Source organism: Solanum tuberosum, unplaced genomic scaffold, assembly GCF_000226075.1.
Source record: "Solanum tuberosum cultivar DM 1-3 516 R44 unplaced genomic scaffold, SolTub_3.0 scf00239, whole genome shotgun sequence".
Lineage (NCBI taxonomy): Eukaryota > Viridiplantae > Streptophyta > Magnoliopsida > Solanales > Solanaceae > Solanum > Solanum tuberosum.
Window position 1 is genome coordinate 831935 of NW_006239163.1, and position 72089 is coordinate 904023.

A 72089-nucleotide genomic window follows, 5' to 3' on the forward strand; every position below is an offset into this window, starting at 1 on the left:
TGTTATTGAAGACTTTATGATAATCTGTATGGTAAATTGTTGAGTCCTGTACTGTTCTCTACCATCTTGGTACTTCATTAATGATATCTGGAGAAATCTGCAGTTATTATGCAAATTAACTGTCAATAAGGGAAAGGTTAATTTATCTTACTTCTCTCCACACCTAGCGGTGTGAGGGCGCACGTGCACCCAGTAGTCTAAGAAAAGATGATATATTTAATTGTGTACTATGAACTCATTTGGTTGAAGCTGTGTTTCAAGCATTTTTTATTTATTTATTTTTTTGGTTTTCCTTTAAAGCAGTGGTGCCCTCTCTATCTTCAATTCCAGAGTTTGCCTTTTTCACGCCCATCTTGTAACGGGGAAGCTAACGTGGTAGGCCGGCCCTTTATATCTGGGTATCTAGGATTTTCAGTAATTTTATGATGTTTACATTTGTGAAAACAACCTAATCATACAAATTGTATTCGTTGATACACTTGATAAAATTATATCCGTTGATACACTTGATAGAGGGTGAATACACAAGGAACATATACACTTGATACAATTGTATTCATTGATAAAGTTGTTGATACAAATCAATTACATTCATTAATACAACATGTCTCCTCTCTCCCGAATCTTGCTCGTCTCTCGCCTTTCTCTCTCCCAATCTCACTCGTCTTTCTCCTTTCTCTCTCACACACTTTCTCTCCTCACTCTCCCAATCTCGCTCGCGTCTCTCCGTCTTCTAACATGTAGCTATGGGTGATAATTAAGCAAATTGTACCTCTCTAATTAAGCCCAAACTATAGTCATTTTTGAAAGTTGCTCATAAATCAATCACCCAATTAATTAAGCTTCTTGATTTTAACCTTGTTGACTGATAATCATACGTAAAAAATGTTGCTATTTTGACGATGGGTTTATCTATTTGATAAGTAGTGAAGTAATATTTATATATATATATGTGTGAAAATTTTATAATTGACATATATAGGACTAATAATTTCAAGTTATGACATTATAATAATTCTTTCAAGTTGTAACAATAAAAAAATTGCAGTTCTAACATTTTATTAAAAAAAATGTTTAAAAATATAAGGTAAAAACAGATATATTAGTAGTAATTAATATGTGCCATAAAATTAGGAGATTCAAAAAAAAGGAATAATTGTTTTCCTTTTTTTAACTCAAATTCGTTCAAAAACAAATTTTCTTCTTTTGTTCTTCTTTTGTTCAAACGTTTTTCTCTCCTCTCAATTTTTTCTGTAATTTGTCTTCACTCACAACTAGTTCCAATTCGTTTTTATTCAATAATCTTCATTTTGTTGTAATGAACGTCTTCTGATCAATATCAATAAAGTATGGTGGTAGATGGGATCCCTCAGGTTAGTGTTCTTTGCCATTTTTTATTAATATTGTTATACTACTGAAACGTAAAAAAAAATTAAGAACAATGATACTGGAAAGGAAATTTCCAAATTTTGTTTGTGTATAATAGAATTTAATTGTGACGTTTTTTTGTATGAACATTCTTTTTTTGAGATTACATAATATTTGTTTGAAATTGGAATAGATTTTGGTATGATTTTTTAAAATTTTTTTTTATGGTTTTTGGTAAAAAAAAATACATAAAATTACATACCATTTTTTTGTACGATTTTGAAATTATATTTGAATGAATTTTGTATACTGTTTACTTAATAAACGACAAATAATTGTTAAAATTAGTATTATGTTTGTATTATATTGGCATGATTCTGCTATGAAAAAAATTACAACTTATGGGATGAAATAGTAATAATGTTAGCCTGATATATGTATGAAATGTGTATACTCCATTCTATAATGTTTTATGGCTTGAATGTTTTTTTTTTTTGGCATTATTATGGAATGTAATTTGGTGACACTAATGTAATGAATTTGATATACTGTTTATTTAAGAAATTACAATTACTATTTATAAGTTGGATTTATTTTGATATTCTATCGGCATGATATTGGTATGAATAATTGATGACGGTTGACATTTGCCCTTTCTTTTGATTGTAGAAGGAAGATTTTCTGATTGAAGAGGTGATAGTGAGATGTAGAAACGGTTTCTATGGAAGATGATTGAAGAAGTGATAGAGGAGTTGGTAATTTTTGAATGTCGGGGTGGTGGGGTACTGACTAGAACAATTGTGGTGACATGAGGGGTCTGAATTTGACGTGTAACAGTAAAAAAAGAACAAGAATCAAGGTAAAATTCCTAAAAATGTGTAAGAGATAATTACGATAGATTCTTTATTTATATCATTTAATAATAAATATAAAATTATAAAAGACTAATTATTTAATAAAGTAAAATTAAATTGATTTATAAATAAAAATTAATTTGTTATAATCTGTAATTAAACGGTAATAAGCAAGAATGTTTTAAAAATAGATTTAAAACCCGTAATATTATCCCTTAAATATAGATGTGGGTGATTTTTCATATATATATAAAATATGCATCTATTTCTTGTAACTTTTGAAAATATAAATTTACTCCAATATACTTTTGATAAATCTGGTAAATTAGAATTACTATATTTTGAATAGAAATATATATACTCCCTTCACCACTTATTAAGAAACAATAAATAGAGAGATAATATTACTGTATTAGTATCACACTTTATTAATTATAAATCAGCTAAATATTATAAAATAAATAGTAGTAATATTTAATAACAAGGATAAGACATACACAAAACAAGAATTTATTTTTTAATCTTTCAAACTGAACAAGTAAAAATAAGGAAAAAAGGTCTGAAATATATCCGAACTTTGACCGAAATTGTTGTAACAATACCGAACTTTGGAAAGGACCTTTTACCCCTGCACTATTTAATAGTATATTTTAAGGTATATATGTGCCCACGTGAACATCATAAATATTGCATCATTATAAATAGTAACGTGTCCACGTGGGCACATATATACATTTAAAATACACTATTAAATAGTGTAGGGGGTAAAAGATTCTTCATAAAATTTGATATCGTAATAGCAATTTCGACCAAAATTAAAATATTTTTGAGACAATTTTCCCTAAAAATAAACTGAGGAAGTAACAAATGGGCTTATGTTTTGGAGAGAAGAAGAATCTTGTTGGTTTCTCAACTGGGTGTGGGGTTTGTCAAAGTGCGTTCACTAATTAAATTAAAGTCACTTTTAAAAAGGAAAAAAGACATTGTGATTCGTGTCAAATCTGGGGGTGAATTCAGAATCCTCTTTTTTTTTTTCAAAGTCATAATATTTAGTACTGCAATATAATGCCTGCCTCTCGATACCGAATCTGACATTACATTAATTTAATTATTGCTTATGGATATTGGTGATGCTTGTAATTTTCTCATGAATTTAAAATTAACACAAACATAATACAATAATATTGTTGCATGTGTTTGACATGCAGCTTATAGGGAATTATTATGCATTTCCTTGAGAAACTTTCGCATATAGCCACTCAAAAATAGCTTAGCTACGCTTCATAGCTATAGTTAGGGGTGTTCACGGATGGGTGAATCGGTTATTGGTCAAAACCAAAACCAAACCAACTTAATCGGTTTTAAAATGATCAAAACCAAACCAAACCAAATATAATATATATTTATTGGTTTGGTCATTATCGGTTTCGGTTTAATTTGGTTCGGTTATTCGGTTATTAACCATACACAAAAATAAAAGAAACAATTCATTCAAAATGTGAAAAAAGTGACAACAATCCATTCAAAACGAAAATAGTTAGAATGACTTAATTACTGAACTTTCAATCACTAAATTTAGTATCAATTAAAGCTTTAAAATTCACTATATTGGCCTAGAAGGAAGAGACAATAACATTTTCAGTTCCACAAAAAATTACCATAGACACTTATATACATGAAATTAATAAGATAAATGTTTTCATCTTGGGCATTTTTGCTTTCAATAAGTAAATTGTATAGAAATTTTAATGAAATATATATAAGATCTTTAAAGTTGTTTATAAAAATAATATATTAAGTATTTATATTAATAAAATATATGTATGTAATTCATCGGTTCGATTTGGTTTTTTCGAATAAAACCATAACCAAACCAAATACTATAGGTTTTCAAAAATCTAAAACCAAACCCAAATAAAATCGATTTGATTTTATCGGTTTGGTTTGATTTTTCGGTTTGGATCGGTTTTTATCCAAACCGTGAACACCCCTAGCTATAGTTTACTAATTACGATTCGTAGCTACATGTTATAGGGAGGAGAGTGGCGAGTGAGACTGGGAGAGAGAGAGGAGAGAGGTGAGTGAGAGAGGGCAAAGAGTGGGAGAGAGGTGAATTGTATATGTATATTGGTTAGATAATTGTATATTATACATATGTATTTTGTATATTCTGGCGAGCGAGACTAGGAGAAGGAGGAGAGAGGCGAGCGAGAGAGGGAAATAATTTGTATATTTCGCATCTCGTTTGTATAATTCGCAGATACGTTTGTATAATTGGTGTGTTTTTGTATAATTGAGTAATAAAAAGTCTGGAATTATACAAATATGATAAAACTCGAAATAACGAATTGATACAAACATAAACATATGAACTTTAAACAATTAGACAAAATATATTATATAAATTATATTATACAAAATCCGAAAACTATATGTTTATACAAACTTGAAAAAGTTATACACAAAAAGATTAGAAGTATCAAGTATATGATGACAAAACTGAAAAATCAAAGGAAATCATCGCCATATTCAAATACAACCATCGTATACAAATACAAATCAAATGAAGAATTGTTAGTTGTGAATTATACAAATGTGCCGAATTATACAAACATGACTAATTATACAAACTCGAAGTCAATCCACGTAATTAATGGTTAATGTTAGTCGCGAGTGGTAATTATAGCAAACTATAGCTATGATGAGTAATTAAATAGCATAAGTTTACTTAACCGCGTAATTTTCCCTTCTTTATTTAATCATTCACATAATTCTTGATATTATTTCCCAAAACATGGATTTACTATACTTCCTCTGTTTTATTTTAAGTGCTTTAGTTTGTCTGGCATAGTTACGTTAACCTCATTATGGTCACTCGAATACTATTCATTGAAATACTGTATATATAGGTCACAAACAACTTTTTAGAGATATAATTTGAAGTTTTGAACACCGTTAAGCAAAATTCTTAGCTTCACTACTGGGGATCTTTACACATGGTTTATGTACTACTCACTCCTTTGTAAACCAGAAATATGTGTCTTCATTGGTCATGAGATTGCTTTTCATGACCAAACATTATGATGAATTTTTTTGAAGATTAATTATATATGGAGACAATTTATGTGATATTCTCCCCCAAAGGGACATATGCAATTATAGATGAAGTTTGAAGTATATAACATGAAGAGACATTGAATTGATGGACAATATGTAACTATATAGCTACTTCTATAAGTGGACCATCCAATATTTTATGTCTCATCATATATATGTTATGCAAAAGTTTGATTCCCACCCACCCACTTCATATGCTTTTGACTACTCTTACAAAAGCAGCGCGCAACAAGGTGGACTAACCACAAATTTATCTTTTATGGAAAATACTTGATCACTGTTAATATTAATTATAGGAAATTTTTAAAAATTTGAGATGTGTCAAAAATATAGTTCTTATCAATATTTTACTCGATATAATGTGTCCCTCAAAATTTAACAAGTTTTTTTAATATAAAAAACATAGAAACTAACAAATATCATTGTTTCTAACATTATGAACTTTTTTAGCATTATGGCTAATTGAAGCTAGACAATAATATAAGTACTTTCTTTTAGAGTTAAAGTGACAAAAATCTATCTAAATTATTTCATTCTTTTTAATTTCATATATAAATTATTGGGAGCGAGAGAAACACACATAAATTGTCACTCATTAATTTGAGAAACACACATCAATACTGACTAGATCAAATGTGTGTACACACACATACACATTTGGACCAAATTTTGTCTATGTGGGTTTTTTTTTTTTTAATAAGAGTAAAAACACAGTCGAATTATCCTTCTTCTTTTTTTAATTTCAACCTAAATTATAGGGACTGTCATGAGAAACACTCATAAACTATCACTCATTAATTTGAGAAGCACATCTCATGTTGACTGTACTAAATGTGTCTCTGTATACACACACTTAGGCGAGTCTAGCCTTGAATTTTCGTTCACGTGATTTATTATTTTTTGCTACACACAATTTTTTTACTTTACATTTTCAATTGATTATCATAGAGTAAAGTTATGTGTTTCAATATATATTTTCAGTTGGAATTACTGCTTATGTTAGTTATATGTTGCCATTTTTTGTCACGGTGGAACTGTTTTTCACCTAGCAATTTATGTGGTCATTTTTCTAAACAAAAAAATAGAGAGGGTAATACATACACAATCACATACTCCTTCTGTCCAACAATAGTTGTCCACTATTGACTTGACACACCCCTTAAGAAACAATAAATAATAGGTGCAATATTACTATATTATCCTTTGAATTAATTAAATTTAATGTTTTGAAGAATGTGTTTGATGATAAATAATATTTAATAACAAGGACAAAATAGACACAAAAGATAATTTATCTTATGATTTTCTAAATTGGACAAGTATTGTTGGACGGAGAGAGTATTTAAGTTATCTTTTCAAACTTATAAATGATACTTTAAATATATTTCTTATATTCAAATAATTTAAGTGTGAAGCTCAAAAAGAACGAATAATTAAAATATATTTTTGATACTTACCTTTTTTTAAAGATATTAAAAATTATATTATTCTTAATTAAAAATTTCGACTAGCTGTCAAAATGTCGTGACTTTTGGTAAGGAGCATCCACCTTTAAGGGACCTCCGGGATGTGAAAAAGAAATGGACGACTATGAAATGATGAAATATTTCAGTGATCCCATTTTATGAAAGAAACGTGCCACAAATGTTTAATTGTGTATAAAAATATTAAAATTACAACAAATAATAAATTTTAATTTATAATTTTCAAAAATAGTTTTTTTCTATGTGAAAAAATGCTAAAGTTAATTAATAAAATTTAAATCTTTAATTCTCCTCCACCGTTTGACCAAATTAATATGACCAATACTCTATCTATGAATGTAGCTTTCTTTAATTTAAATAGGGGCCCTGAGGGATTCATGATATGGTAAGAGAGCGGCGTTACAACAATATTGTAGTGCTCCACTTTCATTTTTTTTAGTCTGTTTTGCAAGAAGTATGTCTTTTTTTGTTTTGAAAATATTTTTATATTTATATTTCACGTCATATTTAAGAATATATAATTATTTTTTTATATATATATTTACATATTTAATTTTATTAAATCAAAATCAGATAAACATATTAAAATGAATGAATAGTAACTTTCTTTAGCAGTAGGGGTAAGGGTGGAGCCAGGGTTAAGAGTTTAGGAATTTAAAATTATAGAACAGAAAAGAAAAATATTGCAAAGCAGTGTGAAAAGTATTTTCATCACCCTTTCTTGTCAATCAATTTTGTTAATAATTAAGGGGTTCACAAGTTAATATATATATATATATATATATATAATTATCTATTATAAATATCTAAAAAAAATTAGTGAATTCGTTCGAACCCATAAACCCACACCTAGTTCCGCCTCTGATTAGGGGTATCTTTTGCTTTTTCTTGGAACGGTCTAAAGTGAGAGAGGGTCCATGCAAATTTTTATTTTTTTTGTTAAAGATAAAAAAGATTATGTGCCCCTATTTCCCACTATAGAAAAAGGAAAAAGGAGAACCATTACATGCATACAATTACCAAAGAGATGACCCATTTTTCTTTTCTTTTTTCTTATGGACATTGGGATTTACTAAACTTCAAAAATTAGATTTAAAGGTGATGATTGTCCAAGATATATTAAAGAGTTCATCATCCCTTAAGGAGTCGATGCGAGACTCTTCACACACATACCCTCACACTCAGGATTGGGTGTTTGGAGTGCGAGCAATGCACCCTAACATCGAAAATAAGAATTAAAACAAATTCACCTCAAATATCATGTTATCAAATTCAGGTTTAGCTTACTCAACTTCATAAACCAGCTTAATAGATGAGGATTGCTCGAGTCAAATTAAAATGACCACTCAAATCTTGAAGAACTAATGTGGAATAGTCACAGTAATCCTATGTCCACGATGAGTTTTAAAATAAAAAATTAGGATCCCTATTTTCTCTTCAAAGCTGCTAATCTAGTAGGATAGTATATATCTCTTTTGCGGTAAAATAATTAGACGATAAGACCTGCTTTATATTCTAAGTAGGGGTGTCAAATGGGCGGCGGGTTGGGTTGAAATTGGAAATATTAAAATGGGTTGAAATAGAAATCAGGTTGGGTCTGGATCCGCCCAAGTTTACTTTGGGCTCAAATGGATTGGGTTCAAATGGACTAAAAAATGGGTTGGGTCTTGACCCGCCCAATTTGGCTCGATTAATCTCAATAATTTTAACATAGTGATATTTAACTTTTATAATCACAATTCGAATTTCACCTCAAGATATTTTTTTTAAAAAGCAACAAATAGATAGATAAATCCTAAAATATGTTAAATAAATAATAATTCATACCTTTAATATAGGAACATATCTTAGTAAAGAGTTTTAAAACGAGTTGAAATTGGAGATTGAATTGGCTCAATTGAGGATTCTCTTAAAACGGGTTAGGCTTGAATGGGTTCAGATTGAACTCAATTCAAATTATTTTGAGCCCAACCCTTAAAATTCTGGGTGGATTACCTATATTTGGGTTATTTTTTACGCCCCTAATTCTAAGCAATCATGCTAGTTTGATACCAAAGGAGTTTCACTCAACATGTGATTCGACATAGATTCAAATTATGAGTCTGTTTGACATTGGTGCTAAAAACGATTTATTTCAAAAACATTTTTTTAAAAAATAACTTTGCAGAAAAGTGTTTTTTTATAAGCAAATTGTCTTTGATTAATCTTTTTAAAAAGTGCTTTCGAGAGTCAAATTACGATTAAGGAGAAGTATTAATGTACTTTTAATATTCAGATTATTTTATAGAGAGAAACTAGTTTAAACATCTATTACAAAAAAATAAATTAAACTTTTATTTTTATTAGATTAAAATGTTCATATTTAAATTTTCAATCAATATTATACATTTTTTCGAAGGGTTGAAATCTTTAATTGTCATTCTTTTTTTTTCTAATCTTACAAAATATTGTTGTTACCTTTTTTTTCTAATTCTGCAAAATGATACGTAAAATAATTATACATAAACGTAAAATAAAATATAAAATTTATTATATAAAAATAAAAAATAAAATTATTAAATGGAACTTAACCAAACACATAAGATATGTTAATTAATTAATAAGAGAGATATTGATATATATATATTAAGAGAAAAAAAGCAAAAACTATTTTTCTGCTTCTTCCCAATAGAAAAAAAAACAGTTTCTGCTTTCATTTAAAAGCAATTTTACAGATTTGCCAAACACCTAATTTTTCAAAAAAAAAAAAACAGAAATATTTAGTTTTTCCCAACCGCAGAAAAAATTGTTTCTGCTTCTATTTAAAAGCAATTTTACAGGCTTGTCAAACACCTAATTTTTTTTAAAAATATTTTTGTTTCAAATTAAATGTTTCGGAGGTCCTAACAGCAATGTCAAATAATTTATAACTATTAGATCAAATTTGCCTTTTCATCAGGCTATGTCATCAAAGAGTATGTACTCCATGGGTTCCATTTTATGTGATATAATGTTACTTTTAGTTTGTTCTAAAAAAGAATTACATATTATAAGAGTCGTCAATTCAATTTTTCATGAAGAAATTATAGGAGCTGATTAATCAGATTCCTAATTTGTATATAATTTTTTTCTGGGTATATAGCTATATATACCATTTTTTTTTAAAAATATTTTATATATTTGTACTCTCAACTCTGTGTTATACTAAGAATGGAAATAAGTAAAAAGAACTTGTCATTTTAATTGAGTTAAGGGGTAAGAGAGAAACTAAAAAAGGAATAGAGCTTTTGTATTTGAGAGATGGAAAATATGATAAATTCTATCAACAATACGACAAAACAACTTTTAGCGACAATAAATAGACACATTAATAAAGAGTGCTAAAGTCTTTACCGGTATTAGTTAAGTGACATTAAATCCAATGTCGCTAAAGGCTTTATAGACATATACAAAGAGTGTTAATTGCCGCTAGAAAGACATATTTAGCGGCAATTGAGCTATTATTGTTAATTAATTGTCGTTAAAGATCATTTTTTTACGTAGTGATAGTCAATAGCACACTTGAATTATGAAGAGTCCAATTTACTAAGATTCTCTACTTGAAGAAGGTTTAAATTTAAGCTTTAAAAAGTGAAGAATGGAACTACATTAACATTATATCTTAATTATCAAATTCATGTGGACACACAAGTAATTTTGCCTTAAAAGCAACTGAATTCAGTATGTAGTATATCTCTATGTTGCCAATGCATCTTTATGTTAACTGTGCTTCTTCTTTTTTTTCTTTAACTTTTTCTTTATTAGCTTTTGCTTTTGCTTTATCTCCATAAAGTTAAAGATGATGAATCAAAATATACAAAGCAAAAAAATAAAAAAAATTAACATTTTAAAAATGGTAAAAGCTAGAGCTACAAATCAACAGCATCCAAAGCCAAAAATTACTATCATATTTTATCAGTATCAATGGAATCTTTCAAAATACTTGTTGCATCTTCTTCTTCTTCTTACCTTTGATGTTTTCCGAAGTATTCGAACTTCAATCACTAGTTATCTAAATGGCTACTTCTAACACAAGTCTCTTCTTTTTCGCGTATTTCTTACTCGTGTTCCTCATTACTCCATCTCAATCGCGTAACGTGTCTCTGAGACGACAGGCTAAAACTCTAGTTTCATTGAAACAAGCATTTGTAGTATCCTCTGTTCCTAGTACTCTGTCTACTTGGAACATGTCAAATTATATGTCTATATGTTGTTGGACCGGTATCACCTGTGATGATACCAAATCAGTAACTACCATTGATATATCCAATCTAAACATTTCTGGCTCTTTATCACCTGATATTCATGAGCTCACTAGACTTCGCGTCCTGAATATTTCTAACAACTTGTTAGGTGGGAACTTGAGCTGGGAGTATCGAAAGTTTAACGTACTTCAAGTGTTGGATGCTTATAACAACAATTTCACTGGTCCACTCCCCTTGGGAGTTACTCAACTTCTGCAGCTGAAGTATTTGAATTTCGGGGGTAACTACTTTTCAGGGAAAATTCCTTTGAGTTATGGTAGTTTTAATCAGCTTGAGTTCCTGTCTCTTGCTGGGAACGACTTGCACGGTCCTATACCAAGGGAGCTGGGCAACGTTACGAGCCTCAGGTGGTTACAGTTGGGTTATTATAATCAATTTGATGAGGGGATTCCGCCAGAGTTGGGAAAACTTGTTAATTTGGTTCATCTAGATCTTTCTAGCTGTAACTTGACGGGTTCGATTCCAGCAGAATTGGGCAATCTTAATATGTTGGATACTCTTTTCTTGCAAAAAAATCAACTTACTGGTGTATTTCCTCCTCAGCTAGGGAATTTGACAAGGTTAAAATCTCTTGATATATCCGTCAATGAACTCACAGGAGAGATACCAGTTGACTTGTCAGGACTCAAGGAGCTCACATTGTTGAACCTCTTTATCAACAATTTGCACGGTGAGATTCCTGGATGTATCGCGGAGCTGCCAAAGTTGGAAATGTTGAATCTTTGGAGGAATAATTTCACTGGATCGATTCCTTCTAAGCTTGGGATGAACGGTAAACTAGTTGAAATTGATCTTTCTAGTAATAGACTCACTGGCTTGATACCAAAATCTCTATGCTTTGGGAGGAATTTGAAAATTTTGATTCTGCTTGATAATTTTCTGTTTGGACCTTTACCTGATGATTTTGGGCAGTGTCGAACCTTGTCCAGAGTCAGAATGGGACAGAATTACTTGAGTGGATCAATACCAACAGGGTTTCTTTATTTGCCTGAGTTGTCACTGGTGGAACTGCAGAACAACTACATCAGTGGACAACTCTCGAACGAGAAAACCTCAGCGTCTTCTAAACTTGAAGGGCTGAACCTGTCGAACAATCGCTTGTCTGGTGCACTTCCCAGTGCTATTGGAAATTATTCAGGGCTGAAGAATCTTGTGTTAACTGGAAATGGTTTCTCAGGAGATATCCCTTCTGATATTGGCAGACTAAAAAGCATCTTAAAGCTGGACCTGAGTAGGAACAACTTCTCTGGCACAATCCCCCCTCAGATTGGTAACTGTCTTTCCTTAACTTACTTGGATTTGAGCCAAAATCAACTTTCTGGTCCTATCCCAGTTCAAATTGCTCAAATTCACATCTTAAATTACATCAATATTTCCTGGAATCACTTCAACGATAGCCTTCCCGCGGAGATTGGCTCGATGAAGAGCTTAACTTCAGCAGATTTTTCCCACAATAACTTATCTGGATCAATACCTGAAACAGGACAATATTTATATTTCAACTCAACTTCCTTCATTGGCAACCCTTATCTCTCTGGATCCGACTCGACTCCTAGCAACATTACATCCAACTCACCGTCAAAACTTGGAGACGGAAGTGACAACAGAACTAAGGTTCCAACAATATACAAGTTCATATTTGCATTTGGGCTCTTATTCTGCTCCCTCATTTTTGTTGTCTTAGCAATAATCAAGACAAGAAAGGGGAGTAAGAATTCAAATTTGTGGAAGCTGACAGCATTTCAGAAGCTTGAATTCGGAAGTGAAGACGTCTTGCAGTGCTTGAAAGACAACAACGTCATAGGGAGAGGTGGAGCAGGGATAGTGTATAAAGGAACTATGCCAAATGGTGATCATGTCGCGGTGAAGAAGTTGGGAATAAGCAAAGGCTCACATGATAACGGCCTATCTGCTGAACTTAAAACATTAGGAAAGATCAGGCATAGGTACATTGTGAGACTGCTCGCGTTTTGTTCAAACAAGGAAATCAACTTGCTAGTTTATGAGTACATGCTAAATGGAAGCTTAGGTGAAGTGCTTCATGGGAAGAACGGCGGGCAACTCCAATGGGACACTAGGCTAAAAATTGCCATAGAAGCTGCCAAGGGCCTTTCTTATTTGCACCATGATTGCTCCCCTATGATAATCCACCGCGATGTCAAGTCCAACAATATATTGTTGAACTCTGAACTTGAAGCTCATGTTGCAGATTTTGGTTTAGCCAAGTACTTCCATAATAATGGTACCTCTGAGTGCATGTCTGCAATTGCAGGGTCTTATGGTTACATTGCTCCAGGTAACTAGTTTGTTCATACATTAGTTGATTTAATTTCTTCTCGACTGGCCTATTATGCACTCGGACCAATCTACATCCTACTAATAATGGTCTTTACATGTTATCTTTTTGTATAGAATATGCATACACGCTGAAAATTGATGAGAAAAGCGATGTGTATAGCTTTGGAGTGGTGTTGTTGGAGCTTATAACAGGACGAAGGCCAGTTGGTAATTTTGGAGAAGAAGGAATGGACATTGTACAATGGGCGAAAACGGAGACAAATTGGAGCAAAGAAGAGGTGGTGAAAATCTTGGATGAGAGGCTAAAAAATGTTGCAATTGTAGAAGCTATGCAAGTATTTTTTGTAGCAATGCTTTGTGTTGAAGAGTACAGCATTGAGAGGCCTACAATGAGGGAAGTAGTCCAAATGCTTTCTCAAGCTAAACAACCAAATACTTTCCAAATCCAATGATCTAATTGTGGCTCTACTAATTCTTATAGTATATCTTTTTTTGTTTCTTGTGTGCTTGGGAAGACCCCTTTTGTTAGCTTTGCAAACAAATTGCAATTATGTTAGATCTTAGGGCATGATATCTAACTATCCTCTCAACTTGGAATAGTGTATTGGATGTGTAGAACTAGTATTAGTATCCGCGTGATGTGTGGCGAATATCAAAAGAAATTGATTACATAAAATGAATCTCTCTGTTTCAATTTGTTTGTCCTATTTTCTTTTTTAGTACATTTCAAAAGAATGTCTTTTTCCTTTTTTTTTTTTTTTTTTTTTTGCAACTCTTTTAGTTTTAAGTTTTCATCTGGCATGTTTAAGACCAGACAATTAAATAACATTTTAATACAATTGAGATATCTTTAATTTAAGACATTCAAAAGTCTATTTTACTTTTATTAAACTAGTAACGAGTCAAAACATAACAAACAAATTGAAACGGAGGAAATATTATCTTATTTGTGTGATATAAAAAAATATTTATCATACCCCATTGACATATTTTAAATAAATAAATTTGTGAAATACTAAAAATAACTATTAACATACTAAATCCTTGATTATTTTTTTTGTATTTTCGTCTTGATTGTACCATGTATGTGTTATTTTTTCAAGTATGAAATGTAATTTTGAAGAAACTAGTAGACTCAGACATGAAGCAATGTAAAATAAACCAAATTTGATACCTTTGTTGTTTGTATCCTTGTTTGATTGTATTCACATGGGTGCATCCTTGTTTTTTTATTTTACTGTAATTTTTTCACGATAGCAAGTAGAGACTAAACTTGTATAGCCCTTATGGGTCACTATATGCATACATTCAGTACTAGTTTTGTATTTTGCATTGTATTCAGTGGACAGTACACCGAATACAGTGATACAGGTTGTATTCTTTCCGCGAACAAATACAGTTGACATACGTTGTTGTATTCGTTGCATGAACGAATACAACAATCACTAAACTCTATGAGGAAGAAAGATAACCCTGTTGGTCAAATGCCCATACCAAAGTTTACTTGGACTTACTTTGATGAAATGGAAAAGTGACTTCATATGGGGAAGCAATCTGTAATATCAGTTCTCCATAGGAAGGAATGCCAAGATCACTGTTAGGGATAGATTACATAGCAAGAGAAGTGGACACCCAAAGGTGTGACCTAGTGGTGAATGATCGTTCAATTCCCAGTCGAGGCAAAAAAGAAAACACTAGGTTTATTTCTTCTCATCTATCTAAGCCTTGATGATAGAGTAACCTGATATTGTGTTGGTGGGAGGTAGCAGGTACCCCATGAAATTAGTCAATGTGCCCGCAAGTTGGCCTGAACACTACAATTTTATCATCAACCACAACATACCCAGTGAAATCTCACTCGGTGGGGTTTAGGGAGGGTAGAGTGTATGCAGACCTTATCACTACATCCGAGAGCATCAAACCCAAGTATAACAAGAAGAAAACAATGAAGAAAGCATATAAGTTAATAAGGAAAGCAGTGTAGTCTACAAACAAACAAAAAAAACAGCAACAACAGCAAAGTAGTGTGATATTGAAGCACAATAAACAACATACGGCAAGAACTATAAGGGTACGACTAGTACTATGCAACAACCTTCACACAATACAGGTATAATCCTGTAATACATGTATACAACATCATCTTGTGCATCACACAATACATTAACCCCTCAGTTAAGGAGAGACAAGGCTGTCCACCAAAGTTCGAGTACGTAACAGGATTTACATCAATCAACAGATCCTTACAACCAATGCAAAGCCCCATTAACCAAAACCCCAGAAGGATGGTCACTAAGTGAATGATCATAAGGAGAATTCTCAAGTTTCTCCCAAAGACCCTTTCTCACTGAGTACATATACACACAAGTAACACTCTTACCTTCACTAAGAGCAACCACCTTAAAATCATCACTAACAACATCATACCCTAAACCATGCATGTAAAAGCTATCTTGGAGAGGAAAAATTGGAATTTTATGGTATTTTAAGGTTGTGGGGTTAATCAAAAAGTTATCATATCCCCTATCAACCACCAAAACCAAGCCATTACATGAGCCAGTTGAAAAAGTGATGTTTTGGACCTCTAGTCCATAGATTAAGATATAATGTTAGTGGGATACAAATGAATTATAATGGAAAAGTATAACCGTAAGATTTAAAGTACGGCTTGTGTCTAGCGGCATAATTTTTTTCCGCAAAAGTCGTGACATTAATATGGATATGTTCTCCAATGGTGGATCCAGTGGTTTCTTTTAATCTGGCAATAGAAGTAATACTTGAATACCTATAATGAAATTGTTGTCATGTCTAGCTAGACATTGAAGGTTTTATGGAAATATTTGAAAGATTTAAAAGGTTTTAAAGTGATTTCATTGAATAATACCCCAATGATTATGAAATAGCTTAATTTAAAGAAAGATTAATTTCGATCTTATGAAAAATAATTTGAACACACTATATCTTAGCGAAATTATGCACATATTTATCCTTCTATTATTATCCATAAGACAATATTTTTATTAATGTGCAAGCAAGAGATAATTCACTTGGAGATATTTGATTGGCATCAATCAAATTGGTATAAATGTATTATTTCTAACGCCAGTAAATTGAGCTCATATTTTGGTAATCCACCCATATTTCAATGGGTTAGGTGAGTATTTTTTTTACATGAATAAATATGGGTTTAAACCCATATTCAACCCATAAAAATATGGGTAAAATATGAATAAACTATGGGTAAAATATAGACTAGCCAAATGGGTTAAGCTTTCAACTTTTATTCACTCAAAATTCATGATATCACTAAAAAATTTGTAATTTCTCTTTCTTTTATTCACTCAACATATTAAATGTATATTTCTATTTTTTAATTATAATTTTTTTATTTGTTTAATTTTATATTGGATAACAAATAATAGTGTAAAGTAAGTTAACCATGTATTAGTATTGATATTGCTTTGCATTAAGCATGTTTTACTCCTAAAATGCAAATATTCATTTACTTTGAAACTAAAAATATTTTTCCCTTCTTTGTTTATTATGATTCCCGTATGGTTTTGAGTTCTAAGCTTTTGACAACACCATTGTGTGTGTCGACCCCAATGGGTGAGTCTTTAGTAGTGGATGAGGTGTTTCGATCTTGTTTGGTGACTATCCAACTAGGGGCATGAAACCCCGGTTGACCTTATTACATAAATTTATTTATATTGAAAAGTTGAGGATTTTTTTGAGCAACTTTCATATATAGCAAACATAAAAATTATATTTGTATGTTATAACTATAATTTTTATAATTGCGCTCCATAACAAACTTTATGTTTGCTATGGAGCATCAGATTGTATAACTCACTGGCAGGAGCTTCAGATTTGTATAATTTCGCTGGCAGGCCATTTGTATAAATCGTTGGCAGCCTCTCGTTTGTATAAATCGATGTCAGCCTCTCAATTCAATTTTATGTGTTTGTATATCTACATAAAATTTGAATTTGTATACAATTGAATCAATAACATATTTGTATATCAAATCTCTCTCTCTCTCTCGCTTTATACAACACAAATTATACATTGTAATTTGTATAATCTGTGTTTGTATAAAGCGAGAAAGAGAGAAAGGCAAAAGAGAACTGGGCAGGGAAAGATCTGTATTTGTATAATTATAAGTGTATAGGACGAAAATATATGTTTTCGTATTTATATATACAGTTTTCTCTCGCTTTATACAAACACATTTTATACATTTGTGTTTGTATAAAAGCGAGAGAGGCGAGGGAGAGACTGGCGAACGAGAAACCTAGGGAGAGAGGTGAATGGCAACTGTTTGCTACGGGTTACAATTAAATCAAACTGTGGTTATAGCATTTAATTTGAATTAATAGTTTGCTATTTTATACTATTTTTCCTTCTTCTTTTTTTACCTCTATGATACAATAAAACTAAATAAAGTATTTTCACCACTTTTCATCCAAAAAAAAAGAAAATTTTTCAAAACAACAATATTTTAACATTTAATAGGACCACATAGCCACACTTAAAATATTTATTGAAAATGTCAATATTTTAGTTCGTTGTATTGTTGATTTATGTATTTTTTTATTTGTTTAATTTGAAAAACTACAATTAGTTAATAACATAATTGAGAAAATCAGGGGAGAGAATATTTCAAATAATGTAAAAATTACTGCAATTCCTCATTAGTTACGTTCCAAATAAGAATCAGCATGACTTCTCTCTCCCTTATTCCTCAAATTTCCAATATCGATTTTTAACACTCCATTGATAATAGTCAATCTATGTCAAATTGAAGTCGGTTGATTTGAGATTTTCGCTGGTAATGAAGAAGATATTAGAATAAATACAGAATAAAAAAGAAATATTGAACTTGTTGGCATACAAAGTGAGATTGAAATACAAAGTGAGCACAAAAATATAAAACTTGTTGGCATACATTTAGAATGAATAGTAAATAAAAAAGAAATACAAAACTTACTGGCGTACAAAGTGAGATTGAAAGAAAAACTAAGATTGAAATACAAAGTGAGCACAAAAAATATAAAACTTGTTGGTATACATTTAGAATGAATACAAAATAAAAAAGAAATACAAAACTTGTTGGCATACAAAGTGAAATTGAAATACAACGTGATGTTAAAATACAAAGTGAACACAAAAAATACAAAACTTGTTGGCATACAAAGTGAAATTGAAATACAACGTGACATTAAAATACAAAGTGAGCACAAAAAATACAAAACTTGTTGACATATAGTTAGAATGAATATAACTACAAAATTGTTGGCATATAGAACGGGTTGCTATCAATATTTATAGCAATATCTGAGCTAACTTGGCAGCCATGTCACATGGTGTCATTGGCTTTGCATGAGGATTCATATCCCTCTCTGTTTCAACAGACCTTTCTTGATTAACCACCCCACATGGTGCCATTGGCTTTGCAAGACTCTTCACCATTTTGCTGGTCTCTCATATTGACAGCAATAGGTGGTTAGAGTTTAAATTTCAATGGGTGTAAATCTTTTGAGGGATTCATAAGATTTGTGGAAGAAAAACAAGATGAATGTTGAAGAGAGATAATAGGGAGTCCAGTTAAAGAAGGAAAGATGGAGGTGAATTGAAGTGAGAAAATTTGGATAAAAAATGTGAGAGAGAATTACGGGTAATGGAGTCAAATTTAGCCAAAAGTGGGCCTCCGTTGAGAAATAATAGGAAGTGATATTAGGATACACTTTATTTGATATATAATTAACATATTGATATTTATAATAATTAGTTTAAACTGTAGTCATTTTTAATAAATATGTTAGGGATTTGGACTAGTTAACTAATTTTTCAAAAGGGAAAAAAAAAGACAAATATTTTCTCCATGTTGAATTCAAAAGTAGAGTATTGTTTACTTGTGAAAATATGGATAAATATAGGTAAACTTGTATTTACCCAATTCATATTTAATCATATAAAATATGAGTGAGTTGAATCATTACCCATTTTATGTTGACCCATTTTTAACCGGCCCAAATTTAATCCAATCCGCTCATGTGCCACCAATATTTCTACCTAATATTGTCAAGATTCTATTGGTTATATACTTGAAGGTTTTACATGAAATCCTTTCTTCAAACAATCTATTTGCAAATGAGGGTACTATCATATTATCAAATTCTACAAGGCAAACAATTATTGACACATATTCAAGTCTTGACAAAGATACTAGCAACTTATAAAGCAAGTGACTCAACACATAAGAGATGTGTGATTTTCTTTGAAGAGAAAATTTCAATATTAAATGACAATGTTGCTTAAATAACTCAAGTGAAAGAAGAATATATTGAAGGAAACAAAATAAACATATTTTGACGAAGTTCTTTTCAAGCACAGTGTTCAACATAATTTATACAAGATCATCTCTGAAATGTTAAATGATATTATCAAGGGAAGTAAATATGTGTTGCACTCTTCTTTCCTTGGTTAGATTTTGTCCCAATGAATTTTCCGAGCAAGGTTTTTAACAAGGCAGCAAACAATGCGCATTACGAGATATGTGTACTCTTGTTTCTTAACTAGATTTTTTCCCAGTAAGATTTTAATGAGGCATGTTATCGGACACTCAAGGGGGAGTTGTAAATATATTATATTTATATGGATATCCATAACTTCAGGGTGTAATTACACCATTATGTGTAGTAACTCCCCCACCTCCATAATCTTCCCCTTGATCTTCCTTCATAACTTTCATGGTAATGTCATGTTTATGACTAACCTTTTATATCTCTTTATATAATACTATAAATAGAGGCATTAGAGTTCATATTGGATATACTTGAAGATTTGGAGAACAATTGGAAGAATAAGAAAGCTCTCATCTCTTGTCTCCCTATTTCTATTGCTTTCATCTTCTATATTTCCTGTCTACTTTCTTGCTTATATTATTACTCTTTTGACTTAGTTTTACAACAGTACTGCAATTCAAAGGACAATGAATGCTGCTGCTTTCATATCATCTACTCATCTAATGTTCAGAAACTCTACTGATATATAGAGAGTCAACAAACAAAATCTCAAGTATGAGGATCTGCTCAAAAGGAGACGGGACTATTCTCCAGACATTGCAGCAGTACCGCTTTTGTGTACCATCACAAATGCAAGTCGTCTTGCACGAAAATCTCCCTTCTATCATGGATGATCTTTCTTCAGATTTGAAATCGTAAAAACTTTATAACATTGTAATGAAGGAGTAACACCCTTGGGATTAAAATACATAGAGATTCAGTCCTCTGCACAAACACAACATTCCATTCAATAGAAGCACCAAAACATATCCACATAAGCAGATTAATTCCTGTGCAAACATCAAACAGTACAGTATCAATTTGACTTTATTTGGTGTTTTGAGTATTTCTTTTAACCAAAAGCATCCTTATAGTTTCACTTCAACTCTAGTTACATTCTTATACTCCAATATTTCACTTAACAGGAAATATGCTTAAAGTTTTCATAAACTAATCCAAAAACATCCCTCTGAATATTTCATCCATTTTTAAGGGACCTCATAACTTTTCACATAGCAAAGTGATTCCGTATGGGGAAGCAATCTGTAATATCAGTTCTACATAGGAAGGGATTCCAAGATTATTGTTAGGGTCAGATTAAAAAGATAACAAGAGAAGTGGCACCCAAAGGTATGGCCCTAGCAGTGAATGGAGTGGGCTAAGGATCATGAGGTCTCAAGTTCAATTCCTAGCGAAGGCAAAAACACACTAGGTTATTTTGTCTCATCTGTCCAAACCTCAGTGGTCATAATTACCCGGTACTGTGATGATGGCAGGTAGCAGTTACCCCATGGAATTAGTCAAAGTGTACACAAGAAAGTGGATAGCAGCTTGAGAACAAAAAAATCAGCAATACTCCTTAAAAAGGGTGCATCCTTAATAGTACAATTGAAATAGTTACTTATAGAAATTACAAGCATAGATTTCCCACACAAGAAAATACAGAAGGATTTGAATAATTTAAAGGAGATGGATGATAAAAGTGGATAATACAGAGAAACATGTTCTCATAATACCTGTATACAACATCATCTTGTTCATCACACAATACATTAACCCTCAGTTTCTCTGCCAAAGTAAGGTGAGACTAGGCTATCAACAAAAGTTCGACCTTCATAGCTAATATGATTTACATCAAGCAACAGATCCTTACACCAATTCTCTGTCATATTGTAGACAACCAATTCTTCATTAACATCCAATAAAACATCATCATCATCACCGATGGAACACAATAGTTTACCAAGACAAACATTCAAATTCGGATCTTTAATCTCAAATTTTGTCCAAGATTCCTTAACCCCATACTCTTTCATGATCCAAAATATAATTTTGTCCATTGATGGGGATAAATTGGTGGATATACAAAGATACCCTTTAAGAGCTGCAAGTTTACACATAAAGCAATAATCCTGAAGATCAGTAGGACCTGGTACCTCCGAGAATTTATCGACACTTAAATCGAAAGCAACAATTGCAGATGAATATTCAGGAATTCTATGAGTCAACCAATGCAAAGCCCCATTAACCAAAACCCCAGAAACACTGTCAGTATGTGAATGATCATAAGGAGAATTCTCAAGTTTCTCCCAAAGGCCCTTTCTCACATAGTAGATATCCACACAAGTGGCAATCCTAAATTGATTATAACAACAATACGAAAGAGCAACCACCTTATAGTCATCACTAACAACATTATACCCTAAACCATACATGTAACAGCTACCTTGCAGAGGAAGAACCAAATCAAAACTTGGAATTTGATGGTGTTTTAAGGTAGTGGGGTTGATCAAGAATTTCAAATTTTCTCTATCAACCACCAAGACCAATCCATTACATGAGCCAGCTACAGAAATCCAGTTATGTGAGAGCTGCTGAAAATTTACCTTTCTTGAAATGCCACCGATTTCTCCATTTTGGGGGATGTGGTGGTTAAACGTGATAGTGTGAAGTTCGTGCTGCCTAGTGATGATAATAAATTTCTCTTCTTGTGTATGGACGTGGAGGTTGAAGTGAAGTTTGATGAATTGTGGGTGTGAGAGAAAATTGCGCCAGTGCTTTGATACGCATCTACAACGCCCAATGGACTTTACAGGGAGGCGGTAGAGTATGTCAACTATGAGTTCTTCGGGTAGGAATTCAGTTTTGCTCATTGCCATACTTGGATTTGGATTTTGGAGGAGACACTCCTTGCCTATCTTTTACTAGGGTATTTTCTCTCTGTTTTTGCTCGACGTCTGACTTCAACAAAAATGGAGAAAGTGAAAGGGTTAGTTGGGTTAGTTGAGAAAATTGAGTAACATGTGACAAAGAAGTTCTCAATTAAAAAAAGAGTCAAAGTATCAAAAATAAACTTAAATTATCTTATTATTTTAGTTGGTGTATGTAATACTCTCTCTTTTAAGAAATCTTGTCACATAGATAAAAAATATTCCACCTTTGACAAAAGTTAAACAAATTGTTAGTATAAGTTATAAGTTAAAGATTAAGGGTGTGTTTGGTATGAAGGAAAATATTTTCTTGGAAAATAAGTGGATTTCTAACTTATTTTCTTATGTTTCGTCCGCGAATAGAAAATATTTTAGAGGAAAATGGTATATAAGAGCTATTTATGTAACAGTAAGGATATATTGAGCCACTTTTATAACGAGAATATATCAGCTCTAATTGTCAAAACTAAGGGATAGATCCGGTCATTTTTCCTTAATTAAATATATGACATTATATTTATTGATCTCAATTAAATTGATACCTTCCCATTCCCATCTCCCTCTCTCACATTTAAATAAATCTTAACCCTCAGTTTCTCTCTCTCTCTTTGCCTTATTTTTCTCTTCTAAAAAATTGTTCTTTGACTACTTCTTCGTAAATCCAGTTATTTCATTATTTTAGTTTCTTCCTATGATATTTGGTCAAAAGGAAAAAATATGCAAGAAAATACTGAAAATTCAATAACTTTGATACAAAATAAAGTTCAATGATTTTGCTAGATGAATTTCCAAAGTTGAGTGACCTTTAGAGATATTAACTCCTATAGTTGGTTACTGAACAATTCCATCATAAGCAAGTTAAGTGGTTCCCTTCAATGGGCGATAAAAATGCAATCTATGGTGCAGATTATGCCTTCTTCAACTATAAATTATAATTAGGAGAAGATTTTACCAGCAAAGGCAGTTGAATTCTAGTATAGCCTTTCTCTCTCACTCCCCCTCATCTCTTTCAATTAACACTGTATATTTTTCTTCAAGATGGAAGAACTATCATCACTCAACTCTATGAGAATGAAAGATTACCCTGTTGGCCAATACCAAAGTTCAGTTTGCAGTTGGTCTTACTTTGATGAAATGGAAAAGTGACTTCATATGGGGAAGCAGTCTGTAATATCAGTTCTCCATAGGAAGGAATTCCAAGATTATTGTTAGGGTCAGATTAAAAAGCAAGAGAAGTGGCACCCAAAGGTATGGCTCTAGCAGTGAATAGAGTGGGTTGAGGATCATGAGGTCTCAAGTTCAATTCCTAGCGGAGGTAAAAAACACACTAGGTTATTTTGTCTCATCTGTCCAAACCTTGGTGGACATAGTTACCTGGTACTAAGATGATGGCAGGTAGCAGTTACCCCGTGGAATTAGTCAAAGTGTAAGCAAGTTGACCCAAACACCACAGTTTTATCAAGAAAGGAAACAGCAAGAGAAGTGGGCAAAACCTCAGTTAGACAAGCACCACAGATCAACTACAGTTGTTATTAGAGGACCTAAATGCCAGTTGTTAAGGTGACAATGAAGAGCCTTCTTCCCAAAGACGAGTGAAAAGAACTTAAAATAGTATTAAGCAAGTGCCACTTTTGCGTCTGTTTTTGATGTTTTTGATTCCAGTTCATGTCAGTCCCCTGAGGTTTTCAAGTTAGGTATGTCCTTTCAGCTCATGAGTTGTAATATAACTTCGTTGTAAGATACTACATTTCTATCAATGCCATTTCAATTCAGAGAATTAACAAAACTGTGAATTCACAATTCTTTATGACGTTAAAATGCCAGTGAACCAAGACATGAAGAAGTGCAATGCAAAAGAACACCTTCTTTCTAGAGGCCTCATGCAACGAAAGATGAACAAATAACAGGTTGGACTAAGACGAAGCAAATTAATTCCATGCAAGCACCAAACAGTGTGAAATGGGAATTATGTGGCATTACAATAACTGATGTAAATACATGAAATGCTGTTGTTTACACTTTAGGCTACATGTTCATAGACTATATTTTCTAACATGATAGCAGCTTGAGAACAAAAAAATCAGCAATACTCCTTAAAAAGACAACTTTATCGGATAAAGGTGCATCCTTGATACTACTATTGAAATAGTTACTTATCGAAATTGCAAGCAAAGATTTCCTAGACAAAAGAAAATATGGAGGGCTTTGAATAATCTAAAGGAGACGGACGATAAAGGTGGATAATACAGAGGAACATGTTCCCGTAATACCTGTACACAACAAACATTAACTCTCAGTTTCGCTGCCAAAGTAAGGAGAGACAAGGCTATCCACAAAAGTTCGACCTTCATAGAATAAAGGCTTTACATCAATCAAGAGATCCTTACGCCGATTCTCTTTCATATTGTAGACAGCCAATTCTTCATCAGCATCCAATAAAACATCATCATCCCCAATGGAACACAAAAGTGTAGTTAGAGGAACATGTACTGTAATCTTAAATTTGGTCCAAGATTCCTTAACCCCATACTCCTTCATCATTCAAAATGTATCTGTGTCCAAATATGGGGATATATTGGTGGATATACAAAGACACCCTTTAAGAGGTGCAAGATTACACAGAAAGCAATGATTCTGAAGATCAGTAGGTCTTGGTACCTCAGAGAATTTATCAACACTTAAATCAAAAGCAGCAATTGTAGTTGAATTTTCAGAAGTAGTACGAGTCAGCCAATGCAAAGCCTCATTAACCAAAACCCCAGAACGAGGTTCAAAAGGTGAATGATCATAAGGAGAATTCTCAAGTTTCTCCCAAAGACCCTTTCTCACTGAGTACATATACACACAAGTGACAGTCTTATTTTTAACAGGATAAGAAAGAACAACCACCTTATAATCATCATTAACAACATCGTACCCTAAACCATACATGTAACAGGTTCGGTGCAGAGGAAGAAGCGAATCAAACATTGGAATTTGATGGTGTTTTAAGGTAGTGGGGTTGATCAAGAAATGTATTTTTTCTCTACCAACCATCAAAACCAATCCATTACATGAGCCAGCTACAGATTTCCAGTTGTGTGACAAGTGCTGAAAATTTACCTTTCTTGAAATGCCATGGATTTCTCCACCATTTTGGGGGATAAACGTGATAGTGTAAAGTTCGCGTTGCCAAGTGACGATAATGAGTTTCTCTTCTTGTGTATGGGCATGGAGGTTGAAGTGAAGTTTGATGAATTGTGGGTCTGACAGAAAATTGCGCCAGTGCTTTGAAGACACCTACATCGTCCAATGGACTTTACAAGGAGGCGGTAGAATATTTCACTAATGAGTTCTTCGGGTAGGAATTCAGCTTTGCTCATTGCCATACTTGGATTTTGGAGGAGACACTCCAATATGGTAGTTGCCTATCTTTTACTAGGGCATTTTCTCTCTCTCTGACTTCAAAGAAGATGGAGAAAGAAAATTGAGTAAATAATTTAAGGAAAAAAAAAAAGGTAAAGTGTCAAAAATATCACTAAATTATTCTATATTTTTTTTAGTTTCATACATAAATTATAAAAACAATTTATCTGAAAGCATCTAAAATTATTAAACTTGATAATCTGAAAACATGCATTCTAAAATCTCATAAATTTTGAGTCATGAAAGTTCTTATATACTTAGGATTCGTTTGGTAGACTGTATAAGAATAATGCAAAATATAGTGTATTAGTTATGCTTGCATTAGCTATGATGAGATTTTTTTATTCAATGTTTGGTTTGGTGTACTAAAAATATTATGTATTACATAAAAAATTTTAGAAAAAATATTTGTTTACAAAAATATCCTCCACAAATATAGTGGAAAGGATGTAAAAAAAGTTTTTGAGGGCAATTGTGTCTTTAATAGTGTTAATGCATGCATTAGAAATCATTGCATTACTAATGCATAGAAATAGATGATATTTGTAATACACTCTTCAATACACAATAGAGTGTATTACTAATACAAGCATTAGTTATGTATATGTTAGAAAAGTGTACCAAACAACATACTAATAATACATCAAGCTAATGCAAGCATTATGTTCATAAAATAACATTGAAACATGAAACTATAAGTAAGATCATGCAATTAACAACTAATCATGAAGAAGCATTGAAATTCAATAGAAATCCATGAAGATCATAAAACCCTAGGTTGTAGTAGTCATAAAACTTGAAATTATGAGGTTTCTTTGGGACTCAATAGGTCAGAGAATATCCATTGATGAAATCTGACATACTTGGAGTGAAGAACCCTAACTTGAATTTCTTAAATGGAGACTTGAAAATTTGAACCCTAGTTCTTGCTTGAGATGAAATTAAGTTAGAAAAAACTTGATTTGAGAGGGTTATGCGTGAATGGGGAGTTTTAGGCTGATAAAATTCCCCTTAATCTCACTTAAAATAAACTAAAATGACACAGCATAGGAATTAAAAGAGTGAAAAAGATCAAATCGTTCTTGAATTAAAAACTATTGAGGCCATCTATGGATGCCCTCCACAGACCTGTCACGACCCGATTTCTCAAGTCATGATGGCACCTACTATAACCCACCAGTAGGTAAGCCAACCCGTAACCCAGAACAACAAGTAATGGGTCTGAGGGTAGAAACTAAACAAGAGTAGGCAAATAACAATATAAACAGGCGGAAGCAAACCAAAAACATATATACAAATAAAGATCCCTCCCAGAACTTGGAAGTCACTAGTACAGAGCTACTAACAAAATGAGTACAAGTCCCAAAAGTGGACAACAGAGACTGGGCTGTCTCGAAAGGTAAAAGACAAGTCTATATATACAGATGGAGACTGAAATAGTACAAAACGTCGTGTGCTCACTCCCGTCTCCGGATCAGTCTGCTCCAAGCTCGATCAACGCTGGCTACTAGTGCCCGGACCTGCATCACGAAATAGATGCAGAGCGTAGCATGAGTACCAAAACAACAGGTACCCAGTAGGCATCATAGGCCGACTGAACTTGAAAAGTAAAGGCAATATGAAAAGAAGGAATAACACAAACCGAAGTCAAGAACTAAAATCTAACTAACAAGGGAATGCACACGAGTGTACAAAGAACTAACTAAAGTAATCTACAAGCTAACTACACCTAACTGGGCCCCCATAAGCCCAGAAGGTACACTCGTGCGCAAGTTAAATAAAAACCCGAACGGACCCCCATAAGCCCGACGAGTACACATAATAACTATAACTAAAGAGAATTGCATAAAAGAACCCATGAACGAAGAACATCGAACCAGAACCTCAACCCTAATTAGTAGAATCTGACAGTACGGAGGCCGGACCTCGAACCGGATGCTCACCAAAAGTACCTAAGTAACCAATCACAAGTAACAAGTATAAGAGGTCAGAACTCTAACCGGATGCTCTATATAAGTATCTGGGCGATAGAGGCCGGACCTTAAACCGGATGCTCTATATAAGTATCTGGGCGATAGAGGCCGGACCTTAAACCGGATGCTCTATATAAGTATCTGGGCGATAGAGGCCGGACCTTAAACCGGATGCTCTATATAAGTATCTGGGCGATAGAGGCCGGACCTTAAACCGGATGCTCTATATAAGTATCTGGGCGATAGAGGCCGGACCTTAAACCGGATGCTCTATATAAGTATCTGGGCGATAGAGGCCGGACCTTAAACCGGATGCTCTATATAAGTATCTGGGCGATAGAGGCCGGACCTTAAACCGGATGCTCTATATAAGTATCTGGGCGATAGAGGCCGGACCTTAAACCGGATGCTCTATATAAGTATCTGGGCGATAGAGGCCGGACCTTAAACCGGATGCTCTATATAAGTATCTGGGCGATAGAGGCCGGACCTTAAACCGGATGCTCTATATAAGTATCTGGGCGATAGAGGCCGGACCTTAAACCGGATGCTCTATATAAGTATCTGGGCGATAGAGGCCGGACCTTAAACCGGATGCTCTATATAAGTATCTGGGCGATAGAGGCCGGACCTTAAACCGGATGCTCTATATAAGTATCTGGGCGATAGAGGCCGGACCTTAAACCGGATGCTCTATATAAGTATCTGGGCGATAGAGGCCGGACCTTAAATCAGATGCTCTATATAAGTATCTGGGCAATAGAGGCCGGACCTTAAACCGGATGCTCTATATAAGTATCTGAGCAATAAAGGCCGGAACTCTAACCGGATGCTCTATAAAGGTGCCAATGTAACTGCTGAAAGAGCCCTAATTGATCCACACTCATAAATGTCCGTGGAACGCCGTCCATACTTAGCCAATCAATGTAAGTCCTTGGAACCAAATTGAAAATCAAATTCAAACCGCGAAGTAGAACTAGTGTCGCCGATGTAACTCGTGAAACCGTAACATCGGGGAAAATAAGGATAACTATAGTCGGAGAAAGAGTATCGCCTAACTAAGGCCCAAACTATCAGACTCAAGTCTGCTACACCAGTCTACAGGGATCTAAGCCGGCCGGGCGACGTCGAAGCAAAACTAAGGCCTATTGGATCCGAATAATGTATTTCTGAGGCAAACCCTAGTCAAACCTAAACTAAGGTCCAACATTCTTCGAATAAAAAATAATTAAGCATGCAAGCACTCCACATAGCGAGGAGGGTCCGTTAATAACACAAAGCATGCTCACAGTTACCCGATAATTCCCGAAATAGGCCGAAAACATGATTTCTTAACACCTATGTAGGATTCAATAACTACCCAACCCAAATCCCAACTAATCAACATGCATTCACATTCTCGAGCTCAATCTAAGAGAGGGAAAACCGTAGCCTACCTGTAGGCCAATCACACGAGCTCCAAAATAACTTCTCCGGAGCTTTCCCTTTCCGAACGTCCTCAAAACGCTGCCCCGCTATCAAAAATAGAATCATAACGTTATTACAGTCGTTTAGACACAAAAATCACAACAAACGGAGACAAATCAATTTTGGAGTCAAAACGGGAATCGTGGGACCCGCACCGAACTGTCCGAATTTGACTCCGTCAAGACACCCTAAACAGCACTCCAAACTTGTGGTCCAAAATGAAACACAATTTGGGGATCAAAACGCATCAACACCCAACAAGCAAGAAAACCACACTTATATCAACTTAAAAGAAAACATTGCAGCAGCCTAAACTTGAAATTAACGAGAATCAAAAAGTTCCCAGCACTCCTTAAGCACTCTACGACGAAGACACGATAATTTTCAACACATGGAACTTCGAATCACCCAATTCCGAGCTAAAATGAGTGAGATATGATCAAAACAATAATGCCAAAAACCACAGCTCGAAAAAGGGTTCTGCAGTCAGGTTAGACCGTAGAACAATCTACGGACCATGAAAGGGTCTGTAGAAAACAAAGGAAATTTTTGGGTGCCTGAAGGTCATTCTATGGGAGCTTTTACAATCCGTAGATCTATTTACGACTCGTACAAGTGCCCGTAAAAGATAGAGTCGCCTGATTTCTGAAGTATTTGTTTTACAGACTAATCTACAACCCGTGAAAGCTTCTATAGTTCGTAGAAGAGTACGTGAAACGCTTAGACAAATTTTCCAGTTTTGACTATGGTCTATGGAACCCATCATGGTCCGTGGTTCCTTACACGGCCCGTAAAAGGGTCTGTAAATCAGAAAATTGCAGACTTCAGTTCTTTCTGACTTATTCAAGGTCTGATCTGGACTTAAAAATTTATGAGGTGTTACAACACGAATTTCATGATGTCCCTCTTCATCTATGCTATCAATAATTCGTTTCAAGTCATAATATATTTTTTTCGCTACCATATCAATAAAATATCTTGATTTGTGAGCTTTTTTCATGATCAGTCTAATCAAATCATCAATCTTAGGATCACAAATTCGACTTGATCCTCAAATTACGTTCCTAGTCTAAAATTATTTCTTTAGCTTCAGCTTTCAACACATTATCCCAAATCAAATATAATTTTTCATCTTCAAACTATTTGATTTTAATTTACTTCATTAAAAGCGATTGTGCCTCAATACGAGTAAAAACTCTATCAGGTTTGAAAATATCAAGTCTCATGAAGCTATTAAGAACTCCACCACCATAAGTTTCTTCTCCGCTAGCAATCAAGAAAGGCCAACTATACTCACTCAAGGCACCCATCATTATATTGGCCTTGTCCAAATGATAAAGGATAGTCATTTTATAATTCTTAAGCAACTCCAAGCACTTTTGTTGTTTCAAATTTAGATTCTTTGGATTGAATATGTATTCTGCAATAATTGATGCTCATAATGGACCCCATATAAATAATGCTTTCAAATTTTCAAAGCAAATAACACCGCTGTTAACTATAAGTCATACATTAAAACATAAACAATAATTTTACCTATTTGTATCAAAACACATCCAAAGCCAATCAGTAAAGAATTACAATACACCACAAATTATTCACCCCAATCGAAGTCAATAAGACCTTGATATTTGAAAAGCTCGTCTCACAGTTATCAAATTGCTAAAAAGAAATTCATTCTTATTATAATGTCTTGAAATTTATCATAGGTATATAATCCAATTCATTTTATTTTTTTTACAGAATTTGAAATTATGAATTCTTCTTATTATTAAAAATAAAATAAAATTTTATTTACCAAAAATTGAAATCACAATTTAAATTTCTACTTTCGAAAATATTTAAAATCGTGATCTAAAATTTAAATCAAAACTTGAAATTAGGTTCAAATGGTCAAATGCTGCTATATAATTAGGTTCAAATAAGAGTAGGTTAAAAGAAATGCTCTGCAAATTTATTTATCCTTTAATAACAAGCATAATGCTTATATTCAAAAGAATTTGCAAATTCACCTTCGAGTTTTGAGCTTCCAACTCCACAACCATGGCGGGAACTTGCATCACTCCTCCATGTCTCCTTCGGCTTTCTACACCTTCCACTCTCCTTTCGAGGAAACCTCTTCTTTTAGCTTCTGCCTTAACGACACCGCGCCGAAGAAAATTTGCAAAGAGGAAAAACTATCTCCGCCCCAAAATACTCAAAACCACTACTAAACCCTACATAAAACCCCAAAATGAACCAATAACTCCCCTTGAAACCCCAATCCAACACACCCATATTTCGCCTTCCGACGAAGTCGCTAAAGCGCCGGAAAATCAAGGACTCCGGCTGTCGGAAGTTTCAGAACCCGAAGCTATTGTTAATGACACTGAAAGTACCTTTTATGAAACCCCAATTCAACAAACCCACATTTTGGACTCCGATTTAGCCGCCGGTGACGAGCTGAAAACGTTTGAAAATCAAGAATTCCGGCTGTCGGAAGTTTCAGATCCGTCTGGAGCTGTTAATGCCGTTGCAGGTACATTTTCTAACACCCTATTACTGAATTTTGGGTTGTGGGAAGTTGGAGAAATTTGTTTCAGATGACTAATGCTGTTTGGGTATTTAATCAATTGATTAAAATTTGGATCCTAATTGTTATAAATTATTAAAAATGAGTTATTTATGGCACTATAGGTACCTTTGGTAAAGGCTCGTTGCTGAAATTTGGATTATGGATAGTTGGAGCCTTTGTATTTCAAACAGTTTGTGCTGTTTGGGTATTTGGTTCAGCTGATTTTAGTGGAAAAAATAAAAGTTCGGATGGTAATGGTTATAAAAATGAGGTCTTGGAGTTGGATTTGAAAGGTACAAGTAAGCACAAATTGAGAATGTTTGTGAATGGGGATGGAAATCAGAGTATTGAAAATGGGGGAACTGTTTTTGTGGACGAGGCTGAAATGGAGAAGAAGATTGAGGAAATTCAACATATGGCAAGGGAGGCGAGAGAGAAGGAAAGGTTGGAGTTGAAGGGCAATGACGTTGATGAGGAGCAGGAGGAAGAAATTGAGGATAGTGATGTTAAAATGGGGATAAAAAAGGAAGTTGATGAACGGTTAATCAAGCTGAGAAAGAGACTGGGAAAGGTTAGCAACAAACAGCCTACAAATTCTGTTACTTTTCCAACGGTTGATGTTAATAAAAATGTCTGGGATGATGGTGGTACTTTGGATGAGAAAGAGCTTAGTGCTTCTTTAACATTTAAAAGAAAGCAGAAATTTAGAGAGTTCGTCAGTAAACCAAGTAATAAACCAAAGGGTTTTATGGCCCTTGACCATCAAAGTGTTGGTACAAATGGAGATAAAACTTTGGAAGACAACACCGAAGTGAAGAAGAATGGAAATAGAGAAGGTGGAGTCGATGTGTTGGGCGATGATGAGGTAGACCTGCTCACCCTTGATTCACACAGAGGTGCTTTTGTGAAATTTGGTGAAAACATAGAGAGTAAAGGAAACACTGAAGATGCAGAGTTGGTATCACCTTTAAGTGTGAAGAAATCTTCCGAAAACAAGGGGAGGGGAAGAAAGGAAAGGAGTGTTAAAAAAGTCGAAGGTGGAAAGGCTGATGTTATCAAAGCTGTCAAGAAGAACTCATTGGAGAAGAGCGGAAGGAAGAAAAATGGAATTGCATCAGACTTGGAGGAATCTAAACCAAGAATTGGTAATATTCTAAAAAAATCCTTTTAGCTGGCTTTGTTTTTATGGAGTTCTATACATTTTACACCCCTAATGTGTGTACAACCTTTTGATTTGCACCATATCCTCTTATCTTTTACAATTTACTCCCTAATCTATGTAATTCATTGCAAAACTTTACAAGAATTTGTTATGTGAGGGGTAAAATAGAAACTTATATGATTAACTAAAGAAAAAGGAACTGAAAGAGAGGGAGCAAGAAGTGTCCGAACCAAGACCAGCCAACAATGGCAATTACAAACAACAACAACATACCAACATACCTAGTGTGATCCCACAAGTGGGTTCTAGGAAGGGTAAGATATTCGTAGAGCTTACCTCTACTTTTGTGGGGTATAGAGGTTGTTTCCGATAAACTGTCGGCTCGAAAGAGAGTTATTCAAAGCAAAGTTGCAAGAAAATATGACAACAGAATATCAAAATACAAAGCAAATACAACAACAAATGATGAAACACATTGAAGAGTAAGAAACTGCACAGTTACTAAATACTACTATTAATAAGAAGGAGAGGAGATGGGGCTAGACTTTGCATCTCCCACCTAAACCCTAATCATCGACTTCCAAACCTTTCTATCTAGGGTCCTATTCCTCAGTAAGTTGGAGTTGAATATGTTGTGTCAATTCGTCCATCACAAGGGCTGATCCCCATTGCAACCTTATCATGATCGAAAAGTATTTTGAGTCACCTCCCGTTGTTCTTACTTGAGTCTTGGCTCCATCGTACCTATATTTAATTGCCATAATGTAAGCCACAGAGGTACACCTCTAGTTTCCAAACATCTCCGGAAGACCTCCCTAGAGACTTATCGTACACCTTCTTAGGGCGATGAACACCATGTGTAAATCCCTCTTCTTGTCCTTCTACTTCTCCAACAATCTTTTTACGAGATGGATGACTTTTGTAGTTGATCGTCCTGGCATGAATTCGAATTGGTTTTCGGATACAGATCCTTATTTCGACCACTCTCTCAAAAACATTCATAGCATGGCTTAGTAGCTTGATACTTCTAATAGTTGTTGCAATGTTGAATATCACCTTTGTTCTTATACAACGACACCATTGTACTCCGCCTCCAGTCTTTTGGCATTTTAGCCATCCTAAAACTAACATTAAACAACCCGGTCAGCCACTTCATATCTGCTTTGCCTGTGATCTTCCAAAACTCCACCGAGATCTCATTTGGCCCGATAGCTCTTCCATTCCTCATCTTACAAATACTTCTTTTACTCTCTACAACCTTTATGCACCTAGTATACCCAAATCCTTATGACTCTCGAAATACTCTTGCTTAACCTCTCACACTTCCTAAAGAGCACATAATCTATCTGAGTTTTAGCCAACCATACTTTGGTAAGTCACAACTGCTCCTCCCTCTTCTGGAAGCTTGAGTTTGCTATGACTAACTCGAAAGCTTTCGCGAAGTCTAAGGACTAATAGTGGATCTCCTCCATTTCCATCTCCTAAGCCGAAGCCTCCACGTACATCATCATATCCTCTTGAAGTGGTCCCTATGTGAGCATTGAAATTCCCTCCTAAAATTAGTTTCTCCATATGCGGAATATCTGTCACAACCTTGTCCAACTCTCCAAAAGCATTTCTTGACCTCCTCATCCAAACTCCCCGTGGTGCATATGCACAAATTATGTTAATAGTTAGCCCTCCCAGTACTAACTTAATGGTCATTTTATCATTCACCATCCTAACCTCTACCAGTTACTCCCTGAGCTCCGTGTGTACTAAAAAGCCTACTCCATTCAATTCAGTGATGACATTAATAATTTGCAAGTCTTCTAAATGGTGGCATTTGTGATCTATAAATTAATAGTTAGTAGTTCCATTCCAGTTTCAATGAGTTCGGGTAATTAAGAATAAGATTTTCAGTTTCTTCTCATTTCATCTACTAGTTTCCAAATAGAAAGAAAGACTGCGAAGGTACTCTAAAGGAGAAATCTATATTGCAATTAATGGGGAGTATATTCAGTATAGTTGTTTGAATAGGAGAAACTCATTACTTGACGTGGGTATGTTCTCGGCTAGTTTCATAGATATGTCAGGTCATCAAACATCCTTATGGATGTGATTCAGAACCTTAGGCGTTGTTTGGTACACTGACTAAATTATCCCGGGATTATAGTCCTTGATTGTAATCCCTGGACTAATTTATCTCACCTCCCAGGTGGGATAAAATAATTCCAAGTTGGATGGGATAAGATGGAATATCCCAGGATCAAGTTTGGGATTAGATTTATACTGTATTTGATTGATAGTATAAAACTAATCTCAAACTTAATCTTGGGATATCCCACTTCATCTCGCATACCAAACGACCCCTTAGGGTACAAACTAATGGATACACGACTCAATATCCTATTGTAATAGAGATTAAGAGATCGTTTGGTAGAGTGTATAAGAATAATGCTAAATAGTGTGTATTAGTAATACTTGCATTAATAATGTTTGTATTAGTAATACTTACATTAATTATGCATAAGCTATTTCTTATGCATTGTTTGATTTGGTGTATTAAAAATAGTTTGCATTGCATAAAATATTTATTTATAAAGATATCCTTCACAATTATGATGGAAAAGATGTAAAAAAGATTTTGAGGTGCAATGAGGTCTTTAACCATGTTAATGCACGCATTAAAACCCCTTGCATTACTAATACCAAGAAATCCATGGTATTAGTAATACACACCTTAATACACAATAGAGTGTATAACTGATGCAAACATTAGTTATACATAGCATGAAAAAGTATACCAAATAAGATATTACTTATACAAAGAGTTAATGCATGCATGATTTTGCTAATACACTCTACCAAACGACCCCTAACTGTGCTTAGTCGTGTTTCCTCCCTCTATTCCCCCACTTAGGATCTTTCTTCCATCTCCTTGTACTCTCTCCCATGCCTCTTATTTTATTAATTTTAATTCATATTTTATCCCTTCTGAAATGAACTGTACTATAGGTTTGAAAAGAAACATATAGGACAGGGGGTAAATCATTAAAAATAGAAGGGCAGGGTGCAAATTCAAACTTTGTGCACATGTTATGGGTGCAAAATGCAAAGAACTCATTTTTGTATGATCACATGCTATATTGCTGCCAAAGGTTTGTTTTCTATCGTTTACCTTCTGAATTTGTAGTTTATACTGTTAAGCCTTTATATCTTGCACCTATTGAATACCTGTTGAAAAACAATGTGAGCAATTTGGGAACCAGTATTTTGTCTTCTGTTGCACTAGTTCCTGCAATCAATAAGAGATGCATTTTAATGTATTGTAGCACTGTTCATTTTTTAGCTACAGATATTTCGGTAGATAGAAATAATGGGAGCAGTTTGTTTGAACCTGTAGACTCAAAAGAATTAAGCAATCAGGAGACTGCAACAATTTCAAATACTGGAAATACTTTGGTTGAAGTTATGGACTCGGGAGAATCACGCCGTATAAAGAGTACTACAATGATGAACAGACGCAAGAACTCAAATAGAAACGGAACTTCAAATATGAAGGAAGTTAAGGACCAAAAAGTAGTGAATCCAAAGGAGGGTACGAATTCAGGAAATGATACTGATTTTTGGTGGTTCAGTCTTCCTTATGTTCTTGTATGTATATGGGATTTATGTCCACTTCTTACTTGTTTATTTTCGACAGCTTGCATTCCTACTATACATGTTATCTTTTGTCTCTGTTTTACTTTCTGATAGCATCTACGTGTGTAGTTCTAACTTCTAAGTTTTATAGCAAACTTGGTACTGTCAAAAGGGAAAAAATGATTATGTACACAAAAGATGACGAGTCCAAGGAAGAAGCTAATATGTGGGACTGAAACCAAGACTAATGTTATTGCAGTTAACTTGAACTAGGGATCATTGCCTTGTCATTATTTCTATAAACAGAATCATTGTCTTATCATGTGAGAAATATTAGTCAGATTTTATATGGTTTTGTGCTAGAAGTGGTTATCCAGCCATTTGTGTCTTCCTTGCAAATTGTATCACTGTACCCTTCTCTTTGGTTGTTGCTCTCCTATAAAATGTTTTTGTTTATACTTCATGGATATCCCTTGCTGAGGCACTTGAATATCTGTGCTGAGATTAGAGAACCTTTTAGTTGGGTATTGCTGGCATCCGGTTGCTTAAGTACCAGTCATTTAGGTTAGCAACATAGGTATTTGGCAAATGTCTTGTGTGATTTATCGACCTTATATTTGATATTCACAACAATATTTATATATTAACGGGTTATTGTGTGGACACATTTTAATCATCCAATGTCACAATGGATATGTATTTTTCTTATCTTTCCTATCTGATTCCATTTTTCCATTTTTCGGAAACAACGTCTCTACCTCCACGAGGTAACGGTAACATCTGCGTACATTTTACCTTCTCTAGACCCCACTTGTGGGATTTCACTGGGTATGTTGTTGTTGTTGGCTCTTGCTTCATGCTCCTGTCACTAAGTGCGTTGTTGTATGCAGGCTATACGCATGCGGAGAGGTCATGATGATGAAGGACCAGAAGGATTGTTTACCTTAAAAAGTAGCTCTCAAGTGAATGGTAGCTTATCTCATACAGTCACCTTTGAAGATCGTGGTGATGCCACCAATTTTTGTTATCTCTTACAGTCCTTCTTTGAAGACTTGGGAGATTTCAGTGCTGAAATTGTCCCTTTACCAGTTAAAGTAAGAATATTAAGCTTGCATTAAATATATCTACGTCATTTGCTCACAGTGCATAAAGTATTCTATTCCACTGCATTTAGAGGGCCTTACTAACTTTTTGATGACAAGAGCCCTACTAACCTTTCAAGGACTATTAACACTGTTGAGAGTGACACTCCCAAGAAAAGTTGGTTAATTTGTGTATAACTGAATTTTTCAACTTATGCCTGTACCATGGAATTTTTTATGCGGACCATTCACTTATTTTCAGGAACTCAGTGAGGCAATTAGATCACATACTATGAAGGTAATTGTGGTGAAGAAAGGGAAACTGAAGCTTTATGCTGGACAACCATTAGCTGATGCTGAGATGGCTTTGCGCTCATTGGTTGAACAGGAATGAAGAGTAGAAAAGTAGGCCTTTTTCGTGGAAGAAATTTTGGGAATATCTTCTATAGTAATGCAACCCGGCTGAATCCTTGGTTGCAGCAGATACAAGAAAGAGTCTACATATGAATTCTAAAGAGCATTTTGTCTATACGTTTTGCTGCACTTGCAAGATCTAATAGCATTTTCTTTTCTTTTACAAGGCTGCCTCCCTTTTTTTTTTTGGTCTATTTATGAGGCTTCGAGAATTCATGCAAAATGTGCATCAATACACATTGTGTGGGTTATGTATGTACATTTTATTGAGGTTATACTATTTTATTTTTTTTGCATTGTTGGGTGATAAGAACCATTGCCGGTGGCAATGAATTTGTTAACATTCCCTTTTCCAAGTGGTATTTCAATAACCTTTATGGTGCAGCAAGCATTGCGAAACATATGTTGTCTTTTCTTGAGCTCGAGAAGATGATAAAACGAGAGCCTATTTTATTTTTAGCAACAAAACAATATAGGTTACCCAGAAAAGGTTACATGTAAAAGATATCAATGAAGACAGACTAAACAAATGCTTTTACTGCTAAAAATTTGAATGAGTCTACTAGGAGGAGACAATTTTAACTATGGCTTGTGCATCATGAATAGCTGGAAGATTAGACTGGCAAAAGTTTTGCCACACCTCTTGTTTCTGCTCTTCATCCTTGGTTAATGCCTCGTATACTGAAACCACGATACTTCTAGCTGCTTCTCTTGCCTCAGGGAGTCGATCATTGAGCAAATTTACAGCAATTTGGACCAACGAAACGAATCCAAACTCTTTCATTCCATCCAGTTCCTAGAATAGCAATGCAACTCATTAAGAACCATGACAGAGAGAAATCTACAGCAGTTAGATAAGATAATGTAAAAACCAACCATCTTAGAAACACAATGTGATATTGAGATTGCAGCTTTTGCTCTGATTCTCATGTTGGAATGTTTGACATAGGTATGAAGCTTATGGAACAAAGGAAGAGGAGTCATAGACTCCACCATTGCCTTGAGTGTCTTATCTGCTTCTTCACAAACAAACTTTTTATCTTGAGAAGCTTTCAGCAATAGCTGCAAAATCTGTAAAAAAAAACTGCATATTAGGCCAGTGCACTAGAACGTTAACACAACTCGATAAACACTATACATACCACATTGTCAAATGCATCAGAATTAGATGATTCAAATAACTCATCACCAAAGGCTTTGAAGATATCAGCTGAAGCCATGACAGAAGTTTTGCAGAGAGCACTTCTTGGATTTTTCATTGACTTAACTATCACCAGTAGAACTTTGCCCCTGCAATTACAAAAACCGTCAAAAAGTAAATCCCCAAATCAAACAAAAACAGAATAATTCAAAGAGATGAAACCTACAGAATTGGCAGCAAGAGAGCAGAGTGAAACAGAGCAAATCGCCTCGTATCGTTCAATGAGCGACAAATTTCCAACCAATCTTTAGATTCCAACCCTCCAACAAGTCCCTAAAATTTACGAAAATCCATCAAAATGGTTATAAAAAACTTGAAAAAAAAGGGAAGATATTAAAAGAACTCAACCACATACATGGATTTTGCTATCTGGGTCATCAATGGCTTCAATATTCTCAGAAGGGACGTAATCAACCGCTGCGTCTCCGGGTGGTAAAGGGGCTTTGTTTTCGTCATTGACAACACAATCAGTCTCTTTCTGATTCTGGGTTACAACAACTTTTGCTTGTTTTTTGGGTCTTTCTATCGCAATTGGGAGAGCGTTATCGAGAGATCTGAGTGCCATTTGAATTCAGATTATACACTGTTTTCTGATTTTTTGGAGGAGATGAGAGTGAGTGGTTTATGAAATGGGTTTGGAATTTTGGGGCATTAGAAAAAGAAAATATTTTGGCAACGGTCAGTTTTGAATTTTTGAAAATGAAAATGAAAAGAGGGACTTTTGTAACGGTCATTTAATTTTTGGGAGTTGTGACAAGGAATCCTAAATTAAAAAAAGTGAAGAGGGAAACTATATAATATAAAAGATTTTCCTTTTATTTTTTAAATTTTTTTATGTATAAGTTATATATATTGATAGTGAATATATGTTTTTTATACATACATAAAATGATTAACATTTTAAAACACCACTTATAATTTATTATTAGATTCTTATAATTATATTATAAGTGACCTAATTAGTAAATACTTAAATCTTGATTTCTGTATTTGGACATGGAAGAAATTGTAGGGATTTCAAGATTGAAATAATAGAACAAAATATTTTCGAGTTTGAATATTTAAAAATATTGAGTGCAACTAAACTTATAATTAACGAATACTTTTGCAAATTAAAAGAATCATAATACATTTCTTATATTCTAAGAGTTTAATACTTATTTCTTTTGATAATAATCATTTAAATATGAGTAATATATGCTTGTATTTGCAAACGTGAATTGGAAATATTAACTATGGTGGACGATGGAAATTAATCAAAAAATAATAATTGCATGATTAAATAGTATAGTATCTTAAAAAGGGGCAAAGTAGTCCATTCATGATTATTTTTTATTAATAATATATATAAATTAACAAGAATTGCTACAACGAAGTATCAAAAACCACAAGGGAGATAACTGTAATATCAAAAACTACATGGAAGCAAGTGACATGAAGTCAAAACCTCGAGAAAGATCTCTCAAATTAACAAAAAACAAACAATCAAAAAGTTTAACAAAGACGAACATGCCCGTCGGTAGATTTCTTAAAATTAACAAAGGTGTTTTTGGTACAAAGGTAAATGATTTTTTAGGAAAATAAATGAATTTCTTAATTATTATCTTATTTTTGATACATAAGCAACAATATTAATCTTAAAAGCATTAGTTTATGATCTAAAAATAAATACGTGGGGAGTGGGAATGGGGGCTACGGAGGTAGTAGTGAAGCTGAGATGTGTTGGAGGATGGGAAAGACACAATCTCTAAATGATTGTCTGGCTCAGCAATCACAAGCAAGAATCTAGAGGCGTTTATGGGAACAAATGGTGTCAATTTGATGAACATACAACAAAGGCTAGCATGCCTCATCGTTCGGTTTAGAGAGCACTTCTTCATTGAGAGTTCCTCGTTTCTTTTCATGGGGCATTGTCAATCACAGACTTCTTGTCGCATCACCTACCGCATGAGCTTCTGCAGTTTCAGACCATGTTCATAGGCTTTCACAGTTTTAAGGCAAGAAACATGGACAAAGGAGCATGAAGCTCCAATGGCCTTGACTACCTTATCAGATAGTTTGATTGGATCGTTTCTCCTTGTGGTGCGCTTTGGCCTTTGAGAGTAGCTTTGAAATTGGAACACAGCCTCTCAGAGTGAAGGGAACTCTAAAAACAGGCAATATACAGCCTGTCAAATAGAACAAGGCTTATGCTTTTCGAGCAACAGAGCTTTCAAGTTACATGAAGAATATTTTTCATAGGGCAATTCCAAACTAGAACTCATCAATACAACTTCATTGACATTCATTAACTCTCTGCCCATCCATAAAACACATTATTTTCACAAATATAGTAAGCAAGCCAAGATAAAATCATCCAGGTCACCTTATGACTGATACCAGTATAACCTGTCAAGCATCAAGCCAACATAGTCAAACACCTTTTAATATACTAAGCTTGAGAAATGCCAATGAAGTGTAGAAGTAATAACTACTACTACAGATACAGGAGCGGTTTTGAGAATGAGCAACTTTGACTTCCAATTAAGAAATGATTTTGGAGTTTCAGCAAAGAGAATGACAATAATACATTGTTCTACCATGACTGTTCAATGGTGAGCACTCAGCCTTGTTAGGCATCTAAACACCATGTATGTGAGGCTGCTTCTCTACAGAAGATTCAACTGACTCCCCATAGAAGACATTTAAAAATGTAGTTATATATGTGTAAATGAGTGTTAGTGTGCATGTGCAGCAGAGTGGAAGAACAGGAAGCATGACAAAAAGATATTTTCATGTGGTAATTGTTTGACGAATATATAAGAAATAAAAGATGATCAGACCTTTGAATTATGGAACTGAAAATTTCCTTATGGCGACGAGTACCTATGTCAACATTACAAAGATCTTGAAGCATGCTGCGACTTTGCTATTTCTCTCAATATAGCACCAACGATTGCAGCCTGCTCAAGACATTCTGCCTTGTGTAATGCATCTAAAAGAATAACACAAGTTTTGGTATATATATTACATCCTCTTAATCTTGTTTCTTCAAATAGCTCATATGCCTCCGTCGCCCTGTTCGCGATGCTTAGCCCCTCTATCATAGTGTTGTAACAAGCAGAATCTGGTTTACCTCCCTTGGCCTGGAATTTTTGAAAGAGTTTATCGGCCTCTGATACATTTCCAGCCTTTGCAAGCCCAGAGATCATGGTTGTATAGGTGATCATATTGGGTGTTAATCCTTCTTTCTGCATCTCTTGCCAAAATACAAATGCTTTATTGAATTTTCTTACTCTACAAAGACCATTAATGATAATGCTATAAGTAAAAGTATTTGGAGTGCACTTTAACTCCTTCATTGACTTGAAGCAAACAAGGGCTTCGTCTATTTCTTCAGCCTTCACTAGTGCATCAAGCAAACAATTCCATGTGTATACATTTGGTGACAAGCCTTTTTGCATCAATTCTTCCATGATTAGATATGCTTCGTCTATTCTACCCACTTTACCAAATCCGTCTACTAGACTACTGTATATAACCACATTTAAAGGAACACCTTTAGATTTTGCTTCTTCAAAAAGCATGTAGGCTTCATCAAGTCTGTCAATCTTAGCAAGCCCATCGATGACAGAGCCATATGTTACTACAGTTGGCTCCAGACCTTTTACTTTCATCTCCTCCAGCAGCTGATAAGCTTTATTAACTTTACCTGATTTGCAGAATCCATCTATAACAGTATTATAAGCAAAAGTATCCAGCACATACCCCTGTTCCTTCATTGCATAAAACAGCTCATATGTTTCACGAGCACAGCCGGCTTTTATGAGGCCATGGATTAGTATAGAATAGCTCCTTACATCTGGAGTGAATCCCCAAGTTTTGATTTCCTCAAACAGAGACCTACCTTTCTCTGTCTCCCCAGCTTTGAAAACACAATCCATATAAGTATTAAGGAGGGTAAGGTCAGGAGAAGCTCCTTGACGCACCATCTCCTTGTAAATTTTGTGGCCATCTTCTTTTCTCCCACACATGAAAAAGTTCCTGATGAGAGATGTATAGACAATGGCAGTAGGAATAAGATCAAAATCCAACATTTGTTCATAGAGTCTGTATGCATCATCAACTCTCCCTCGCCTACCCAGTCCATCTATCAGAGAACAAAATGTGAATTCATTTGGTCTACAAACTTTATGATCCATAGCTTCGAAGATAGAACATGCTTCATCAAGTTGTTGAGCCTTGCATAGACGATCAACCATTATATTCACAGTCAATACATTAGGAAACAAGCCAACTGCCTCCATGGTGTTACGAATTTCTAAAGCAACATCAAGCTTCCTTGCCCTGCAGAGCATGTCTATGAGAATATTATAGGTTGAAAGATTAGGTGCAGCATCTTTCCTCATCTCCTGAAATATCCTTAATGCCTCGTCCACTCTTTGTTTCTTCCCAAGGCAAGTAAGAAGACTATTATATGCAATCACACTTGGTATTGACCCTTTTTGTCTTTGTCTCTCAAGCAAACTATATGCTTCATCAAATTTACCAGCAGATCCGTAACCCATGATCATGGTATTATAAGCATATGCACATGGAACAGTCCTGTTGAACTCCAACTGCTCAAACAAGTCTACAGCTTCATTCAATCTATTAGCTTTGCAAAGAACCCCAATCATACTCGTATATGTCACATCATCAGGTAAAATACCATGCGCCTTCAACTCATGAAAGAATTTCCAGGCCATATCAACTTTACCAGCCTTGCCAAAACAGTCAATGCAAACATTATAGAGGACAATGTCTGCATCAAAAGCATTGCTTTTCATCTCATCCAACAAGGACAGAGCAGCATCAACTCTGCCCTCCCTAGCAAAAGCTCGAATTACAGTCGTGAATAAATGTACATTTACTTCATATCCTAATTCCTGCATCTGATGAAAGAGGGTGAGCATGAGATCAGGTTCTTGTACAGCAGAAAGCGCACCTATTACAGTTGTATATGCAGAAAATGCAGGACGAATCTTAAACTTTCTCATGGTTTGAATTAGATCAAACGCTTCTTTAAGTTTTCGCTTCTTCACACAGCCTGCAACCAACTCAATCGATACAGTGTTCGATGGGCCAAATCCAGCGAGACTCATTTCTTCCAAAATCTGTTCCAGATTTTCGAAATTTCTAGTCCTAGCCATTACCATGAGAAGTGAATTATATGCTTCAGGGCAATGTGCTCGGAGGGTTGTCTTCTCAGCCCATCCGAAGTAGTTTAATGCTGTGTTGACATCCTCTAGCCGCCTTAATACTCCAGTGACCACTTCGGTGCTAGGATTTTCATCACATTTGGATAAAGCAATCTCTATAGAAGGTCCCCAAGGACCACTCTGCAAGATCTTGCAAACATTATCCACTGTTTGCCTTAAACCCTCCAATTTGTTTGAAAAGGCCTCGCTCCACCCATGTGTGTTATCTACTCCATTCTGCACATTCTCTAATCGGCTTGAAAATTCCGGGTTTCTCTCTGGAACGAAGGAGCTGACAGGTCTATCAAAGTTGGAATATCCATTATTTGAAACTGAGAACCTCTTGCAATTAGCAAATACAGTGGTACGTTTTAAGTCATACTGAGATCGCAATCCTAAAGCAAAACATAAAAAGAGTAAGCAACTAAGATACACCTGATTCAAAAAATGCATAAGCAACTAAGATACAGTGCTGTAATGAAAGAAAAGGAGACTACAAGGAAATAAAATACTCCTGGCTGCCAGAAAGATAAGTACCTTTGTTGGAACAGCATTTAGACCAATTCCCCATCCCTCACCCCCTTCCTTCACTATATAAGTTGTTTCTTCTTTTCCCAAGTTCTTTGAGAAAATTTGAACTGAAGTATCTTTAAAGCCTAATCAATAACCATTTTGTAGGTACTTAAACAGTAACAACAGCAATAACAATTACACTCAATTCTTAACTGGTTGAGGTTGGCTATATAAATCCCCAATAACCATTCTGCTGACCTTCTTCATTCAAATATTCAGTAATTTGTCTTTTCTAGGTTTTTCAGAATGGAAGTTTAAGAAAGATCAGCAGGATCGCCAGGAATCAGTGCTGCTCCTGCTGCTATGCACTAAAAACTGCTTAAGATAGATCAATCCCAACTATTGCATCATGTAGGTATTTGAAGGCCAAAATTTTGTAGCTGAGCTATATACATTAATATCAGAATATGCTGTCTTACAGCAAGGGAAACAATGCAACACAGATAAGCAACACTGGACAAGAAATGTTTCCAACCTTTCCAGTTCTCCCAAGGAACTTGGCAACCAAATATTTAGGGAACACTTAGCTTTTAAAAATAAAGATTTCTGTACCTCTATTAATCAATTGTAACCTCATCCTAGCACGTTCCAGCTGCGGCTATGTCATTATCCTCCTCAAAGGATATCAACCTGTCAAGTAGACAAATCCAGGAGTCTTGACCTACAGTAGAAAGGAAAAATTATCTCAACCTGAAACAAAGAAACAAATGGAACACAGAATACTAGGTACCAGACAACAAATACAGCTGCAACAACAACAACACACCCATTGTAATTCCACAAGTAGGATCTGGGGAGGCTAGGATGTAGATTGTTTCCGATAGATCCTCAGCTTCAAACAAATAGGCTGCTAATAGAATATATTTTCTCAACAGTCCTTGAGAAGTATTTCAAAACAGACTACAACTGAAGTTCTAGTTTTGACACAAAAGACCATTTTTTTATGTTCTGCCTTTCAAAGATTGAAACTTTCCTAGCTCAAATGGAGAATCCAACTCAAAACAAGGAAATACAAGAACTGGGTGGCAACTAAATTTGAAATTAAAAAAAAAACAATCTACTGATATGACTTCTAAAGAGAAGCTTTTTCTGAGTCAATAGTAATATAACGATTTTCACAAGTTTGAATCTTTTCTGTGACAAATGGAGAAGTCTACAAAACAAAGAAAATCAATAATATACCTCTGTCGATTGCTCAAATTGTTGCCGGATAGGAGCCAAAAAATGGAAAAACACAAAGATTTGGGTGAATAAATTTCAACACCCCCAAGAATCAAATGGTTATTTTCAAAAAGGGTTTAAGCAATGTTAGGGTTTATGCTGTAAGAACCTACAGAGTTGTCAATGTGAGGAGTGTTTTTTTTTCACTTCAAAATATTGATTTGAGAGTGAATTTGTATGTGTAAAGATCTTGCTTTTACTAACATAGGGTTCTTTCATGTTCATATTTAGGGGTGACAAAATAAAAGTCCAAAATATAATTTTTTTTAATATTTATCTCCTTATTTATATTTACAAAATTTAAAAGAAGACAATATTTTTAAAAAAAAATATCTAGTGGGATCAACTTTTCAAATTTTGGTTGAATGTATTTCTACCGTAAAATAAATCTACTGAATTTTTCTTCTTTAATAAGGTAGAGTTTCAGAAGTTTTTCTTTTTTTAATTTTATCGTGCATATAAATTTTGAATCGTTAAATTAAAATTAAATTTTATGAGTACAAACTTAAAGTTTTGTTAATTTTTCAAAATTTGATCAATGTGATGGAAGACCAATTTAAAGTGAGATCAAAATGGATAAAAGTGTACTAAGTGAAGGATACTAACAAGCTCATACTTCTTTTGTAAGAGGAAATGTTCAATAAATTAAGGGGTCGATTGGTAGTTGGTTTGGAGCTGAGTTATGCAAGTATTAAATTATGCATACGTAATATCACATTTGGTGGTTGATTATGAGGTAAATTATTTATGTACTTTGTACAAAATTAATATGCTATTTAGAAAAATGTATAACTAATATAAGTTATGCATGATTCTATGTATTATTTTATGCAAAGGACATAAGATGTAATAACCCTGCATAGAATAATACATAGATTACCTCATAACTAATATGTACCTTACTAATATTTGCATAACTATAACCAGATAACAATTATTAGTAAGGTCTTACTAATGAAAGCTAAGCTAAAGAAATTGATGTGTAATTGGCTATCTTAATGGCCGCATGAATAAAAGATGGAAAATAACCATTAGGTCAAAATTTGGAGATTAGTTTCATTTTTGTATAAGAGAGTGATATTTTATTAATTATAGGGAAAAGGGTCCGAAAAATATTTCAGTTTTGACCGAAATTGTTGTTACGATACCAAATTTTATGGAGGACCTTTTACCCCCTGCACTATTTAATAATATATTTTAAAGGTATATATGTGCCCACGTGGACACATTACTATTTAAAATGATGAAATATTTATGATATCCACGTAGGCACATATATACATTTAAAATACACTATTAAATAGTACATGGGGTAAAAGGTCCTTTCCAAAGTTTGGTATCGTAACAACAATTTCGACCAAAGTTGGAATATTTTTCAGACCATTTTCCCTTAATTATAAGTTGGAAAAAACTAGGGGATTTTTAAAAAAAAAAAGAAAAAGGTTAATTTTATCTATGATTACTTAAACTTTTATTTTATTACAGTAAAGTTACTATACTATTTTTTTTGTAATATAAAAATCATTCAATTTTGTTAAAATATAACAAAATTAAACAATCTTTTATAACAAAAACCATTCAACTTTGCCAAATGATAACAACAAGTCACTAAACAAAAAAAATTATAACTAAAAAGTCATTCGACTTTGACTAAATATTATATAAATGAAATCAACATAACAAAAGATACATCGATCGAACTTCAAAGTTATTAAGAACAACGAGAAGGTGAAAATGATGAGAATCTTTAACATTTACTCCAATATCCTTATGCCATAATAGTTGAGCGAAGAAAATCTTTGTATGATTGGAAATTAAAGAGAGCATAATTATATATTTATATTTACATATTATCTGATCCTCAAATACAAAATAACATTAAAATTTAACATAACATATTGACCAGACACCTTAACACTTAATAATTCATTAAATTTATAAAAATTCACAATAAAAAGTACATATATCCATTAACTAAAATTAGATATATTTAGACAAAAATTACAAGAACCACCATTTATCAATATTCCAGAGACTAAAATGATTTAAAACATTTTCCTTGAATAATTGAGGATAACTATAAAGATATTGACAAGTTAAAACTAAAAAAAGATAAATAGGAGGAATAATCTTAAATAACATTTATCGACTTTTTTCCCCCATAATAATATATAGTTGACTGAGGTACATGAATCATATCCTAATCTTTTTCAGAATTAGTAATATTAATTTAAAGAAAAACATTACTCTATAATTACATATTAGCATGATTATTCTAGAATTTAATTTGTTCCCATAAAATTTTATGTTATACAACTATATAAAGACTAATACTTCACTCATATAAACCACATAAAAATGAAGTCTTCACAATACAATTTGCCAATTATTTCTCTTATTTTGACTTTATATTATTCATGCTCTTTAGTTCATTGTATACAATTTAAAGTATTAATCTACAATGAATTAGGAGCTAATTTAGGAGCTCATTGTATAATTATGGGATTTGATGATGGAACTTTGCCAATTCCAAAAGGAACAAAAAGCTCATTTCCAGTAAATTTTGGTGATCCAAAACAAAAGGCAATTGCTTCATGTGCTTTGACTGCTCAAACATCAAAAAGAGTACATGGTACATTTGTTTTATTTGATAATAATAGAGATTCTAAAAGATGTGCAAATAATATATGTGAATGGCATGCAAAGAAGGATGGATTGTATCTCAAAATTCAAGGCAAACAAGTTTTGCAATTCAAATGGTCTTCTTAGAATTAATTAATTAATGTAATGGGGAGGGGACTGATTAGTGAAGTTTATATGTTGTGAGTGGTTTTTGTTACATAATACTTTATTAAGTGTGATGTGATAAGAATATGGTGAAGTATGAATGTTTTTAATAATAGACATTTGAGCTATGTGATAAGGTTTGAATTCGTGATATGCATCTAATTTATATTTCTTATTTTGCTCTATTATATTTATTTATTTATTTATTTCATCTTACTGACTTTATTCAATTTGTTTAAGATTGATCATCTTTATGAAATTTTGAAGGATTATATCCTGAAATTCCCTTTTATAAAAGTAAATATTTTAAAAAGTGTTTACGGAGTGAGTTCAATTTGGGTGTAGTAGTACTATGAGGTGTAAGACGTACACTTTGGCCGTCTAGACGGATAGTATATTTCGACTTAAAAAATAAGCTCTTGACTGGTAAGACCCCTGTCAACAACACTATAAAGGATACTATTACTTCCCATAGTTCATATAAAGAAATAGGCGGCTAGCACATAAGTCCTGTTTGGGCCGTCGAGGCCACCACGATATGTAGAAAAATGTAAACGCTATATGGGCTGGCAAAACTGTCATGATCTTCTATACAGAAGCTAAGAATAGCTATGTATCAAGACAATAAGCCAAAACAATCATCAAACTTCAACCAACCAACAAACAAACAAGGCCAACATGACCATTAATGTAACTATTCAACCCAACACACTAGTTATGTCTAGAATTCAGAACTATCTTTGCAGTAAAAAAGGATCAAGAAATATATTCAGTTCTGCAAATTTGTTACAAGGAACATTGACAACTCAAAGGAAAGTTTACTTAGGAGAGGGCTAAAGCTACTATTATATGTCTGTTAAAACTAAAACCAGCACTAAAGCACTACATAGAGCTGCCTACAATCCAAGAAATGTACTTTGTGTATCAACTGAAACAGTCGCGATTGATGTAGTTCAACACCACCCTTTATTCTCGGGCATTGATCAGTCAAGTCTAGCTAAGCTTGTCAAAGATAAAAACGTTGACGAACTTGCTAACATTGGAGGTGTACAAGGTGTTGTTGCTTCTCTCAAAAGTGATAAATCTAATGGTATAATCGGAGATCCAGAAGACGTCTCATGTAGACATGAGGCTTTTGGAAGAAACATGTATCGTAAGCCACATAGTAAGAATTTCTTCATCTTTGTTTGGCATTATATACTTTTGCTCTGTGCTGCTCCAGAGAAAACAGTATCACATCAGACTAGTTCATTGTGAATCCATCTCCAAGGCCGACAGGAATGTCATCACGATTCACTACCCTTCATATGAAGCAAATCATACACACAATCAATTGTTGCAACATTTTTCCAGCTAGCCGGACTCACTAATATAGCCTGAATGAAAGAAGCTATTTAACATTGAAAGACATCAGTTCATCATTTAGTTTGAGGAGCTACGAAGTCACTAACCTTTATCACAGATACATACAACATATCATCTGTTACTAATTAAGATGAAACGTCCATCATATTTCACATGTCTGCCCCTCCGTTCTTGACTAAATTATTCACACCAAAAAGAAACATGTTAATATTATAATGCCAACTACTATTACGAAAATGATGAAGACGACAACAACATATATCAACCAACTACTACTAAGAATTCATTTAACATATGTTACTACTAAGTAAGTTAACTTGATATCTTAAACTCTAACCAATGCAAAACATAAATTTTCATCCTTCCGGAACGCCCACAATTGCATCTTCATACCACTTTCCAAACCGTTCCTTTTTGTCACATCATTCCAGTGTTTGACCAAAACGTAACTTGAACTTGTTTTTCCATTATTTTTATTCATAGTCCATTTTCTCAGATTGATTTGACCTACTTGACATGAAGGCTCAATCAACGACACATTCATCTCAGACATTTTAGCTCCATTGAGCATATTCAAAAGTTCTTCTTCTCCAGTATTTAGAAACCTATTACTCATTTTAGCTCTTTATCAATACTGATTTCACCATCTACAGATTCAACTCCAGTAGCACTCACTTTTAACTTCTTCACTTCAAAGGTACATTTTACTGCTGACAGATCTCCAGCTACTACTGCACCAAGGATCTCACCAATAAACATATCCTCAAGTATTACTAATGCTATTATAGGCAAAAATATCAACAAGCGGAGTTTGTAAATTACATTGTGCAGACAATTGTTACAACGATATATGATATGAATATCGCCAAACAAATTGCTGGAATATATAGCAAAAAGAACAGATGGTAAGGTGACCTAATGAAAAAGAACCAGTAGAGGAGAAATTGAGATGAGAATAATATACCACATATTGGTATACAGGACGCCTCTTTTGCAGGCGATATAACCTTGACATCAAGCGCCTGACAAAGACTGCTGCTAGTGTCCTTTTCAAGTAGAGTTGTTCAAGAATTTGAGGGAATGCACTGACTTTCCGCTGCATTCCAAGTGGAATGAGAGTGATATTATGTTCAGAACTCAGAACTGTTTTTGCAGCAAAAGGGTCAAGAAACATATTCACACATGTTGCAATTTGAGAACTAAATCTAAAGGAAGTTTGCTTATGAGAGGACTTAATCTCCCTGAGGTTTTAAAGAAGGATCTTTAGATTAAACTATGTTTCTGTGATAGGTTTCTCACAAAGTGACGCAAAATAACTCTCCTGACGGCTAACAATTCATCAGTTTTATCCCAAAACTGAACAGAACGGAATGTAGTCTTGAATAAAAGTTACACAAAAAGTGACATATCCGTTGTCTGATCAAGAACTAAATTCTCAGTACTTTTAGACTTTAGTTGAGGATCTCATTGACAATAAGAACTATGCATAAACAGATGGAACGCAACTTATGGAAGGCCAATTCACCTTGAGATTGATACCTTCTGTAGGTGATTTGAGGAGATAGAAGAGAGCTAGAAAGCCTCCAACACTCATATCCATATTAAACACGCGATTCTTCCTGAAATGCTTTCCCCTAAGATATGGTTTGTAAAATACTTCTTTGTAACAATCAATCACCTGGCATCTTCCTCTCCCGTTCTTGACTATGCAAAAAAGGATCACAAAGTCTCGTCCAAACTCCATTTCTTTCTAAGTTGAACCTTGGAGTTTTACTACCTTCAAAAATGGATTTGATCCATCAGATATACCATATGGCTTATTTGAAGTAACATTAATGATCTACTCTATTTCATCAAAATTCATTTTCTCCTTGGTGGTTATGTCATATACGAATTATTGAAGCAGCTATACGCGACATTAATGAATAACACATGAAAATAACTCTGTGTATATCACATTCTCCTCAGTAATCAAGCAAATGTCTTTAGTACCACAGAATTTTAAGTTCTATATTCCGGGATCGTTACCCTATAGAATTGGTCATCAAACCATGTATCACGGACCATTTTCACAAACAATGGCTTTCCTGCTATGTAATTTCACTTTGTAGATTAGTACTTTAGCTTGTTTTTGTTAAGATTTTGTTGAATGCCTCTCAAAGTGAGAGTCTTTCCTCTATATAGAGAGTATACACATTACATATCCCTAAAGATCAACTATTCAAATCCATCTAAATCTGCTATGTTATCCCTCCAAATCCGCTATTCTATCAAAATATTATTCTATATGATTATTACAACAAATCTCTATAATTACAACACTAAATACATTAATATATACAATCATTCTCTAATAATTCATCATGCTAAGAGTTTTAACTTTTTGACTTGGTTATTGGATCAATATTCTACTTTTGCCAGACAAATAATTCGTGGCCTGAACTTGTGTGTGAACTGAAGTTCATCATTAAGCACAACGATCTGGTTGATGTAAATACTTATGTGAATTGATTCGTGGAAGAAGGGATCTACTTGGTATCACTTAATTATGAAAATTCAAACTAAACTTGTAGACTCAACTATGTTTCCGCAATAGGTTGCTCACAAAGTGACACGAAATATTTCTCATGATGGCTAACAATTCATCAGTTTTATGAACAAAATGGAATGTAGTTTTGGATAAAAGTTACAAATATTCTGATTGAAGAAATTTACTGCAACTATAACTGATGTCTGATCAAGAACTAAATTCTTAATATTTTTAGTTGAGGGAAGTATGCATAAACAGATGGAAGACCAATTTACCTTGAGATTGATATCTTCTGTAGGTATTTCATATGTCTGTCCCTCCTTTCTTGACTAAATTATTCACACCAAAAAGAAACAGTACCGCCAACTACTGTTACGACAATGATGAAGACAACAACAACAACTACTACTAAGAATTCATGTTACTACTAAGTAACTTAACTTGAAATCTTAAACTTTAACCAATGCAAAACATAAATTTTCATCCTTTCGGAATGCCCACAATTGCATCTTCATACCGCTTTTCAAACCGTTCCTTTTTGTCACATCATTCCAGTGTTTTACTAAAACATAACTTGAACTTGTTTTTCCATTAATTTTATTCATAGTCCATTTTCTCAAATTGATTTGACCTACTTGACGCGAAGGCTCAATCAACGACACATTCATCTCAGACATTTTAGCTCCATTGCGCGTATTCAAAAGTTGTTCTTCTCCAGTATTTAGAAACCTATTACTCATCTGCTTTTGTGGGATTGAAAGCCTTCCTTCTGCTGGATTAACATCCGTATCGAATAGTATTTTTTCAATAACCAATTTAGCTGATTCAATTGAACCCCCAATGAACGCAATCTGATTCTTGAATTCACTACTCAATTCTATGTTGATGATTACAACAGGGGGCGCGACGGCTTCAACTGTATGATTAATTTTCCTCTTCTTTACCCCTGATTTTTCGACCAATAAACATTCACATTCTTCTGATCCTCTGTTTACTCTGTTTTCGGAAAATTCTTGATTGCTCACACCAATTAGTTCTACTCTATTTTTTTCCTCATCGTCAACCTTTACTACTCTCTGTTCTTTGTCTTCTTCAGAATTATTTTCCACAGCTTTCTTGATCATCGGTTCAACTTCACCATCAAATCGTTCAGTAAACTTTCTTGGCTGCCTGTTTGGTTTTGATAGTTTCCCCTTTGGGACGAAGCAATCAAGAACGGGATGTTTTTGTTGACGACGATCAAGAACTTGTGGATGTTTTTGTTGACGACGATCAAGAACTTGTGAGTATGATGATAAGATGGACTGTATATTCTGAACGTTCCTTTCTTCTTTCTTATAACGAAATTCTTTGTCTTGCTCGGCGATTAAGTTATCTTCTTCACCATACTTAGATTTTAAGCAAGAGACTTCAGATACAGCAAGCATATAATCTATAGGATTCATGTTGCGCGTGCATCTCATACCCGAAAAATCATCTAAACTCAGCTGCGTGAAAACCATATTGTGTGTCGATCGAATACAGTTGAGAGTGAGAAAAGAAAATATTGTAAGAAATATTAGTGTCCTAAGAAAGAAAGAAAAGAGGACGAGACGAGTGTTTGATTTATACAAGAACTAGTAACCCGGATAGAGTTTAGAATAAGGAAGAAACCAATTTGGTTTAGTTTGGAATTTTAGGAATACTATATTACTTCAAACTCCACGAAATATTACATATATATAACACTTTCAATTTCGATACTGTAACACTATACAAATTTACCATAACTTGAACTCTTTTTAAAGTAGGAGTCCTTTAGATATACTTATACTATTTTTAATTAACATGTGAGTGTGTTGTGATTGAAAAGTTTACAAAAAGACATCATTTACGAAAAGAAGCATGTGTTAATACATAAAATAAAAAGTCGTGATATTTTTACTGTCTTCCCAGTCCTCGATCAGTAACAGGTTCCCTGGCTCCCATGCCACAACAGCTGTAAAAACACATTGCCGTAGTTCAAAATTCTCAAAAGAAAAATAAATAATAATATTGAAAACTCACACATAATGTATAAGAAGTGGAATGAAACAGATGTTATACCTTTGAAACGAATGACTTCATAAAAAGTGTTGAAAAGATGCCTCCGAGCTGGCATCCCACCTTGAGATACATAAGTTTATGGAATGTGATATCTCCGAGGCACCAACTCTCACGAGTGATCCGCTCCCTTAATTGAATTTACTCCAGGCTTGGTAGTCCCGCAATGAAGGAAATCATGCTTTCTATAGGAGTCCCAGCTTCTCAAATTTGAAGGCAAGTGTAACTTGGATACTACTATGGACCTCCGAAAGGAAAAAGGCGAAGTATTTGAAGAAATATGGGATTTCTAAAATGATTTTCGTCACTTCCGGATGTTTTGCCACCTTTCCTGTATTGAACATATTGTTTGCACATAAGAGGCACGTTGATACTCAAAAACAACACATAGGAGTTTGTTTCTACTTACTTTGATAATAATAAGTTTAAGACGGTCACATCCTTCAATTGCTTGGACTTCTTCCTTAATTCTTACAGCTGAAGCCTCCAGTGATTCATTGCAGTCAATCAACTTAATCTGTTTCAGTGTTGGAACATCTGCAAAGCTAAGGGGGACCTCCTTGAGCTCGTCATTTCCTTTTATAACAAGTGTTTCGAGCTGGGGAAAGGATTCCTCCGAGACATCCAACCTTGATATATTTAACCACACCAGTTTTAAGAATTTAAGTTTATGGAACGTGATATCTCTAAGACACCACTCTCCTAATTTCATCCAAATCTGAGACTTCCTGCTTAATTTGAGATACTCCAGACTTGGTAGTCCCGCAATGAGGGAAATCATGCCTTCTGTAGGATTTCCAGTTAGTACCAACTTCTTTAAATTTGAAGGCAAGTGTAACTCGGATACAATTCGGGGCCACTTAACATAAAGGCGAAGTATTTGAAGCTGGGTAAGACTCTCCAAAGTGGGACTGAAATATCTTTTGTTATCGCCCTTAAAAAAGATCTCGAGTTCTTGAAGATTAGGACACCTCCATAATAACACATCCACACTATCAGCATTGCAAATTCGAAATCTAACATTCCTTAATATCCTCAAGTTTTCCAACTTAGGTGATTCTTCAAAGATCCCCTCCAAATCAATAACAGCTTTACTAATATCAACATGCCTTAATTTTTCCATTTTCCAAAAAATCTTTGGTAACACTGTAGGTTTGATGAAACACTTCACAATTAAAGCTTCAAGATGGGGCAGGTGCGGTTCTCGATGAAAATTGAATGTAATTGTGCGAACAGAGAGGTACTTCAGGTGAATTAGTGGTTTCAATGTAGCTAACCCAAAATGATCCACTGTATGAGAACTCAAATCCAAGACCTTAAGAAGTCTCACTTCACTAACCTGACGGAAGGGATTCCAATCATAAAATTCACTTAGATTGGTCGTTATCAGTGACCTCAAGTGCTCGTGGAAACGCTTTCGTGTTTTGGAGCCTAGAGATGCAAACATGGAAAGCTCATTATTGAAACTGAAGCTCACTCGACTTTCTTTCCAATCACAAGGTTGAAACTGGCTATGATTTCCCTTCAATGCCAACATAAACTTTTCTTCACTGCTCATCTCCAAGCAAAAGTGAAGCACTATGTCATGAACCTGACAGTATTTGACTTTACCGTTATATCTTCTCCATGAAACCATTACCACATTACTGCTAATGAGATCCATCAAGTAACCCTCAGCTGCATCTTCCAAGATTCCAGATTGAATGTTCTGCACAAAACCTTCTGCGATCCATAAACTTATCAATTGAGACACTGGAATTCTTTCATCCTCCGGAAACATCCCCATGTAAAGAAGGCACGGTCTTAAATGATCGGGTAAGTTATCATAACTTAAAAGCATAGTCTCCAGACTATATTCTTCAGACTTACTAAGATAGGAAAATAGAGTATTTTCAATCTCATTCCACCAAGATTCTTCCATTTTCCTTTTTTTGATTATTCCAGCTACCAATACAACTACTAGAGGCAGTCCTTTGCATCTTTTTGCAACTGCTAGACTCACATCTTCTAGTTCAGATGGGCAAACTTCCTTTTGAAACACTTTTTTCTACAACAATCTGCAAGCCTCTTCTGGTGTGAGGAATGGAAGGAAATAAAGATCAGTATGGTGTATGACATGCACACCAACTTTCACAAGTCGAGTTGTTACTACTATTCTGCTTCTATTTCCAACATCGGGAAAAGAAAGCCTTAAGTCATCCCATGCCATACCATCCCACATATCATCTAATACAATGAGATATCTCTTTCCCATTAGGCTTTTTCTCAACATGTCAGCAAGGATGTCATCCTTATCTCCCTCGTCCTTGGAACCGGTAACTTGGCTAAAAATCTCTTGTAATAACTCCCTCCGGTTATATGTTTGGGTGATGATGCACCATGCCCGAACATCAAAATGAGAAACAATGATGTCACTGTTGTACAACTTTCTAGCACAAGTTGAGAGCTGAGAATGAGCAGTTGTTGAAGACAAATGCCTCACTCGGTGAGGAAGTCAAAGCTCTCAACAAGCAAATCATTCAAGCACATGTTGATGCAAATGAACGAATGTCTTTGCTGATGTGAACTCTTACTCCCCCTCCCCCTCCCCCTCCCCCTCCGTCCTAAATGAGTCTTGTCTTATTGTCCTCCTCACCTCTGTGTCAACAACTCTAGTGGCTTTGTGTACTGTTTTGGCTGATTCTTATGGTAAGCTTTTGTGATCTAATGATATTTCTATTTGTGCCCTGTTCAGTATGCTTTGATATTCTCTTTTGTGCTTACCTATACATATTTTGTGTGGCCCATGGCCCTGAATCCTTAAATGTTTTACATGCAGCTCGTATATGTTTACTGCCATTCCTTGTCAATGATGTCAAAAGGGGGAAATTAAGGTGAACAGTTGTGTGAAATTAGAAGGGAACTGAACTAAGGGGGAAGAACAGTGATAGGGGGAACAACGATAGGGGGAATTAATGTATTTTTGAATGAATGCTTAACACTCATGTGAGGCAGCTTGTAAGTTGTTTGTCATCATCAAAAAGAGGGGAAATGATAAGTCTTAATGCTCCCAGATGTTTTGATGATCTCCTCACAAGTGCAGGGACCCGGTACTCTGCAGAGTATGCTCATCCAGGATCATATGTTGCACAGCTGGAAAGTTGTCCACGTCAGAAGTTGGTGAAGTCGTCAGAGTACTACACCAATCAAAAGGGACGAGGTTGTTTGTCCAATATGTATTTACTCTTGATGTTGATATATTCAAGACAACAAACAATAAACTAACGCATTCATTCAAAGAGAGATATTCAAGCTTCAAAACAACAAGGGACCTAATAGATTGCATTATTGCTGCTTGAATCAGCTGTTACTTTGATTGCTTGTATTTGTACGTATATTGTAGGAATCGTTTCGTTGTGATAGAAACGTTTCAACCTTGGGTGAATCATTGTAAGAACATAGTTGTGGGCAAGTTAGTGTCTTACGTCAAAGTCTATATTAATCAGTTGGGTTAGTATAGTAGGCAATACAGGCATTGCTTTGGTTCATTGAGTGATAGTGTATTACTCAGGATAGAGATTAGTAGGTTAATCTCGTGTGTGTTGTAAACTGGGTTTTACTTTGGCTTGTGAAGTTTAGTAAAAGCATTTTGAAAAATCATGTGAGACAGGTCGTGGTTTTACTCCCTTGAGCAAGGAGGTTTCCACGTAAAGTTGTGTGTACCTTCTTTACTTTCAGTACTTATTTACTTCTGTTATTGTAATCGTGCTAAGGACATGGTCCTATCGTAACTAAGTGGACGCATACATTCCAACAAAATATAAATTAACTATGAAAAAATAGGATACATGCTTAAGAAATACAAATCTATTTGGCATACCTATTGAAATGACTACAAACTAAAAAAGATATAGAGAAAATGGTCAAATGACCCCCCAATCTATTAGTCAATTCTTGACTACACATTTATATTTTACGGGGGTCCTATTACCCCCTAGACATTTTAAAAGTGGAATATATTGCCCCTTAAAAGGTCACACCTAGATTTGTGGTAAGTGGTGGGCTGCACGCGCAATGCCACGTAAATATATTGTACTTTTTTTTATTAAAATATTATTATTCTACTTTTTATTCTATTTCCCCCTTTTATATTTGTTTTCTTTTCTATTTCAACCCATTCATTTTTTCTTTGATTACAAATTTCCTGCCATTAAAGTGGAAATTCCAAGTTCCATTTCTAAAACCTCAAAAAAATTAGTTTCTTAATCTTTGTTTGAATTATTTTCAGAGAAGTTCTCAATTTTCTTATACAAGCCAATCTTGAATATCTAAGTTTGGTATTTAATGGGTGTTCTCTGATGAGAATATTGTTGGACTTTGGGAAGCTAAAAAATGAAGTATATTTGAATGAGATAAGAATTTGATTGGTGAAATCCTTGAAAGTTTACGGATTTTCAAAGTCGTAAACATATTGATTTGGCTCACAACAATTTAAAAGGAGAAAATCTTCTGGGTTGTTCATGTTAAAGAATTTGATGTTGATATACTTGTATAGTAATCACTAATCAACTTTCGGATCTGGTTTGAAACTGGGTTTCTTCAATTTTGTGCGTTGTTATACTTGAAGTAGTAAAAATTTAGCTGTAAAAGATACTAATTTTGACTTTGATGCTTTGTTATTTTATTTACTCAACTGGGTTTCCTCTATATTGTTCAATTTTGTGTTCTTGTGCTTCAACTTATGAACACTTAGCTATGCAAAAGTGTTGATTTTTAATTTTATCTCGTATTCTCCTAATTTTTTCAAGTGAAGTCGATTTCTTTTGAAAAAAGAAGAAGAAATTAAAGGAGATAGCGTTAGTAGTAACTATTATTAATAGTGAGGTGATTTCATACTTTTTTCAGACAATTTAAATCAGACGGAGTGTTGAAGAGATAGAGAAAGAAGAGAAAGAAAATAAAATGGAAAAGATAAATAAAAGTAAAAATTAGCATACATAAATTTTTAAAAAAAATCAGAAAATTAATATGAAAAAGAAAAATAAGAAAGTTTGCATCCCACTCTCTTTGAGAAGGTGAATTACACTTTCTTTGCCAACTCAGCATTAGGGAGCAAATAATTCTACTATAAATTAGTTCAGCGGATAATAGAACTCTCCTAAAATATAGGTGTGTAGTTAAGAATCCACTAATAGAATGAGGGTCATTTGCAAATGGCTTGTTTATTAACATTTGAGATATAACTAGTGATACCACTAGTTTGTATTACTCAAAATTGAATGTCTTGACTGTATATATAAATTTGCCAACAATTGAAGACTGAAACACTATTTTGTGACGAGGCTTTGGTTACACATACAGAAAGCTACTCTATCTAGAATTGGGGAATTTAGGTATCTTTCTTTTTGAAATGGTATAACATTACTTTCTGCCAAGATTTGAGGTACTTTTAATTCAACATTGACTCACAAAGTCTTCACTTTGTGGCATTGGTATTTTACAAGCTAAGCTGTGTTCCCTTTTATCAGTTGTCTGAAACTGAATATTATCTTTGTTATCTAAATGCTAGTGTATTTTTTCAGTATTTCACTCAATATCAATGGTTATCGACTTTTTGTGCTAAATAGACCTCGTACAAGCTTCCTAATTGCATATTTTTTTGGCCAACAGTCATTATATATGCTGAAGTATACTTGAGAACACCAGACTGCTAGAGAGATTGTGGACTTCTTAGATGGACTTGGATACTTCAGAAAAATTAAGTTATGTTTGGAAAAGAGGACTCTATTGTTCTTTAAGGTGTTGAATAATTCAGTCTCTTGTCTTACCTCAGATTGTTGGTCTGTGTTACCTGGGAGAGTTTTTGTTTTTTAAGCTTTAGTCTCGACTTGAAGTACTCAGCTTATGTGTAGATTGCAAATGGTTTCATCAGCGGTTGGTTCTCATTATTAATACTTTCGCAACTGAAGAAGGTAAGATTTTATTCTGAATGTGTCAACAAAGTGATAGAACCAGTCAAATTAATCTATTGGGATAAGTAGTGTACAGTCATATACTTGCTACAAATCTTCAAGATTCTCAACCTTACCTAGACTTCTATGTGTTAATATCAGTATCTTCTGAATGTCTGGTATGTATTTAAAAGATTTGGAGTAGATTTGTCAATTGAGTAGCTTTCTGTATTTTAAAGATTGGAACTTTTAAACTCAGGTAGGTTAGTTGATGGTGAGACCAAAGACTCAAATTCCATCCTGATTGCATAAGTACCAGTGTAAGGGAACGTGTACACTAAATCAAGAGTTCATGTAAGATGATACTATACAATAATGAATTCAGAATCATAAAAAAGAATTAAGACTCAGCAAAGATCATGTCAGGATTATGTAGGTTAACAGTTATTGAGACTAGAGAGATAAATAGCATCCTGATTCCTGATTGTGCATACATCAGTGTAAGGAAAGTATGAGTAAACTAAGAGTTGGATTAAGATGATAAAAACATATAACGAAATTCTATATTACTTCAAATAAAAAATAGTAATCATGTAGTTATTACAATATATATTGAATCATCAGAATATCAAAACCTCTTCCTATTCCTATTCCAGCAGCGTCTAGTAGCAGGAGGGTCATTAGGAAGTTTAGGCATATCGTGGTGATCAACCATTATGATCCGTCTCTTGGCTGTCTTTTGCTCTGCTAACCTTTCCTCAAATTTCCTCTTACTTGATTCAAATTTCTTTATTTCATTGATGCTTTGTGTTTCTTTTTGCATTGGTGCAGAGCTCTGTATTGGTCTTGTAATTGCACTGCAGTTGCTGTGTTGATGAGGAGGGGCTTGTACTCGCTCGGTGGCCACATTCATCTTCTTCAATGACGCTGGCATGGTCTTGGTTAAACCACTGGTGCACTGCTTTCTTGCTGTTGATCCCATCCTGTGATGGGTAGGGGTCTTCTTTTCTGTGTCACTATCAATTCTTTTGTGTTGAATCCGGTCAGTCTCCATCTTCTTGAAACCTTTTTGACTCTGTTTGTTGAGTTGTTTGTGTCCATCAAGATACTTCTCGAAAGAAAAATCAGAAAGAAGTTTTACACAAGGAGGAGCAACTTGTACATGTTTGGTGGACATCCTCTTTGTTGATCCCATAGCAGTAGTATTATGAGACTGTTGTTGTGTTCCTTCTTTATGACCATCCAAGTCATGCGTCTCGGGTGTTATCTTCAACTCTTGAGTAATTGCATTACAATTGTTGTGGTTTTCCAGAGGAGCAACTTGAACAGTCTTGGAGTAAGTTATTCTAATTTTGAGTGGCTTTGTAATCTGCTTCTGTCTCTGCTGTGTTTCTTCCTCAGCATTGGTCACTTCATCTTCATCACCAACGATACTGTCGTCTTCCTCAAGAGAACTGGTATCATCGTCTTCTTCCTCAAGAGTACTAGTGTCATCATCATCATCGAAGGTACTGGGGTTGGATTATCCTGTTTTTGCGCTTGTGAAATTGATGAGGATATTTGATTCCAGCAACTAGGATAGCCTCTTCAATCATGTGGCATATATCATAAGGCTTCTTGTTGATGTAATTCCATTTCACTAAGCTCTCACTTTTTTGTTTCTTTGTTTAATCAAACATGACTCAAAGCTCCCTTATATAAGAAATTTTAGCAACATATTTGGAAATAAATCTTATAGGAAATTTTAGGAAGATATTTGGAAATAAACCTTATAGGAAATTTTAGGAACTTCCTTTCCATTTCCTAAAACATATTTGGAAATAAACCTTTACCGCCTACAAATTATTAACCTTTACTTTTTCTACACAAAATAGGACTAGGAGTGCATAGATGGTTTCTTCAAGGGATTAACATATTTTCCATATATGCTACTTAATTTTTAGTTACACCAATTTTCACCCCTTTATTTCCTAAAAAGAAATCTACCTTTTATTTGGTTTAATAGTAAAACGTATTTTATCAACTAAATATTACTCCTCTTGAGTAAGTTTACAGGGTTATTAGGAGAATATTTTACCTATAAAAAATATATTTTTGGTTAAAGAAAATATTTGTCCAATAAATAATATTGACTTGATGCGGAGGTTATTAAGAAATAAAGGAAAACTTTGAAAAATATAATTATTAATTGGATAATCCTTTGAGAAACTCGAAAGTTTAATTAGTAGGTGACATAACATACCACATTATCATTTAGGCATACCGTAAAGTCAAATTCTCCGTACAGTTTAAAATAATTACATTTTATCTCACTAATTAATAATTTCATATCAGATTTTACGTTAGATACATGTGAATCACACTAGATACACAATTTATACATGTATCTAGTGTGATTTCCATATATCTAGGATACCAAATACACGAGTGAGATATGAGAATGACGAGTAAGACGAGAGGGAGGCGAACAAGATTTATCTATATATCTCAGATACATACGAATCACACTAAATACACACTAGATACATATATCCGATGTGAATATCATGTATCTATGATACCAGACACGTGAGTAAGATATGAGAGTGGCGAGCGAGATGGGATGATTGGATATAGTGTATCTAGAACAAATTACACCTAATTTTGACCCATTATCCCGAAATACATATTTTTGGACTTATTTGAACACACCAAAATTTGATAAGATTCGTAATATTACAAACTAGCATATATCTAAGTAATTAACTCTTCAACTAATGAAATTTCGGTAAGTTACCATCTAAAATCAAATGAAGCACTTAAAGTAGTGTAAAATACCTTTTTGTCCTAATAAATCAGAAACTAGAAACTGCAAAGGAATCATATAACAGTGACTCAAAAATTGTAAAACCGAAAGATGTGCATTTTAGTGATTGTTATAATAGTTGCAAAGCAAGAAGAGCACTGAACAAATTTTGAAATTTGTAGTCTGTAATCAACACAACAATTGATGATATGAATCATGTTAAGAGCCCATCTCCACTATTTTATCACAGCTACCTTCCACCAACACAAATACATATCGAGTAACTCTAAATGTAACAAAACGCTTGCTTGTGAAACCACACGGACATAGTGCTCACGTGTAGGAGCACGAGGGTCATTAGCAGATTTAGGCATATCATAAAAGTCCATCATTACGATTCTTCTCTTGTTTTCCTTTGCTCTGCTAAGTGCTAACAAATTTCCTCTTGCTTGATTCCGATCCACAGTAGTTGTAGTATGGAACTGTCGTCGCGTTCCTTCTTTATCACCATCCAAGTCATGCATCTCCAATCTTTTCTTCAACTTTTCAGTAATTGCATTGCAATTGTTGTGGTTTTCCAGAAAAGCAACTTGAAAAGTTTTCATGATAGATGTGCTTTGTAATATACTTCTTGCTCTGCTGTGTTTCTTTCTCAGTGTTGGCCCTTTCTCATTTAAGAAATAAAGTAATATTTTGCAAAAACAAACCATTAATACATAAACACACACTCAAACTTGGTTGTAGCTCCAACTTTGAGGGTGCACATCTAGATATATCATTATCTCAACTAGTCACTTGATCTCAAATGACAACTAAATACTCCAACTCGACTCTACAGTGTCTTATGATCACCCTACGTTGACGTGACACATTAATTTTGGATGTGTCTAGATGATCATTTTGTCGTTGGAGTGTTCAACTAACACAATGGAGACAAGTTAAAGTGTCTAAATGTGCACACTCTAAAGTGCTTATTTGCCAGGCCAAGTACAATTATTTTTTTAAGCAGGTTATGTGATATGTCAGATTATCATTCCAAAATATAAGTTGATAACTTTATTCTCCAACAAGTATTTCTAATTTTTCACAAGTGAATCGTTTTAAATATGCTCAAATGACCCCCTTCTTAGTATTTGGCTTCCATTACCTTACTATGATTAACTTCACAATTCTACTCTATTCTCATTTGGGGTTAAATATATCTATTAATTCTTTGATGCACAATTGGTTAATCATGATAAAGAAGTTGAGAAACGTAAGCTATGATTTACAAGCATATAAGCTACAAGCAATTTGAATACAAGCATAAAGAAAGAAAATAGATCTAGATGGATATTAAACAAGGAATAGAAGACATTTTTATACTAGTTTATACTAGTTAATATATGAGAAAATCAAAATTATCTAATGTGTGTTTACGAAATTAACTAGGATAATCTCAATTTCAAATTGTGCTCAATATATCCTACATCTATCCATCTCGTTAAAGGTTAAATGCTCTACATCAAATGATATAAGGATCAAAAGCAAAATAAAGTATAATTCGGGGACTAAAAATGTTACTTTCCCTTATTTATCTATCTTATTAACATGTATCTGGACGTGTCAAATACATATATTCAAGGTGCGAATTATTGTAGAATTGGTAATATTGTAAGCTCACAGGAAGAAAGGTAATTAACTCCTAAATAAGTGAAATTTGTATTGTATAGTGTTTACTCTTTTTTTATAATTCCTCATATATTATGAAGTGGACATAGATATAGCACAAATTTCTATATAAATTAGAATTATTTAAAGGGAAAAAGGATAAATATACCCCCAAACTTTGATAAATGGTGCGTCTATATCCTCCGTTATACTTTTCGTCCATCTCAGCTCTTGTCGTCCAATAATCGGTGCACATTTTCCCCTCTCACTAAAGGCACTCTCTTTGTGTACACATGGCAAAATCCTAAGCCACTACCCGGTTGACCAATTCTTTTAACCCAAATCCTAAGAACCCGCCCCATAACCCAATAAATCCACCCGATTTGTGGGTAAAATATACTCTCTAAAATTAAAGACCCAAATCCTAAGTCACTTTCGTTCATCTCACAAACCCTAGCCTAGTTCATCAGATTTTAGAGAGTTCATTGGTGCAGCTGCTGCCTCAAATGCAGACGGTTTCTTAGAAACACACTGTTGGGATATACTATTAACCATGTAATTGTGTTATAGTAATTTTATTTAATCCCTTGTAAAGATTTTTTATGTTATTTATTTAATATAATAAAATCTTTGTTTAAATAGATCATTGTGTATATATGTGTGTCCATTGTTTATATAGTAGACAATTTTGTGTATGGAGTATTTTAACTCATTACACGGAAGATTAAAATTGTCGGTGCATATAAGTTATAAATTAATGTTCACGATCAAAAGATGAAAGTAGGAACGAACATCTTGATGATCGTAGCACAAGATTAAATATAATTTGATCTTAATTATGAGGATGGTTAAATTCCAACTTCTTGTGCTAGTACATTTTGTATGTATTGAACGGACCAATTAGAGACATTTATTAATGTTCTGAATATTTATAAATAAATTCTCTAGTCCACTACATGAACTTATACTCTTAATCTTGATATAATTATTATGATCTATGTAATTTATTTTATTGTTTTAATCTATTAAAAGGTGAGACTTTTTGATGAGTCAATAAATTTCTAATAGATTAGATAATGACAAATTACATTAGTGAAATAATAATTAGTTGAAGACACCCCTTTATGGTTACTTATAATTTTTCACGTGAAAACCCTGCAGGTGGATTTTATATCCGTCATGTGAAATAAGTTAAGTAAATATAATAAAGGATTAATTTAGTCAATGAATTAAATTTTCAGAAAATTGATATAATTGATTGGTGTTGGTAATTCTAACACGGGGGTTAAATAAGATGTAGTGGTAGATTTCGAAATTAAATCGAGGAGTGCAATTACAAATTTTTAGTGGAATAATTTGTAATTTATTGCGATATGGTTAATTCGTTTATTTGAGAATTATTGTCGTAATTGGAAGCCTCTATTAAATATATCTACGGTCCCTACTATGCCTAATTAATTGACCAAGTTTGAAAAGAAGGACAAATTAATTTTATTGTTGATCTTTAAAGGATGAATTATTTGAGAGTCAAATATTGAGTTAATGACAAAAACGTTTGGCCTTAAATGGATGAAAACGTTTTTTATATTAATCTCAATTTATTCTCATTTTGAATGATCCTCTTGATTGCTCATTAAGGTTGAAATTTATTTGATTTTTCCTATTCATTCTTGAGTTGGAAAATTAGTATAAATAGGTTGGATGTGGCATGAAAGAAATCATCCTTTAAAACAAGTAATACTTGCCCACACAAGTAACTTGATAGTAACAATCAATCAGGAAATAAGAGAAGATTGTAGCTCTGGATCCTTGGCATCTGGACGACTTTTGTAGAAGTTTCAACAGGTTAGTCTTCTTCTAAATTCGTTCATGTTATATTATTTATTTTACATGTAAGATTTGTGATCCTGAATATAGCTTCCGTTATGCATTTTCTAACACACACATCAATGTATCATTTTGTCCAGCCTTGTCCTTCAATGTTGTCGAAGGGTTAGAGGATTCATAAGCTAAAGTTGGATGTCTGCTACTGCTGCTTGTGGTGCCAATGTTGATACATGTTTTTGCTGCTTTTGTTAGTGGAGGTTAATGAATTGGAGTCTTTTTTGAGCGGTTGAACTCTTGCTTGAAGCTAGATCACCGTCATGTTTCTCTTTAGCTGCTGATTGTGACGCATTGCGTGGCTGCATAAGAGGAAGTTGTTTAGACCTAAAAGCCTCCCAAAAAAGAATAGCTTGAGAGTCATAGAAGGTTTGTTGTTAGTTAAACCTCATTATAACTAGATCAGTAATTTGAATTCTCAAACCTCCGCAAAACAATAAACCTCCGCAAAACAATAAACCTCCGCAAAAAAGATTTACTTACATATGTTAAAGATTTTTTAAATTTTACTAATTATTGAGTTTAAATTTTACGAAGTACTGAGTTTAAAATATAAAGAAAAGACCCAAATTTTAGATTTTAGAGAGTATATTTTAGGGACAAGGGTCTGAAAAATATCTCAACTTTGGTCGGATTTGTTGTTGCGATACTAAACTTTCATGAGGACCTATTACCTCCCTAGACTATTTAATACTGTATTCTAAACATATATATTTGACCCACGTGGACATAAAAAATAATGCAAAATTAATAAATAGTAACGTGTCCACGTGGGCATATATATACCTTTAAAATACACTATTAACTAGTTCAGGGGGTAAAAAATACGGTATTAAATAGTCTAGGGAGGTAATAGGTCTTTATGAAAGTTTAGTATCGCAACAGCAAATCCAACCAAAGTTGGGGTATTTTTCAGACCCTTATCCCTATATTTTACCTACAAATCGGGTGGGTTTATTGGGTTATGGGGCGGGTTCTTAGGATTTGGGTTAAAAGAATTAGTCAACTAGGTAGTGGCTTAGGATTTCGCCACGTGTACACAAAGAGGGTGCCGTTAGTGGGAGGGGTAAATGTGCACCAATTATTGGACGGCAAGGGCTGAGATGGATTAAAAGTATAACGGATGGTATAGACGTACCATTTATCAAAGTTCGGGGGTATATTTGTCATTTTTCCCTTATTTAAAATATATCACTAATTTCTGTATAAATATAAACTACTTCTCGTGAACTAAGTCAAACCGTCAAGTGAAGCCAAATCGAAGAATCAAGTCAAACAGATAAAAAAAATTGACTTGTGGTTTGGCTTGATTGATTTGATGTGAAAAAGATAAACCAACCATTGTCTGTTTGGTTTAGTATTAACAGGAAAAAAGTCTAATCGAATTCAAATCAAACCGACATAATACATATGTCATTTTATTTTATTTTATACATAAGAAAATATTTGTTTTTAATATGCTTTGTAAATATTTTTAAAATTAATTCATAACTTTCAATATTACATATAGAGATAAGGGTTTGAAAAATACTCCAACTATGGTCGGATTTGCTGTTGCGATACTAAACTTTCATGAGGACCTATTACCTCCCTAGACTATTTAATACCGTATTTTAAACATATATATTTGCCCACGTGGACATAAAAAATAATGCAAAATTATAAATAGTAATGTGTCCACGTGGGCACATATATACCTTTAAAATACACTATTAAATAGTTTATGGGGTAAAAAATACGGTATTAAATAGTCTAGGGAGGTAATAGGTCCTTATGAAAGTTTAGTATCGCAACAGCAAATCCAACCAAAGTTGAGATATTTTTCAGACCCTTATCCCTTACATATATTATTTCATATTTGGGCTTGTACTATGATTAACTCTTAAAAAAATTGACATATTTTGTGTCTTTTCATTATTGTACATTTTATTTTTTCTGATTTTATTTATTCAAGTCATGTTTTTTAGATGTCATTAAGCAATATTGAGAATTTCAAGTGCGGCATTAAATCACATGATCAAAGGATCAACCTCTTCAATTTAATCTTCTTCTTTTTTCAATTAAGGTGTAATTATAGAAAAAATTGAAAAAGTCAAACCCAAAAAAAGAGGGAAATAAAAAATTTGAACCAAAAAAGAGACTTGTTTGTAGGGGTGTGCAAAAGCCGAATCGAGAGATAAATCGGACAAAAAAAAGTGTTATTGATTTATTGCTATTGGGTTAATGGTTTAACGGATTTTTAATGGTTTTATAAAAAAAATTATCAAGTTATTGGTTCGGTGTTGATTTTTAATATTGAGTTATTGGGTAAACCGATAACCCATTAAGGGGTCATTTGGTGGAGTGTATAAGAATAATGTTGAATATGATGTATTAGTAATGCATGCATTAGTAATGCTTGCATTAGTTATGCTTGCATTAGTTATGCTTGCATTATTTCTTATACATTGTTTGGTTTGATGTATTGGAAATAACAAGTCTTGTATAAAGACTATTAAAAAAATATTTGTTACAAAAATACCCCCACATTCTTTTATTTTGTGAACTTTCTTATTATTATTATTATTATTATTATTATTATTTATTATTATTATTATGATAATAATATTATTATTATTATTATTAGAGGGTAGTTTTGTCATTAGTTAATCTAATGCATTCATTAAAACCATTGCATTGCTAATACCTAGGAAATCTATGGCATTAGCAATACACACCTTAATACACAATAGAGTGTATAACTAATGCAAGCATTAGTTATACATAGGTTGGAAAAGAGTACCAAACAAGGTACTAGTAATACACAATGCTAATGCATGCGTTATTTTTCCTAATACACTCTACCAAACGACCTCTAAGAGTATAGTAATTTACTACTTTTAGCTATACATAAATATTAATCTCAATATCTTACTAGTTATGTCTTTATCATTTAGCCTTCAATTCATACTTCACTGTGACTTTGAGTTCACAACTCCACATTATACAAACCGTCAAAACTCAAAATCTAAAGTTTCTATTTCTCTTAATTCCTCTGTGTTACACTTGTTCTTTTCATGTTTGTTATTATTATTTCTATTTATGATCATTTGTAAGTTACATTATTGTCTTGTTACGAAAAATTTATTAGAAAAGTCATTTATTTGTTTGATAAACATTTTCTTTAATTGGTTAAATCGAAAACGGAACCGTAAAGGATCAAAACCAATTAATCGAAAATTGATAAAAAATATCTTATTCATTTGGTTATTGATTTAATGTATTTAAAAACAGAAAATTGATAGATCGAACTAATAATACACAAAAACAAATCGAACCGAACCGAACGGACGGAACAAAGGCTAATAGGAAATTTTGTTTTTCCCAAACTTACAGCCCAATGTTTTCTGTTTCTAAATTCCAAAATTTTCCGGTAGGATCCGCTCCCCTTTTTGGCTACATAAAATGGAACCACAATCCCCAATTCGGCAGCAGCATCAGAGAACCTACGGCGACGGCGGCACCGGCACCGTCACCGGCATCGGCGGAGGAGGAGGATCTTTACCGATGGAAACAACAAGACAACCCTCAACTCAATTGCAGTCACAACACTCCGATAACGACCGGACTAGCAATGAACTTCGAGCATTGGATTGTAACCTTACATCCCTTTGTGATCATATTCAATTGGAAGGTTTTAACAACGGCTCATTTTCCGATGTCATTGTTCAAGCCATGGGTTCTACTTATCACCTTCATCGCTTAATCCTTTCCCGTAGTTCTTATTTCAGGTTCGTTTTGGGTCTCCAATTGTACAGTTTAATTCCATTATTGGTATAATTTTACTTGCATTTGTAGCTATCAGTTAGAGAAGTTCAAAACTTTCTGTAATTTTGCTTCACTAATTTAGGCTAATTTGCAGAAGGTTTGATGTTTTTGGTGGAATTTTTTTTTTCTGATGTAATTTGGTTTGGCCCCCTTCAATAATTATTAGTTACAGAGTACAAAAGGTTCATTCTTGGTGGGGTGTGTTTTTTCTCTTGATATAATTTGGTTAGGTTGTCATTTGACCATGAGTACTACAAAATTCCTCAACTTTTACTTCATGATTTCTATTCGCTGTTTTGGGCCTCCTATTGCACCCATCAACTCCATTCATTGTGGCTCTCATTTTGTTCTTTGATATGATTTAGTAGGCTTGCGTTGATAACTCTGTTGGAAATGTACAGAGCTTTCTGTTGTTTGCTTCATTACTGTATATTCTGCTGAAAACGTTTGATGTTTTATGGCTACTTTCGTGGTCATTTTTCCTCATTATCTATTACTCCATGCATAGCGAAGAAAAATTACACTATTTCTATAATTCTATTTGAATAATCGCAATAGATTTTATAGTTTTAAGAAGATTTTTATAGAAATTGTAATCTACAGTACATTTATTGTAGTTTCTAAATCTGTACATTTTATTTCAAGAAGATTTATAAAATTATACCTGAATCGTACTGAAATTAAATATGTTAACCC

The 72089-nt window shown here is 33.9% G+C and overlaps 8 protein-coding genes and 1 pseudogene across 15 annotated transcripts in view; 4 read left to right on the plus strand and 5 right to left on the minus strand.

The window, feature by feature from the left end:
- The window catches only part of LOC102595792 (F-box/LRR-repeat protein 25-like), a 4052-nt gene extending 4005 nt beyond the window's left edge, over nt 1–47 (plus strand). Inside the window, exon 3 of the mRNA XM_006356949.2 lies at nt 1–47. This exon is cut by the window's left edge and continues 637 nt beyond it. The gene's annotated coding sequence lies outside the window, so the exon portion shown is untranslated.
- A 10648-nt stretch (nt 48–10695) lies between these two features.
- Nucleotides 10696–13901, plus strand: LOC102585300 (leucine-rich repeat receptor-like serine/threonine-protein kinase BAM3). The gene is made up of 2 exons (XM_006356919.2): nt 10696–13402; nt 13519–13901. Exons 1-2 carry the CDS (start codon nt 10858–10860, stop codon nt 13854–13856), a joined length of 2883 nt encoding a protein of 960 aa, XP_006356981.1. The 5' UTR covers nt 10696–10857; the 3' UTR covers nt 13857–13901.
- A 7557-nt stretch (nt 13902–21458) lies between these two features.
- On the minus strand, nt 21459–26078 carry LOC102585639 (F-box/kelch-repeat protein At3g06240-like). 2 transcript variants are annotated; one of them, XM_015313232.1, is made up of 2 exons: nt 26007–26078; nt 21459–22587 (listed from the first exon to the last, which is right to left on the minus strand). In XM_015313232.1, the coding sequence occupies exons 1-2, from the start codon at nt 26047–26049 to the stop codon at nt 21524–21526; spliced, it is 1107 nt and encodes a 368-aa protein (XP_015168718.1). In that variant the 5' UTR covers nt 26050–26078; the 3' UTR covers nt 21459–21523. The 2 variants fall into 2 exon arrangements, with proteins under 2 accessions (XP_015168718.1, XP_006356982.1); XM_006356920.2 differs by lacking the exon at nt 26007–26078 and adding an exon at nt 24952–25459 and having other exon boundaries at nt 21459–22708.
- A 5392-nt stretch (nt 26079–31470) lies between these two features.
- On the plus strand, nt 31471–38700 carry LOC102585974 (uncharacterized). 4 transcript variants are annotated; one of them, XM_006356921.2, is made up of 5 exons: nt 31471–32044; nt 32203–33225; nt 36574–36878; nt 37757–37960; nt 38211–38700. In XM_006356921.2, the coding sequence occupies exons 1-5, from the start codon at nt 31570–31572 to the stop codon at nt 38340–38342; spliced, it is 2139 nt and encodes a 712-aa protein (XP_006356983.1). In that variant the 5' UTR covers nt 31471–31569; the 3' UTR covers nt 38343–38700. The 4 variants fall into 4 exon arrangements, with proteins under 4 accessions (XP_006356983.1, XP_006356984.1, XP_006356985.1 ...); XM_006356922.2 differs by having other exon boundaries at nt 36580–36878; XM_006356923.2 differs by having other exon boundaries at nt 36628–36878.
- Nucleotides 38701–38783: 83 nt separating this feature from the next.
- LOC102586980 (protein FAM179B) lies at nt 38784–40233 on the minus strand. Its single transcript, XM_006356925.2, has 5 exons — nt 39919–40233; nt 39730–39836; nt 39505–39652; nt 39239–39433; nt 38784–39158 (listed from the first exon to the last, which is right to left on the minus strand). The coding sequence occupies exons 1-5, from the start codon at nt 40126–40128 to the stop codon at nt 38925–38927; spliced, it is 894 nt and encodes a 297-aa protein (XP_006356987.1). The 5' UTR covers nt 40129–40233; the 3' UTR covers nt 38784–38924.
- Nucleotides 40234–41334: 1101 nt separating this feature from the next.
- LOC102587317 (pentatricopeptide repeat-containing protein At3g06920) lies at nt 41335–46794 on the minus strand. Of its 4 annotated transcripts, XR_001474683.1 has the most exons (5): nt 46538–46794; nt 45908–46016; nt 42386–45177; nt 41609–41951; nt 41335–41518 (listed from the first exon to the last, which is right to left on the minus strand). XR_001474683.1 is itself a non-coding variant. In XM_006356927.2 (4 exons), exons 2-3 carry the CDS (start codon nt 45930–45932, stop codon nt 42440–42442), a joined length of 2763 nt encoding a protein of 920 aa, XP_006356989.1. In that variant the 5' UTR covers nt 45933–46016; nt 46538–46794; the 3' UTR covers nt 41335–41951; nt 42429–42439. The 4 variants fall into 4 exon arrangements, 2 of the variants coding, with proteins under 2 accessions (XP_006356989.1, XP_006356988.1); XR_368083.2 differs by having other exon boundaries at nt 41335–41951; XM_006356927.2 differs by having other exon boundaries at nt 41335–41951; nt 42429–45177.
- A 6829-nt stretch (nt 46795–53623) lies between these two features.
- Nucleotides 53624–54812, minus strand: LOC107062525 (B3 domain-containing protein At1g05920-like). Its single transcript, XM_015313225.1, has one exon. It carries the CDS (start codon nt 54758–54760, stop codon nt 53708–53710), a length of 1053 nt encoding a protein of 350 aa, XP_015168711.1. The 5' UTR covers nt 54761–54812; the 3' UTR covers nt 53624–53707.
- Nucleotides 54813–55540: 728 nt separating this feature from the next.
- Nucleotides 55541–58179, minus strand: LOC102596133 (putative late blight resistance protein homolog R1B-16; annotated as a pseudogene).
- Nucleotides 58180–70945: 12766 nt separating this feature from the next.
- Nucleotides 70946–72089, plus strand: part of LOC102588065 (uncharacterized) — an 11176-nt gene continuing 10032 nt past the window's right edge. The window contains exon 1 of the mRNA XM_015313227.1: nt 70946–71356. Coding sequence (XP_015168713.1) covers nt 71031–71356 — 326 coding nt within the window. The 5' untranslated portion in view covers nt 70946–71030. The remainder of the gene's footprint in view (nt 71357–72089) is intronic.

Coding starts and splice junctions, on each gene's coding strand:
- LOC102585300 (XM_006356919.2), top strand. CDS start 10,858: ATGGCTACTTCTAACACAAGTCTCTTCTTTTTCGCGTATTTCTTACTC. Junction 13,403..13,518: donor TTATGGTTACATTGCTCCAG/GTAACTAGTTTG, acceptor CTTTTTGTATAG/AATATGCATACACGCTGAAA.
- LOC102585639 (XM_015313232.1), bottom strand. CDS start 26,049: ATGGCAATGAGCAAAGCTGAATTCCTACCCGAAGAACTCATTA. Junction 22,588..26,006: donor CCTACCCGAAGAACTCATTA/GTGAAATATTCT, acceptor AAGAACTCATAG/TTGACATACTCTACCGCCTC.
- LOC102585974 (XM_006356921.2), top strand. CDS start 31,570: ATGGCGGGAACTTGCATCACTCCTCCATGTCTCCTTCGGCTTTCTACA. Junction 36,879..37,756: donor TCAGTCTTCCTTATGTTCTT/GTATGTATATGG, acceptor TGTTGTATGCAG/GCTATACGCATGCGGAGAGG. Junction 37,961..38,210: donor TTGTCCCTTTACCAGTTAAA/GTAAGAATATTA, acceptor ACTTATTTTCAG/GAACTCAGTGAGGCAATTAG.
- LOC102586980 (XM_006356925.2), bottom strand. CDS start 40,128: ATGGCACTCAGATCTCTCGATAACGCTCTCCCAATTGCGATAGAAAGA. Junction 39,837..39,918: donor ACCCAGATAGCAAAATCCAT/GTATGTGGTTGA, acceptor CGTAAATTTTAG/GGACTTGTTGGAGGGTTGGA. Junction 39,653..39,729: donor GCTCTCTTGCTGCCAATTCT/GTAGGTTTCATC, acceptor TTGTAATTGCAG/GGGCAAAGTTCTACTGGTGA.
- LOC102587317 (XM_006356927.2), bottom strand. CDS start 45,932: ATGAGGTTACAATTGATTAATAGAG. Junction 45,178..45,907: donor GTTACAATTGATTAATAGAG/GTACAGAAATCT, acceptor GTTTTGCTTTAG/GATTGCGATCTCAGTATGAC.
- LOC107062525 (XM_015313225.1), bottom strand. CDS start 54,760: ATGGTTTTCACGCAGCTGAGTTTAGATGATTTTTCGGGTATGAGATGC.